Source organism: Centroberyx affinis, unplaced genomic scaffold (assembly GCF_046629955.1).
Source record: "Centroberyx affinis isolate AG114_WGS23_722 - 3 ecotype Tasmania unplaced genomic scaffold, CSIRO-AGI_Caff_v1 ptg004388l_1, whole genome shotgun sequence".
NCBI classification, from domain to species: domain Eukaryota; kingdom Metazoa; phylum Chordata; class Actinopteri; order Beryciformes; family Berycidae; genus Centroberyx; species Centroberyx affinis.
The window spans coordinates 55,236-127,324 of record NW_027282078.1 but is presented as its reverse complement, the minus strand read 5'-3'; the positions used below and the strand labels follow the sequence as shown (position 1 = coordinate 127,324).

General features: G+C 43.6%; 1 protein-coding gene across 1 annotated transcript; it reads right to left on the bottom strand.

The window, feature by feature from the left end:
- Positions 1–17,476: 17,476 nt before the first annotated feature.
- adamts9 (ADAM metallopeptidase with thrombospondin type 1 motif, 9) lies at positions 17,477–63,711 on the bottom strand. The gene is made up of 40 exons (XM_071543859.1): positions 63,575–63,711; positions 62,839–63,233; positions 60,934–61,096; positions 58,396–58,733; positions 57,569–57,652; positions 57,275–57,399; positions 57,151–57,191; positions 56,867–56,972; positions 55,409–55,555; positions 54,562–54,703; positions 53,705–53,809; positions 52,397–52,542; positions 51,796–51,977; positions 51,441–51,577; positions 50,374–50,491; positions 50,104–50,199; positions 48,605–48,771; positions 48,215–48,344; positions 46,928–47,054; positions 46,418–46,628; positions 46,122–46,286; positions 45,128–45,289; positions 43,579–43,698; positions 41,309–41,416; positions 40,084–40,251; positions 38,201–38,449; positions 36,832–36,993; positions 36,292–36,468; positions 30,193–30,363; positions 27,514–27,690; positions 25,236–25,406; positions 24,737–24,931; positions 23,979–24,108; positions 23,469–23,563; positions 22,597–22,691; positions 22,328–22,461; positions 21,660–21,751; positions 20,398–20,502; positions 18,983–19,091; positions 17,477–18,756 (listed from the first exon to the last, which is right to left on the bottom strand). Exons 1-39 carry the CDS (start codon positions 63,669–63,671, stop codon positions 19,002–19,004), a joined length of 5,823 nt encoding a protein of 1,940 aa, XP_071399960.1. The 5' UTR covers positions 63,672–63,711; the 3' UTR covers positions 17,477–18,756; positions 18,983–19,001.
- Positions 63,712–72,089: the final 8,378 nt, after the last annotated feature.

The window sequence follows — 72,089 nt, the reverse complement described above, 5'->3', positions numbered from 1 at the left end:
GCTAGTGTGCAAAGGGTGAAAACTAGCTACGGGATGTACAAGGCTAAACCATGTTGTACTAATTTAGAGAGGGCAGAGTGAGTCAAAGAAATGTTTGGGGCCATTGGCAGTTTAAAAGTTAGGAAAAAGTTTTGTGTTTACATCTCAAGAGAGGGAAAATTTTTACATTGCTTTTCAGTCATGGTGATTCACTGAGTCAAATACACTTGTTAACTCTGCAGTGTTCTTTTCCAACTCTGAAATTGATTTGTGTGACAGGTAACAACTGACAGCCAGCTGACATTTTCACCATTCCACCAGGGAGAGCTTGTACAGTAGGCTTCCTCCCATTTCAAAAACAACAACGCTTGTACTTTCCACACCACAGGATTCACTTATACTGTAGGTGTTTTTTTTTCTCTCTCTCTCTTTCAGCCCCTCTTTCCCTCCCTCCTTTTCAACTCTGGCTGAACTCTGTCCCCCAGGTAAAAGCTCACTCCACCATCACCACTACCAGAAATCACATTTCACCGCTGGGCAACAGTCATCCATGTAAAGCGCGTGGCACGTACAGAAACAGATAGTTAATCATGAATGAAAGCACTCTTCATCTACTCAGTGAAAGCACCATGTTAAATGAATGACCAATTGAAGTGGCTACACATGTATTTTGTGCATATATTTAATACTGTTATTAAATACTAAAATTGTCATATATGGTAATCAACTAGGCCTATACAACGTGGTTGATTGAATGGGTTTGAATGGCTTCAATAGAGGTATAATGGCTTTTTAGGAGCGAGCTTTAGCAGACTGATTTCATAGATAGACAGTAAAACAGGGAGATTAAAAACCCTTGACCCTCCATATAAAAGCATATTATGCTTAGATTGATCTTCTCTCTCTCTCCCTCTCTCTCCTCTCTGGGAGACAAAGACGGCTATTCTGATGCCTGTCTCAGTCCCAATGCATGGGCACCTGTTATGGATGACCTTGATAAGAAAAGCAAGGGAAATAGATGTGGATCAGAGCAAAGCTACTGGCTTTAATGCAGAAGCTGCCAGACAACATTACGCTGGCTCTACTCTACTTAAGAGGAGTCGGCACAGCTGTCCTATACAATAAAGGTCTATTAAAGACTGAGAGAGAATCTGCTGGGTTTCATTCCCTTTGTAAATTATTTAATACCATAACAGTACTGTGATGCAATATCTGCAGATTATGGAGACATTGTATTGTAGGTTTTTTATTGATTGATTATGGATTAAATTGTGTGTGTTTTTTTCTGATGATTTGGCTGCCTTAACATGCCTATGTTATATGACGTACTGTCTCTGTATGTACAGAATTATGATTTATCCATTCCTATGTGGCAAAAATATTAACAATGTCTTGTTAAAAATGAGCCAGTAGGCTTGTTGCCTTGTCTCTTACTCTTTTTGCATCATATAGCCAACCACGATTGTTTAACTGTCAGGATATAGTCTTAAACAAAAGAGCATCAAATTTCAGTCCTTCTCTCTATAGGATTTTGACCTTGGCTCTTGCAAGACCTGGCTGCCCTTATTGTGACAAAGTGGCTGTTGGGACTCGGTGGATCTCCTCATCTAAATTAAGCATGTTTGCCTCCTGGTGGTCAGTTTATAGCATTTCACAACCAGGGAGGATAACAGTTGAGTATTGAACAATAAAAACCCTGTTAACAGTTAACTCCCTTCTTCTTTCTTAATGCATTGCAGGAAACCCCAAATCCCTTCTTTTAAATATAATCTACATCTATCATCTACTTCAGAAAGAGAACCAGGACATGGGTCATATATTACACAATATGATGCTGGAGAGATAACATACAGGCACGCAACACAGCTAAAAAAAAAACGAGTAAAAGAGTAATCACACTCCCCGAGCTGACACAGTGACCTTTGAATTGCCCAGCTTGAAAAGCACCATCTCGAAATGCAAGGAATCGGACTGCTGTGGATGCTGTCAACAAGTTAGTCTGCGGAGGAGAGAAGTTGTTTTGGCAGGTGACCGCTGAGCTGTCTCTCTCTCCATCTCTCTTACCTAACTCAGTGTGCATGACACAACATAATGAGGATTGTTTCTTCCATAGACAAGCAAGACAAATCAAAAGAATAGGGAAACATGTTCCACTGAACTGAACTACAGCACTACATTCTTCTTATCAATGCACTCTGCTACAGTACTTACTTTACTTTTGCTCACAGCTGAAATTAGAAAAGTGATAAGATATAGGCCTTTTGTTAATAAAAGTACATTATGTTGCAGTATGGAGTGCATGGACTACAGTGTTAAACCTCTCGCTGATGATATAGGAGCTACAGAAACTAGAGAGAGGATAGAAAGTTACAAAAGCAATTACAACCATAGAGCAAAAGAGCAACCCGACTCCTTGCAGGATCTCCTGTTACACATACGGAACCCACCTGGCCGATGAGATGTGACTACCTGGTGCTGTGTCATATATCTTACTGTGGTGGGAGCACCTTCCACACCTCCACATCCGTGTCCCTTTTAAATATTACCTTGACACCCTGTAACGGAAGGTGCACCACATACACCCATATGTGCGCAAATGCACTGTAAATGCAAACCCACATACACACCCACTTTGTCTGCAGCGGAGAGCATCTGCTCCAGAGGTGTGATATGAGCATAATTACAAGCTGGATCTAATCCAGGTGTGAGGGATCATTTCCCCTCTCCTGATAGGGTGCACAAATACACAGCCAGCCAATAAAACATCCACAACAAACACAATGCAGCCCTATCGCACCGGATCAGATAGAAGAAGTATTCCGGCTGAAAAAGCAATAAAAAACAGGTTGTTATCAAGGTTTGGGCTTGTAAAATCTGAATACATTCAAAATATCTAATAAAATAATATCCAGGGATCTTAGTGTACTTGTTTTTCAATGCTTGCCCAAGGCATTAAAACACTGTGCGATTTCAAAATATCAAATGAGACAATATCTAGTTTGCTTGCTTTTCAATATATATGACAAACAATATATATACCAGTGCTGTCATTATTAAAACCCCAGCAATCTTAACCGCGGGGCGAGGAGAGAGGAAATCAGGAATACTAATGGAATTCAACCGTGGTCCTCTCTTTATCTGTGACCTGTGTGTGTGTGTGTGTGTGTGTGTGTGTGTGTGTGTGTGTGTGTGTGTGTGTGTGTGTGTGTGTAACATCGGTCTGGCTCTTGACTTTTAACGCTGGGCTTTCATTGGAATTCACTAGCAGACCACTAGGCCCCTCGGGATCTCAGCCGGTTGCATGCGTAGGCCCCACTTCTTCGTTTCCGTGACCACCATGCCTAATCTTCACAAAGAGGTCCACCTCTTCGCAGCCAATCAAATACTGTCTCTCGCCTATACCTCAATGTAAATAGGGTGTGATACAGACAGGAGAAGCTGGAGAGAGAGAGAGAGAGAGATGGGAGAAAAACAGGGACAGTACAGAGAGGGACACAGCGGCAGAGAGGAGACCAAGACAGCGAAGGAGAGAGATGGAAAGGGACAAGTTCAGCCAAAAGCTGTCAGAGAATGCAAAGGTCAAACTATGATTTATATCAGGGCGCCACAGCTCCCTGGGTTTGTGTTATCAGTGAGCATCAGTCATCTATCACGAGACCCCGCAGCCCTGTCATAACACAACCCTTTAAAAATGCATCCCCTTTGAATGACAAAGACAAAACATACCGTTTACGGGATAAAAAGCCCCCTAAACACCTAATTTGCCTCCTGACCCATATGAGTGCTACCATGCGCCACAGATGTTGCTGCTTTCCACTTCAAAGAGGAGGAGGAGGAGAGCGAGGACAGCAGAGAGCGCTTTGGTCCCATTACTGGTAAAGCCTATCTAGCCGACAGCATTTCACCGGAGGCTCGGCATCTCCATGCCAATACACAGACACAGCTACAGTGATAAATCTGCTGAGGTTCTATTGTGTGGCGTCGGCCACCAATGGCCTCTTCTCTTTCTCTCCCCTTTACTCCCTTCTCTCACCCCCATCAACTCAAACTGAGCCCTCTTCAGTGCTGAAGCAGCAAGGACCCCCCCTCCCCCCCTCCTCTTTTTTAGAGGGCCATTCATATGCCTGGGCGCCCTGACAGTTTTATTTGCCTGGCCGTCGTGTTAACACGGTGAATAGCAGGCAGGCCTGTGTTATGCAGATCAGATTGGGTTACCGAGGGGACAGACGTCAGCAAGCCATTCAGGGCCGGGTTAAAACTCAACCCTGATCCCTCTTGTTCTGCTGCGGCCCTCCTCTCTCCTCCCTCCCCTCCTCTTCTCTCCTTCTCTGCCCCCTCTCCGCTGCTTTTAGCCAGCTAAAGTTTCAGCTAAGGCCCTGGTGCATACAAGGGCCGGCTTTGTCCAGCGCCAGTCAGCTCTGCCAAATACACAACCTGAACTAAACCCACTGCCTTCACTGAAGTTTTATGTTGTGCTGCTGGCAGGAGGAAATTAAGAAATTGCAAATGGAACGATCTCACAGTATAAATCCTCCTTTATAGTCTGATTCATGTCCGGATTGACCTAACCCTTCCTACAGGTCAAGTGTAACCTTTTAAGCCTACATTAGCAGTGACAGTGGTAACATGCTTCAACAGTGCCATCGAACACAGCTCTAAAACACACCGGCGCGGTGCAGAAGTGGGTCACACGATCAGGCCGATCAGATAACGCATTCACACATGGAGCACATGTTAATAAGCCTGGTAATGAGTCTCATTAGCACAAGGAAAATCAATCAAGCCAAAGGCAAACATTAATAATTCAGAAGGAGCGTGTTGTGCAAGGCAAATCTACTCCTATTCCTAACCTGCCTAGAGCCGCCAGCTCAGCTTACTGAGTTACACAGGCGCTCTGACACACACGCAGCCAGGTAACAGAAACTATCCATCCATCCATCCATCCATCTATTCATTTTCTAGCCGCTTATACGAGTCAGGGTCGTGGAGGCAGCAGGGCGAGCAGAGCAGCCCAGACTTCCTTTTCCCCAGAAACCTCCTCCAGCTCCTCCTGGGGGATCTCCTGGCGCTCTTAGGCCAGCTGAGGGATGTAGTCCCTCCAGTGTGTCCTGGATCTACCTTGAGGTCTCCTCCCAGTCGGTCGGGCCCGGCACACCTCCAAAGGGACCAGGTGCCCGACAATGAGGTCCTATCACAAAGATCAAGGCCAGCTATCATGTGGAGAAACCTCATTCGGGCCATTTGTATCCACGATCTCATTCCTACCCAGAGCTTGTGGCCATTAGAAACAAGCTGCTGCTTAAACTGCAATAGTGGCTTTCTGCTACTTCTAAGAGGAAATAAAAGAATATTTATTGGGGCTGAAGATATGATATGAGGCATCAAAAAATGTCAAAAACCTTTCAGTCAACAAAAACAAAGATTATTCTTTAAAGGCTCAGCAGACATTGGCTTGCTGGGTTAAACTCACATTGTCGAATAACATCTAGATTCATTCTGGTGGGTAATGTTCTTAGTAGACCTGGGTGATTTTAAATAGGCAACACATGACTGGGTCCTCTCTTGGCTCTGAATGGGAAACGCCTCACCACACACAGTCAACCTACTATAAAAGACCAGTCAGAAACCCCCCAGGACACCAGCTTAGCTTAGCTTAGCGGGAACCTCTTCATATAGAGGAAGCACAGAAGAAGAAGAAGAAGAAGAAGGAGGGAGAATCACTATGCCTTACTCGTACTGTATATTCATCTCTTGAATATTTAGAAAATCATCAATATTTCAGTGAATTCTGAGATGAACACATGTTAAAAGTGTGGAGAGTGGTAGGGGGGATTGCAACATAGCCTAGTTCCATTCACTGTAACGTCTTCATTCTCTCAGAGCTCAGTCCAGCTCTTTTTAATGGTCTGGCTCTCCCTGGCTATGGCCAGACAAACAACACGTCTACTGTTGTACATGTCATTGTACATTGTACATGTCTGAGAAAAGCTAAACAATTTCAGAAAACAACAGCACTTGAAATGAAAACAACAACACAGACAAACTGCAAAAATGCGTACTTGTAACAGCTTGAATAGACACACACTTCAGTGAGTGCACATGAGCACCACTCTACAAATATTAGTGTCAAGCAGGGGTGGAGATTTACCATCGTGCATGTCAGTGGCTGGTATTTTCTCATCTTGGCAGGTGCAAAATTATGCTTGCTAGCTGAAATTTGAATGTGGGCAAGGCAGCCAAAAAGTCATACCACATAACCCTCTATGAATTCATGTCTGCAGGACAAGAGCTTTATATAAAAGTGAGCACTCTAAATTCTAAAGAATAGTGCATAAGTGTAAACTGTTCTATTTATGTGGTAATGAAACTGAGGAAATGACACTCAAATTCACACGTATACACTTCCATACCACTTCTTAGGTCCAATTTCGGTGGTCAGCTTTTGTTGTTGACTTTGAAACTGTTGTTTTGCCATTGCTGCTTAATCAACTGAACAACAGACGAATAGCATCTGGTACATGGCCAAACGGAGAAAATATGGGCACGCTTGCCCCTCCATCTCTCCATCTCTAACCCCAGGGTCATCTACAGTCCACCACATTCCACATGAAAACACACCATCACAACCATATCTATGTCAATCAGCATGAAAACCTGTTTTCGTGCTAGAGACACAGGCAGGGAGCCCTTCTTTGTGAAGTTGGCAAGTTTTCTCCTCAGGAACAAAGACTCGTTGCAGCCATAAAACAGCCTTTTGCCTCTGCACACAAAGCGGGGCTTCTTAAGTCTGTGTCCATTGGCAACGTCTTCTTCCAGTTTGTTGGAGGGGAAAAAGTTGACTTTTTATTGTGGGATTGCAAAGACAGACAATTAAAGGCTGCATTCCGGGGTCGGCTGTTGCCCCTGTAATAGTTTACTTTACAGCGAAGGAGGCCGGATGATCCTTAGGATACAGACCCTCCCCTTTCATTGTGGATTCCTATTAGAAGAGGAAACGCCTGACTAATGTGAGACTGCCATGTTAACTTCCAATAATGGCCTAGGTGGCTTCACACAGTTTGACTTTTAATTTGTAAAAATAGCTTTGGGTGATTTATGGGGTGTTTATGAGGGAAACTACAGACATGAAGTTATTAGAAGATCTGAGCCAGTGGTTCTCAGCTGGTATAGAGAGGAAACTGGACACCTGCAGAGTGAACTCACACCTTGAGAGCTGCTCAAATGTGAGGAAAATCCAAGTCAAACAAAACTATCCCATTTACGTCAAGCAGTTCCATTTGTTTGAAATTATAATTAAACCATCTCTTCCCAGTTTGTGCGCTGTGGACCAAGTCAAGCAGCTCAGCTTGCATGATCATCTAACCATTTATTTTATGTGGTCCATAATGTGCCTTAGGGTTTTGTTGTTTCCACAAACTGTGCCTCAGCAGCCACTACAAGAGAGCCACTGGTCTAGAGCACACCATCACCATTAAGTCACTACCACTTCCCCACCCATCACAATCTGGTTTACATCTACACTAGGCCTATATTTTAAAAGTTATTGCAACTCTTATAGCAACTCTTATAATACAGCTGCAAACATTATCCACACTCTTTCACACACTGACCCATACAACCTATTGCAATAGCCTCTGAAAGAGAATAAACTTCTTACAATATATCCCAGCACAGATAAATCCATGCCTCCTCAGCGACAGACTGTGGATGCAGCAAGCTTGAATCTCTCCTGCTGCTTGAATAGCTTTCATAGTAAAAACAATTATCTTAGAGCACATAGGAGCTGAACAATGGCTTCCTCACACTAAAACGCGTGGTTGAGTCTATTGAAAGTTCCAGGCATCTCAAAGGTTTCCTACTGAAAATCACTCTACTGTTGTAGTAGAAACCTCATTGAGTAGGACAGATCTGCACGCTATAAAAGAGACTAGACATCATATAGTAGTAGGTATGGGATGATATGCTTATCTCACGATATGATTCCATATGCGATATGGGGTTTACCACTCAATACAACCACGATAAAATGTCATGAATAAAAGTTCAATGACCACAAAGTCTGACTGTGCAGAATTATGTTTATTTCTGAGCCACAAATCTTCCAAGCAATGGCACTGTCTTGCTAGAATGTAAATTTTTTTTAAATTACAGTGTGAATAAAATAATTAAAAAAAATAAGAGCTTGTGAAATTGTGATGGGCAAGCCATTTCATTTGTGATTACTGCAGCAAAATAAAATATTGCGATTCATTTTTCTGCCCCATGATATATATATTGTCACATTTTTGTATTACGATATATTGAATTTCGATATATTGTCCCACCTATATAGTAGTGTATATATACATATATCACAATGCAGTATGAGCATACTTGTTAAGGAATGGCTATTCTTTATGCCAAATTGCTAGTATTACGCTACATGGGCTTAATCAGCTGGTTGTGCGTCACTCAGGCTGGGCAGCAAATAACTCATGGATTCAACTCTCATTGTGGGCTAATCCAGTGGTGGATACCGCTAGCCACCTCAGCTGACTGCAGATTCACAGGCATCAGGCCGCAAGAACAGTTGGTATTGATTGCTTTTATATCTGTCGCATGGGGATGTCTGCCTCTCAGAAAGAAGAAGATCGATAGAGTGTGTGTGGGCATGAATGTCATTCTGGACAGAGGAGAGAAGCGACAGTGTACCTCCATTTGTGCAGAGCAAAGCCAGGACACTGGTCTCCACAGGCGGTGCAAGGCTGCCCTCTCTGTGGCTCATCCGCGGGGTTCAGCTTGGGACAAACAGGAACAAGACATGATGAGTTACAACTTCCACTAGTTTTCTTGAGCAGCTTTAAGGAGAACAACAACACCTGGTACTCTACAAGTATCTCCCTTGACCAGAAAAGTAAGATTCCTCATTGGCTGACTGGTAGGTGTTTGGCTTCCCTAGTGGGAGACAGAAGTTAATTATTCCACTCACTCACCCCCACATAGCTTGTTTTGAATGATACCACAACATCATAACACTGTGCTAATTTAAGCAAGACATACTTCACATGAAGTTACTCTTCATGCATTAATTACAGCAATGCTATAGCCTTGCAAATTATAAATTAATTATTTATTGTAAAATGAGAAATCTCTCTTCTAAAGTCACATTTCTGATAAACAAGCTATAAACGAAGTGAATCTGACTTGGGATCAATGAGGCAACAAGCTTATGTGCTTGTCACATAACTCATTAGATGATTTGCCTCCAAGTGAATGCGTGGCACACATAGGCTAAGTGAGGATGAAAACAACTGTCTGGTGAAATGATGGGAAAGGTTCAACAAAGGCCACTGGCTGAAACAGAACACATCTCCTCTCTTTCATCACCCAGGCTGTGTTGTTTAATGAGGCTTGTGCCAGCGCGTTATCTGAACTAAACAGATGTAACTTTCTGCCCTAAGCAACGGGACAGAGAAGAAGAAGAAAAAAGTCCACATCGAACAACATAACGTATAAAGTCGCATGCGTATTTTTTAATTAGAATGAAATAACGTAAACGCGGGCGAAACACATATATGCAGGATGTTTGCAGCCCTATGACAAACAGCAAACCTAAAACTTAGTCTAGCCTACATACCGATCTGCTGGAATCTCTCTTCTTGGAGCTGCGACTGAACATGACAGGCTGGTCCCAGGACAGTCAACGTACAACCGAGACCAATGGCGCGCTGGGGACACTTGGAGAGCACCGGTCGTGCGCATTTGTAAATAATCCCTCACCGTGGCGCACGTTCTCTCCAAACACACCGAGCCCTGGCTGCAGTCCTATCCCATTACCCTCCTGCATTAATGAATGGAGCTGCGCGGTTTCCGGATGGCAGCTCCACCCTGTTGCCACACAGCCAATGGAAAAATGGAAAGTAATAAAACTGGACAAACAATAATTACACCTCCATTAACTGTAGCCAGGCAGTGACGCAGCGGTAAATAACAAGGTGGATGAACTGTGACGTCCAGTCTGTGATCATCATAAGGCTAAACAACCATCAGTATAAACAAAAATCAATTACATTTTCAGAAAATCCTACGTGTTTTTTGTTTTTTTCTTCTCATTCATATAGTTTTCATCAGTTTGATATTACTCTATAACTGGCACTATGTATTTATGTCATAAAGATTCATACCAGCTTAAAAAGGTGGATGAACTCTAAATAGAATTCTGAATAGAATAGAATAGAATAGAATCATGATAAGAATAGAATCATGATAAGAATAGAATCATGACTGCCCATTGGTCACTGCCTGTCCATTCACAGTGTAGACTACACACTGCCTTGATGTAACAGTTGAGTCATAACATAAAGTAATGCAACCTTGACTCATGCAACTAAACTACAGCCCCCCACCTCCCACCCAGACACATTCATGCCATCATACTGTACCTACTGACTTCACACCATCATCCCTCTCTCCGAACATCTCCTGATTCCCATTTGCTCAGAAAAGAAGAATTCTAACCCCTATTTTTCTCTCAAGAAACGTCTGCCGTCTGTCTTCCACCAGGCATTTTTCATGTCTATTCCCTGTGGTCTGACACGGCGTTGGCTCTCTGCAGCGAGTGCCCACTATTTATCACCAGAGAAAAGGCTTGTGAACATTACCGGGACTGCCTCAATGTGAAAGTACTCTCAATCCACTCAAAGGGAGAGGCACTCTTCATTGAGCTGTGTTCAGAATATTACTACTTCTAGACACACACTTTGCTCAAGGCTCTATTCACTTTACCCATTGTGCAGCTCTGTCAGCCGCTCTTTACAGGCTAGGCATGCACAATACTGTGAAATGGTTGACATGCGCAACTGTGGAAATATGTTGGATTTCTTTATATTGGACATAGGCTACAAATAATCTCGAAAAATGGGAGTGGCACTGAGTTAGCATGAATGTCAGTCTCACCTCCCTCAACAGCTACTGCATAGTGTTGAGCAAGACTCAATTTCCTGCTGCTACACTGGAGCTTGGAGTTGCTTAGTAACTGTACAAAATTGTGAATTGTGCTGGGCAGTTCCCAAGAGGATGTATATGATGCAATTTGTTTGATTACACATTTATTGTGTAATTGATCAATACTACACAGTTTGTCTATGGGAAGCCCTGAACCTGAACTGATTCTAATGCCACATTTTCAACATTTTCATCAGATGTCACTAAGTATGCATGGATATGTTTTATAATATTATTAGTAATAGTAGTATTATATTAATAATAATAATAATAATATTTTTTTTTTATCCTGGATTTCAATGGAGAGTTTGTGTCCCATAATCTAAATTATGTTTCACAGGCTTTATAAAATTCAGTGGGAAACACTGAAAACTTGTAGTCTTTTTGAAATGTTTTGGTATTATAATGGATATATTTGAATATCCACACAAAATATTGACGATTATAATTAATATTTCTATAGGTATCAGCCTTCAAAAAACCCATATCAGTCAAACCCTAAACAATATAATAAAAAAAAAAGTTTCCTTTTCTCTGTTCTCTTTGGAGAGCAGTTACTGGTGTGACTTTCTGCTTTGCTCATTCAATTTCTTCCCCATGTGTGTGGTGAGAAAGACTGCAGCGCAGGTGTTGCCATGTCCAACTGAAACCCCCAACCCCCCCCCCCCCTCCCCATCAAGTGAGGCTGGGAGAGAGAGAGAAAGAGAGAGAGAGAGAGAGAGAGGACAGGCTGCGAGAACATCTCTGCCTTGTCTCAAGGACAGACTGCCGACCTTGAGACAGTCAGTTCCACCTGTGGATAACGGAAAAAAACAAAACAAAAACATCCTTGCTGTTCCACATCAGCAGTTTGGAGGAAAATGATGGCAGCGAGGCAGAAAAAGAGAGGGATGAGCGAAAGACAAACATACAAACCCACATGTAGACACCAAGACACAAATACACGCATACAAATGCACCCACACTCATATACACACTCCCTCCCTCCCTCCCTCCCTCCCTCACTCACTCATTCACTCACCCCCACCATCCCTTTCCACAAACAGATACACACATATCTAAGCATCCAAATTATTTGTGTGTGCAGATAGCTGGAGGCTTACTACTAAGCCTTAGTTCAAAGCCATCCTAGATTACCTTGAGGAATAGTGATGATAATGACGGCAGGGGGAACAAACCCTGGGGCCTCATGACTTTAAAGCTCCCCTCATTAAATCTTAAGTTTAGATTCTAAACACTGTTGGCAGAATCAAAAATGGCTCACATGCTATTTCCAGGAGCAACGCAGGATGAAACTAGCTGGAATTCAAGAAAACCTCCTTTTTTGGTTGTAGAGTCAAAAGGGACAGTGAGCTGATGTTGGTCCTCTTTGCTGCTGTCATTGTTTTCTACATGGTTCAGTTCGACAGAGTGGAAAGAAAGTGCCTCTCAGAAAAAGCCCTATTCTGTGATTTCTAATGCCATGCATTTCACCTCGCATAATCTCAAATATCTCATCGATGAACTTTAGACCTGCAGAAGTCTGTCAGGGCTGATTTGGTTTCAATGAGTGGTTGTTTGCAAGGCGGCGGACATGACGTTCAGAGGTGTTGGGAATGTCTAGTGCAGCCTGAAGCCTATAGCAGCTTAGGTCACTGGTCTAATCCGTGTGGGAAGGTCTAGGAATGTGGCTGAGAAAGAAAAAAAAAAAAACAGGGTACTGTACACACATACAGAGATAGATGGGGAACTGAACTCCAACTGTGTGTATGAGATGTTTGTGTATGTGCATGAGTGTGTTTACGGTATTCATCCCAAATAACCATATTCATCCCATTCGTCACAATGGAAAAATCTGATCTCCCCCGTCTCAGTTTGCTTAACTATTGTCCGCACTGGAACACTGTGTCTGGTATCAAGTATTCCCTGCTCCCTGTCCCCACCCACCCCTCTGTGTCTCCTCTCCCTGTCTCTTTCACACACAAGAAACACACTTGCACACATGCACACGCTTTCCTTACACACTTACACAAAGACGCTCAGAGAGGACAGCAACCCCTTGCAACATTTAGAGCGCTCTGCAGTCAACACAGCTGCAGTAGGCGAGTTGAGGGAAACGTATTTCTCTACTGCATAATTCAGAGTTCCCCCCTCCCTCTTCCTCACTTAGTCAGCAAGGAGAGCATTGCCAACGCTTTACAAGGGACACATACAAGAGTGTCTTTAGACCCTACAGAAAGAAGAGGTATAATGTTGGCAGTGGTTGATACCATTTAGCTGTGGTATTGGCATCTGGAGAGCCACAGTTCACAGTGACTTTAAAAGACTGTGAAGACTAGAGGCAAGACTAGAGGCCCAGGAAGAATACCAACAAGGACGCTGGTCTTGATCCTGCTGCAGGAGCCTGGGGCGAAGCACTTTACCTGCATAACACTCTCAAAAACTCCCATGATTCCACTTACATAGCTGCCTGCTACAGGTTAAGAGGATATGAGTGAGGAAGAGATGCCTGCTGTGGGAATTGCTAATAAGGTTATGCTGATCGATTGCCAAAACACCTATACATGTGTGCAAATGTATCCAACTGGTGTACTGTTGATGAATACCTATACACTGCACACATAAAAGAAATAATAAAATGAGAGAAAGCAAGTTGACTCCAAATTTATAAAGATGTTGTAAGATATGATGACGTAAGTTTTACACAAATGATAAATGCATATATTAAATTAATTAATGTTACTCATTTAAAGTTCTGAGCAATGACACTTACGTCCGAGGCGTCTTGAGTAGCTGTCAGCTCTTCTTCTTGTGTAAACGAGGAGCCGTGTTAAGAGGCGTGAATGATGTGTTTCTACTTCCAGCCACCTGGCCAGTCTTCATGTGTTTGCTGATGGCTGCTGTCAAAACAGGACACGCCTCTGTGAGGGATCCATGGAGATCGCAAACACTAAGTAATCCGCATAAACACACACACACACACACATACATTCAATGCACGCATGTACACACACATTATATGGATGTCACATCAAATACACCACATTAAAGGTAGAAAGTGCCACTTAACACCATTTCACACCATGCCATCAGCCAAAATAAACCATGTCCTTTACAGTAGAAGCACCATAGACTGCAGGTTATTATATGAGACACATCTCAGTAAACATTATCCTCCGCCTCATCCTCCAAGTCAACATGAATATCTCCAATACAGATTAGATCAGTCTGATTAGTTCTAAACCAGTGATTGTGACATATTACCTCTTGCATTGGAAAACATGAAATTCACTGGAACACTTAATCCAAACTAGGGTTCAGTGGAATTTCCATACAGTCGATGTGGGTGCCGCTTTCTGATTTTATCCTGTAGTTTGAGGTAGATACAGTCTCCCTGCTGGGACTTGTCCTTGTAACATTAGACCTACCGGCATTCAGCTCACTTGGAAGAATTCACCATAACTTTCTGAAGGTGATGCAACCATTTATGAGAAGCGAGACGAAGCTTATTACACAGTATTTGGATTACATTTGACTATATCTGCTGAGCAAAGATGATTTCCCCCTAAGCGTTTCTCTGTCATTTCTTTTTCCAGGAATATCTGATGTAATGTAAACCTTTCTGACATGCTGCTGTCATCTACCTACTTGATGGAGATGGAGGAGCGGTCTGACACAGTTTGCGAGAGAGAGAGAGAGAGAGAGAGAGTTTTTCTACAAACCAACCCCTGGGATGTTTTCAAATCTACTTCTGAATCACGTTCTTAAGTTTAGACAAGGCCTCTGGAGCTGTTGAAAGCTTCCCCCCCCCACACACACACACTTCTCTCCTTCTCCATCTCTCTTTCCTTTTCACACCGGTGCTTATCCTCTGTATAACAGCCCCTCTTTTAAAAGCAGCTTACTGACACTGTTGACAGGCATTTGAGGAGTCAGTCCCAAAATGACGTGTTGGCTCCCATTGCTGCTGCTCACCTGAGACTTCCAAAACAACATGAAATATAGATCACATGAGCTTGTATAACTCCAGTCATACACGTCCTGCAATACTTACAGTAAATGCATATTCATGGTGCCTCACAGTCATAGTAATGGCGTTGTATTCCACAGTCCCTTTCAAGAAAGCACTAAGCATGACAAGGACACAAAGACACAGGCTCAAGACTATGGCCACTCTACAGGTATAAAGTTGCCTCTCAGAAGAATATACACACACTGACTTTCATTGATCTTGCTGAAAATATCTAATAAAGGAATGTTTGAATATAGAGTAAAAGCAGTTGTTACATTCAGTGAAGATCAAAATACTGGCAGCTTATTGCAGATTTCATCTCACCCACGCTAATTTGAAGAAGCTTTCTCCTACAGGTAAAACTGCAGTACAGCCGCTGAAGGTTTGGAACTTGGTACTGTTCAGAGATGTACTCTGTCCTCTTTATTCAGAAATAAAGAGGAGATCTTTTTTTCTGTTAAAATCTGCTCAGCATCAGTGCGTTTTACATTATAATCAATGAAGGATGACCAGAGCCTACTCCTGGTAGACAGCCAGGTGAATCATCATAATAAACACAAGACAGTTAGACCATAAAAAGTAAGAGCAGCTCCACGTAACGCATCTGTGGTGGGCACAACCCGGACTTTTACGGTGGTGGAAAGTGCGTAATGATAATTAAGTGGAAGCAATAAGAGTTTTATGGTCTGGGCATATCATGGCTATTGTCTATTCATGACTGTCATAGCCAGTATTATAGTTGGATGGTACATCAAGGACAAGCTAGAGCGTGAAAATGATTTATTAGCGCAGGAAAAGCTCACAGGCAAAGGTGGCATGTGTCAGGCATTTTATTTCTCCCTGATCATTCCCTTATCCGATCTCACACATAAATCATACATTTCATATGGCAGCACTGGACGCTAATGCGGCAGAATGATGCAGACATGACATACATATAAATAAACACATTCACAAGACAGAAAATGGGTTGCCAGAAGAAGGCTCACTTTATGGCAATACTGCATGGTAATTCATAGTCGTTTATGCTGAAAGCCTATGTACATTCACAAAAAGAAACGGTAAAATAAATACTTGCATATAAAACAAAGCATATGTCATGATACTTTTAAGTCATTAAACGTAATTATAATACATTTCTGTTACCTGATAAACATGTGGCAAATATGTAAAATAAGATAAATATATGCCTACTTAAATATCCTAATAATCCCTTCATTTATGGCACCTGAGAAATCCTTTGACTAAACTAAGTTCTGACATTCACAATGAGAGGAGCATTCATCAGTTGTGATTGCCAGGTTGACAAAATAAGACAGAAACAATGTGATCAAATACTTATATACTGGGTTCTTCACCTGCAATGTTGTGGAATTCCCTTTGGCTGAGTTGTGCATGTGTAAGGACAGATGTAGATGTAGAGGTACGTGTTCAGGACATTATCTCATAAGGCACTGAAAGAATAGCACCATATACAGAAAGGCAAATATGGCTCCTTCATCTGTCAATCATCTATCTATCTATCAATATCAGTAAAAATATGTAAATAAAAGTATGTACCCGAACTTATACATACTCATGGCTTAAAAATCATAAATCATAGTGAGAAATAGATTTTTTTTTTGTGTCATTGTTTTTTTTGCAGTTTCTGAATTCCTCCGTTTTCTTTCCATGTTTCTACAAAAATCTCACCTTACAAAAGGTATAACACTGGTTAAAGAGATACAATAAAAAATGTACACAAAATAAAAAGTACCCTGATATTGTAACACAGAACGACAAGTCAAAATGTTCTAAACAGGAGCATGTCGACATGAACATGATCTGTACACAGTTTGGACAGACTCTTGCAGGCACAGATGGAGGACAGAATATGAGGCACAGGAGGCAGCATCTGGACCAATAGCACGCTTTAGGGTCTGTGGACTCAGCAGTTTGGGAGGTGTCTCCAGGGCCAGCCCAGTGCACTGTATCTCTGTAGTATCTAGTGGATCTTTATTGGCCTGAGGTGAATTCTTCCTCTCTCTGAATTCTTTCAAGTCGCTCCAGATAAGATAACCTGTCTGCTCTCTAAAAGCTAAAGGCTAATGGCTCTCCCTTGTCATTGCACGCTACCTGAGAGATATGGAGGAACACGGGGGAATTTGATTCTCTCTGATGTCTGGCAGCATAATCTCTATGGTACTTTTAGCCTGTGAGCCTCTCCTTACGCTCCAACAGTCAGTCTATGAGCGTGTGTGTGTGTGTGTGTGTGTGTGTGTGTTTGTGTATGTGTGTGTGGGGGTGGGGGGAGGGAAAGGGTGTGCATTTTTGTGTTGGTCTCTCCTATGTGGCTGTGTTTGTGTATGGATGTGTATCTCACTTTCTCCTTATGTCTGGCCAGTAAATCTCCAGGATTACTATGTCACTCTCCTCACCCCACCACCATGCACACACACACACACACACACACACACATACACCACTTCTTTCTAGGCCAGTCTAGGCCAAATTTCACTTTCTTCACTTTCACTTTGTCATTTTGTCTTCTTCGCTCATCATCTCTTTTCTGCTCGACCACACATCAGACATCTCCAATGAATGAATTCTTCTGCTGCCTCACACCAACAGCCTACAGCCGCTCTTCCATACCTGCTATCCTCCCACTGTACAGAGGTAGCATGGTTGTGATCAGTTCACTTTCAATTCAACCAACTAAGGAAGAGGAACAAATTATAGTATCAATATGGAGAATGTCTTTCTATTATGGTTCTGTGGTCGTAGTCGTAGCAACACATGGCTATTCCCTGCAGCAGCAGCCTGTTATTGTCGCACCTCCACCTCCACCTCCACATCCAGCTCTCCCCCTGGGAGTCCCCAGTCTATCACAATGGACTGTGGTTCACTAGCCTGTCGTCTACTCTCCCATCCAGCTGGAGGAGGACATCCACCTGCAATTAAGTGCTGTAGACATGCTGATGGAGCAGCCTGCCACAGAATAGAACTTGTGAACAGATCTTATGATGCTAACCCAGAAACTAAATGTCCAGTCCAAGTGGAAGTAGCTGGACACACAAGCTGCTGGGTGAATAGAGCAACAGTTCCCGACAGGTTAGGGAGGCCTGCTTGTGGCTGGAGGGTTCCTTGGTCTTACTGGGACAATCTGGGAGGGAATACCTGAACTGAGAGTTGGCCCTTGATAAAGGCACTGAACCAAAAAAGTGTTCCAGAGGAGCTGATCAATGGGAACCAGTATTAGACCAGTAGTAACTGTGACTGTAAACAAGGGTGTTGCTGAATAAGAGTGTGTGCTAACCTTTCCTGAATCAACAAAGGCTAAAAAAGACCCAGTGAGCGGAGACACCTCACTGCACAGGAAAAACAGGCCCAGTGACCATCATTGTGCTAATATGACAACGGCATTACTGGATTTAACACAACCTACTGGATAGCTCCAAAAAGAACATATGGCATCTTAATAAGTGCACTGTGGATTAGTAACTAAAAAAGTCCAAATGGCAAATGTCCAAAAATGGAAGGCACATTTTGGCAGATATCTGATGCATGGCAAAGAAACACTGTGGGGTGTTTGCACTTGAAAACAAAACCCTTAAATTATCTTACAATACAAAAATAAATGTGGAGTACAATAAATAATTCATTTTTTTTAACCATGCTATATACAGTACTTACACCAGATTCATTTACACTATGTACACAATGGAGGGGAAGAGGTCACATGAAGGACGGGTTGGAGCCCGAGGTCGGCTGTAGCACCACTGAGAGAAGAGGGACATGTTGACACGATGAGCACCTGAAGAGGACTGCCAAGAAGAAATACATGCCAAAAATAAAATGGATGCAGATATGATTAACCACTCCTTAAGAGTTCACAGCAGTGGAGACATTTTAGGCACAAAGGGGTCTATTCACTAAACAGAAATGCAGATTATCATTCTCCTTCCACCCTCATATTTCATAAATTGTTATCTGTAGGAGTGATTGAGGATTGATGAATATTGTTGTTATAATCATTAATATATGCCATACCTGTTTGATGGTGTTAGATCTATGCCACTGTTACAGGCAGACTGGAGCCAGAGGACGGAGTACATTTACCACAGTAGCCTCCGCACATTCCTGTTACTCTGCTACCATCCTGTGGACACAAGAGGAATCACATGAGTTACATGTGATTCTGTTGCAGTGATTCTCCTAGGATATGAAGCAATAAAGAATGAGTTAGTTTCATAATATAGTAACACAGATGCTGAAATGTGATATCGTACCTTTCAGGATCACAACTTACTAACTTTTTGACCTGTGTTGTTAAAACCTTGTGTTGAAACATGACACTGACATGATTTACCATTTACAGGCTCTCACAGTCAATGGTCTGAATAAGACTGAGAAACAGCTGGCCGTTTCAACACTTGTGCAGTAAAGGGATGGAAATGGCTGTGCTACTTCCAAGTGCTCTGAGAATGTCACCAAGCTTTTTGTAGCAGGGTTGTTTTGATGGCATTGAAATTTGCTTTGCTATTTCAAAAGGTTGCCTCTCACAAAGACTAAGAGGCCCACCAAGTGGGCTACCACCAGGTATAAAATGGACGATCACCCTCAGTAACAAGCAGAGAAATACAAGGTAATTAATCACTAGCACTTCACCGGCGCCATTTGCATGCAGCATAATTGGCAGGTTCATATACACTCCTAGAAACAAAAAGTAAATTGCGTCAGACAGATACGGCAAAAGCACTATCCCACGGCATGAAAGCCACAGCATGCAGTGAGTGGTTTGTCTGATCTCCTCTGGAGTACTCTCTCCATCCCACTGCCACAACCTGGCTTTATTTAAACAGCCTGGAGTGCCCAGAGCAGGCCGGCTGGCTATGGATATCAGACTGTGAACGCTTTTTGGCATCTCCGTTCCCTCCTGTTTTTGCCTTGCCAAAAAGCGCTCTCCAGCTTGATCTCCATTTCAAAAGCAAGGGGGGGCCCACTTGAGAGAGCAGCTGCCCAATAAGGCTCCTCTCTCAGCAGGTTTATGAGGAGCCAGAGGAGCTTGGGATACGGAGCCCACTTGGGACCATGCCCAGACAGCCCTCTGAAGCCAAGAGGACAAGGAGGAGAGGAGGGAAGGAGGGATGGAGTGTGAGGGGTGACAGGACAGAAGAGAAAGGATAAGGCCAGAGGATAAAGAGAGGTGCACATACATAGAGGAAGACAGCACAATGTAAGAATAATGAATAATAATGAATGATAAGTATGCTAATTATGTTTAAACTCATTATCACTTTGCATAATTTACCTTACTACCCAGTACCTCACTAAATACACTTGTCCCATCATGGATGTTGTAATCATTCTCGCACTTTTCTAGATGCCATATTCAAAATCTTGACTATACAGGCAAACTTTGCTTGAATGTTGGGACGGACATGTATGTGACATGTCACCAGTACCTGGGATTTTTGTACGTCAGCGACTGCATAGTTGCCCTGGGAGATCCACTTGGTGTCCTCAGCCACCTGGAAACCTGTTCCTGAGAGGTTGATCCTAAAACGCCCCTGAGAGAGACAGAGAGAGAGAGAGAGAGAGAGAGAGAGAGAAAGAGAGAGAGAGAGAGAGAGAGAGAGAGAGAGAAGAGTCAAATCTCAGACAAACCACAGGGGGCACTAGTGGACACCTAATCATAACAAACAAGCTGTGTATACGTTACTTCCATTTTCCACTTCCCATCAAAGATCATTGCATGTCATCTTGTCAAACACAAATGCATCTGCATAAATGAGAACCTAATGAATTATACAAGCCAGTACACACAGATAATAGAAAATCTGGCTATTGGAGGGCAGCATTTTTTAGAATTGAGCTTTCTCGCAAAAATCTACATCTGGCTTCTTCACATTGTGTACATTATATCCTTTCAAAGTGTAATCAAAGTAATTTTGACAGCAAACTTTCCAGCTCTCCTCAAGTTCCTTTCAAATGAGGCGGGTTAGAGGAGGGGGGGAGAAAAGTAGGTGAAAGGATGTCTTTGAAGGACGTATTGGTGCTTCTCTCTCTCTCCCTGTTTTACTGGCTTTCCCTAGTGGTTAGCTGCTGCCGTCTGCACGTCGACACTGAGGAGACTCAGGTCATCTGGGCTGCACATTGGAGCCGGGGGGAGCGTGGGAACTATACAGTGGTGCTCACACAGATGCACAGGGAAACAGGTTAACACACTCACTCAGAAAATGTTTGTTTTTTTGCACCTCTGTTATATTCCTTAAAAGCTAAAAAAACATGGTATGTATGAGTATGCCAGCTGTAGAAATGACATGTGTGTTCTTATATGTCTGTGAATGTGTGAGTGTGAGTGTGTGTGTGTGTGTGTGTGTGCGCTGTTTCCTCTCGCCCAGACGAGTAGAATCTGCAGACACTGGGCTACGGAGTGTCTAGACAGAGCTTGTCCTTGGGTGTCTGCTCTACCACTGACAGCACACACACACACACACACACACACACACACACACACACACACACACACACACACACACACACCCCACCCCCCACACTCGACATCATTTGGCTCTCTTGAAAAGCTACCTGAGCTTCAAGGTAACAGCAATGCTACAGTGGTGCAGCGACAGTATGGACGCATAAAGAGGATTGGAGTCCATCCTCCAAACCTCCATGCTCCTTCCTCCTGCAGCCATATAATTACAGCTGTTGCAGTCCTCACCTGTGGGCAGCGGGCGGCGCTGTAGCAGTCTCCAGCTGTGGCGAAGGGAACTCTGTGGCCTTCGTGGGTGAACGCAAACTGCCAGTCTGTGGCTAAATGTCAAGACAGAGCAACAGCCAGGTCAAGTAGGATGTGTGCATGACAACCAACCATTCTTAGAAATGTGAATCTTGAAAGCCATTGCTATGGCACCTTGAATAAACTGGCATAATGATAGCCTTGCATCTTCCGTAATGACCCAGCTTAATTTAACCTAAATCTGGCCTTAGTTTTAGGGTCACTCTAATGGCAATATCAGTATAATTCCATCTACTTAGTGCAATTTCATCTAATCCCCTCAAGCCTTTTAATTGTGTGTTGCTTAAATGAAGCTTGAAGACATCTTGAGCCCATTAACCCTCATGAGCATGGACATAATTAAATGGCGAAGGAGGTCCTTATTTCAGAGTAACTGCAGAAAGTCAGCAGGCTTTAACATTTTGATGACATTTAGCGAGAGTGATGATATACACTGCTGTAATTAACATCGGCATAGGGTGTTATTGTGTGTGTGTGTGTTTGTTTGTTTGTGTGTGTGTGTGTGTGTGTGTTTCACCCTAATCATGAGCCGTGATTCATTTGCTGTCTGCCTAATGCACAACTGACTAGCGTGTGTATGGGCAACTCACTGATGATGTGCATCTTGCTGAGGTCCAGGCGGACTTTGGAGAAGGTGGAGAGGCCAGCGGCGGCGTAGTCTCTCCGACACTCACAGTCCTCTCTCCTGGAACCGTTGGCCGGACACTGGGTGGGGTCGATCAGTCTGGAAAACATACACATGATTACCTCCCTCAACCATACATTTATTCATTTACAGTAAAAAAACTCCCACTGCCAGGAGTCCCTCGGTTCTTGTAATGAAACAGGCCGTTCTCATTGTTATCTGTTAGTTGTTTACCTGAAGCCAAAGACCTCGGAGAAATTCTCCCCTTCTCCGGTCGTCAAGGTGATGTACTCCTGCGGCCTCTCTGTCTGCATTCCTGCACAGTAGACCTGAGGAGAGGCAGGAGGAGGAGGAGGAGGAGGAGGAGGAGGAGGAGGAGGAAGGAAGGGTGGTATCCAAAATGAGAAGGAGGGAAGGAGGGGTGAAAGAAAATGCCAGAGAAGAAAAAGAGGAAAAGTGAAGAATGTGGGAAAGAGAGGTAATGATAGGAATACAGAGATTAGAACAGAAGAAAAAGGAATGGAGTGGAGAATGCACAAGAGGAGCAGAAAAGAGGATAATTTAGATACAACGGGATAGGTTAGGAGGTGAGGAAGAGGAGTGGAAGAGTGGAAGAGAGAAGAGGTTAAGGTGGCACCTTACATGCCCCAAGAAACACAGACACTCTTATATAGGTCGTTAAAGCACAACACACACGATCCCTAAATCTGACCTGGGTTGGCCCGCCCTTCAAAGTCATTTTGAAGACAGGCAGTCTGAAGAATTTCCTCTGACTCTGGGTCTTATGGAAATGTGCTGCATCTGTTTGCAACATTCTACACCATGCCACAGTGCCAAAAGTATGCCTAAACACAGGCCAGTAGGGATCAATTGTAAACGCTAATGCAGGCACACACACGAAGACACCCACACACACACACACACACACAGGCAAACTAACACTGCAGCAGGATGTTCTGTCAGTGTTTAAGTCATCTGAGATGAGAGGAGACGTGGCAAGAAGACCTACTTTTCAGTTGTCTCCCTCCCCTTGTAAATAAAACCTGTTCTGGCTTCATGAAAGGTGCTTTGTGCATCTATGAAGTTAGAAAATCATATGATATTACCTTGAGCGCTTTCCCTTGAATATTGAGAAAGTGTTCACTATCTGGGAGGGGGCCGTTCATACTCCGGATGTCTCGACAGCTAGTGGGCAAATGGCCTGGGAGACACAAGAGAAGCAGAACTAAGTTGATACATCATGCGAAGATTTCACACAGAAAGGCACACAGGCTGTATACACACACACACACACACGCACACACAGGCACACAGAAGTTTCAGGAGTTAAGTCAAGTGTGGCAAATTTCTGCATCGAATCAAAGAAAATGAATAGCCGCTCGCTCTTTGATGTTGTCCCATCCTACCGTAGGGAAGTAAATACACTAGTGGACAGTTAGACCTTTGATGTCTTGGATCATAAATATTTCACCTAAGGCCAAATCTTGGAGATGAGAAGATGAACTCAAGCTATACCTAGTATTGGGCTTTTGAGATGTGTTCAGTTGGGATGTATCTAACCCTGGTTGTCCTGACCTTTGCTCAGACACAGCAGTTCTGTGTACTCTTGTACTCACAGCTTGGGTTGCTGCAGGTTTGCCTGGCCTCTGGCATGGCGTCCAGAAAACACCTATTGCTTTCCAGACCATCTGCTGACACACACTGCACCCTCCTCTCCATCACTCCATCCGGACAACTCACTGAACACTGGAGGGGAGGAAGAGAGCCATGAAAGTGTGAAAATATAACTTGTACCAGCAAAAACCTCTCATTTTAAAAGTCATCTTCTCAAGATTTGGAAATTGTATGCTACATTTTTGCCATTTCAAGATGGATAATCAATAATTTGGAATGGATTCAGGTTGGTAAAATGTTTTCTACTTCAGGCACAAGGGGCCTCATCTATATAAAAAAAACCTTGAGACCTCATTTATGAAAAATTCTTTCGATGGTCGATGAAAGCCAAAGTTGTGATGTTAATATGAGCAAATTACACTGGTTTTCTCCAATTTTCTGTGATATATCACAACATAATAAAGAGTTCTAGAAAGTTATTTACATACGTTATTCAATTGTATAATGATTCCAAAGAATACAACATAAGAAATACATCACAGAAAATTGGATAAAACCAGTTTAACTTGCTGATATTAACATCACAATCAGTCTTTGATAAATCACAATTTTGGCTTGTGTCATGTTTTTTTTTTTTTTTAGAAAACTGCGGATACAGACATGCATGCACCATCTTGAGAAAATACCGATAAATGACTGGGCAACGTTCAGGAGCATTGACTTGGAAGAGAATGGAGATTTCATAGAAAGCCTCGCTCACCGGTCCCCAGATTCCGACCCTCCACTCCTGCGGAGGCGGGCACGGGCCCAGATTACACGGCATGAAGCTCTCAGGGGGGGTCCCGGGGCAGTTGGACGAAGACTGATGGCCGTACTCATAGTTATCATTCCCCGCATGCACCTCACTGCAGGACACCAGACGCTGGCGGTAGCCCTGACCACAGCTGGCTGAGCACTGGAAGGGAGAGAGACACTGGCATGAAATAACAACAGCGTACCACACAGGAAAACAGGCCTGCTTTTTGTCATGTCCACATCACTGGGTTTGGAGATGGTAATTTAGATTTACACAGCTTGTTCTTTCTAATTAAGGCCACAGAGTAGATGGCAAAGTATCGCCCATTCAAAGCACATGAACTGTTTGCAGTGAAGGTCTCCACAGTTTCAGTGGGACTTGATCAGCTAGATGCCACACATCTCTGCTTACATGTACAGAATCACCTTGATGATACGGCTCAATCAGCTTCATTGGCACTCACCTCAGTCCATTCCCCAGTGATCCAGATGAATTCACAGGCGTGGGTGTTGCAGCTCTCTAAGTCGGGAGGTCTGATCTGGTTCACACAGTACATCTCGTGGACCTCGTCCTGGTTCTGGTCCACACACTGCAAGGCTCGTCGTCGGTGGCCTGACCCACATGACTTACTGCACTGGAGTGGCGGAGGAGAGAAGACAAAGACTGACCTTTTAAAATTATGTCAAATCCTGTATGACTTGGAAAGGTTGTTGTGAAAAACAGTGGTTGTTCTTTTGATCAAATTGGACCTAATTATGTAGGTGCTTTTGTCCACATGCAAATAAGAGGGTGCATAGGGCACTGGGTCCTTCTAGTCCATGCAAAGTAGTGGTTCTTAATAATTAGCATTACATTGCCTCGGTACTGCTGCGATAAAGCGTCTGAGATCTGTTTCTTCTTCGTGAAAGTCTCTATTACGGGCAATCGGAAAACCTTCACCACATGAGAATATGGAGGAAAGATGTCAAAACAGTAGATAAGAATTGGGAGGAAAGCACTGTGTTGTTGAGTAGGAGAGCCTGAGCTCAGGACATTGCCAAGTCCTAACAAGAGGTTATGCAGCTTCTAACTCTTGAAACTGTTGATGTTTCCATCCCAGCAATGTATCTCATGAAAAATCAGGACTGATTTTTTTTTTGCCATTGCTGTAAAAGTCTAACCCTGTGATGTGGTATTTACTGCTTTGACTTGTCTTTGCGATGATGGTAGACTATTGACTGGAAGCTTAGAGCCATAACACTCTTACTACATCCAGGTCCATGTAGTAACCTAACTCAAGTGTTACGACATTCAAGTCTGTCACAGCGGTAATTCAAGCACAGAACATTTTAGGAAGGGCTTAGAGAGGCTTAGGCATGCGTCAGAAACACTATGCTATTACGAATGCAGCCCACTCCAGCTGGTCTTCATCACTGTTAATACACTGAATACTGTCAAACAACTGAAATACCTGGAATTGTTATTGTGAGCTGAGCAGTCCTGCTGTAGCCTACTATTGCAGGATGTAGCTGCATGGTTATATTACTGACAATAGATCTACGCTATATGCTAAAATGTATTCGAGAAACTTATAAAAAGGTGGAGATGATAGAAAAGCACACACGGCCGCAAAATGCTTGGCTGTGCTTCAGTCTGAGTTTTCACTATAGGTTCTGGCAGGTCAGTTAAGGCTATATGGGAATAAGCCAGGGCAGGCATAGAAGGAAATGAGGGTAGCCTAAGTTATGGCAAGAAAAAAGTCTTTTGAAAGTGTTTCTTCTCAAAAGTTGAAAATTACATAGGGGGAATGTTGGCTTACACATTATTTCTGATTTTTGGAGTCAACTTAAGTGCATGAAACACGTGGCTAGGCACTTTCACCCGCCAAATGTCCCTCGGCGCCAGGTGAACCGCTGTAATTACCTCCAGCTGTTCCTGGAGCGCGGGGCGCCCAGGCGGGAAACTCTGAACACTTCTCCCGACTAATTAGACTCTCCTTTAAGAGAAGAGATGTCATGCTGCTCACTGACCCAAATTCAACACCATTTGATCATACTGCTGCAGTTGTCTGTTCCAATAACCCCAACTCTCAGAAACGGCCAGAAGGCTGAAGAGAAGGTAGGCTATAGGAAAATTGCTTAAGGTAGCGTATCCTTGGCATGGGTCCACTAGAAACCATGCCTTTGATTTCAGAACTGCTAAGAGGTGTTTTGAGATGCTACAAAAATGCAAATGTTAAATGTTGTTGTTAAATGTTCTTACTAGTAGCCTAAATGCATTTTCTTATTCGGCTAAGCAATATAGTTCTTTAACAGTTAAACAAAGTCACGGTATGACTTTCGGTTGGGCCATTATAGTCGGCCTGTTTAAAGTATTAAAAGTGATAGGTCACAGGTGCGTTTGACAGGCTTTAAACGCAACTCAGCCAATCAGAACTGAGCACCGGAACTATCCGTTTCATAATGACTGGCAACTAGGCTTCGCTTGGAAAAAAGAGATGATCATCTGATTTCCATCATGGGCATGCAGCAGCTCGCCTCCTCTCCTCCCCTCTGCGCCTCCTGGCCTGACTGCAGTGCCTCCGAGTGGAGTAGGCTACGAGGTCTGCTCTGCTCCCCATTAGCTCGGCTCATACTTCACTAGAAACGACACACACAGCTGGCTAATTCTCCTTCGCCTTACTGCGTCATTGCTGTAAAAGTGCTTTTCCAAAGACACAAGTTCGACAGTTTATCCACAGAGGCATACAAAACCGCGCTTACCGGCTGCCACTCTCCCTCTCTCCACCGGTACCGAGAGGGACAGTCAGCGACCCGGCAGCTCTGGCTGGAAACCGGTCGGGAGGGCTGAGGGCACTCGGTCTCCTGCGGGCTCCGTCGGGCTCCGACCTGGCAGGACACCTCTCTTCTCTGTATCCCGTTACCGCATGATGCTGAACACTTAAAGGAGGTGACAGGTAAGACTTTTAAACCAGTTTTATTCAGCCATAATTATGTTGCTCCATTGAAGTGCATTGTAGTCTATCGTATTGCCACCATGGAAAAGCCACTCATTTTCCTGTAGGGACTTTTAATCAATAGTGACTTTAAAGTGACTTTATTGTAGGCTACTTAAATGTTATCTTTTCCCATGGTATATATATTTTTTATTTCATATGTTATTACTATAACATTCTAGGGAATGTTATACTATACACTAAAACCCATGAGTGTTCTATTGTATTCTATTCTATTCTATTCTATTCTATTCTGACATTTGAATTGTTTTCTAGATGATATCATTTTGTGTCCCTTCACATCTGGTCTTTTTGACTTGCCAAGCAATTATGCACATATTTCAATCCACATGCATATTGGATTGGAATATTTTCCCATTCTAAATCTGAACCATTTGTGTGTTATTTGTAATTAAAATATCACAACTGAGAAGCTAATGACAAATGCCTGACATTTAGGCTAATTAAAGCATAGCTTATTATAGAGTGAGTTTATTTATGTGTAATGGTTAAACAACACCAACCAAGCCTCCAAGTTATGATTTATGTGTCATGTGTGGTTGATGTTATCTGTTGATATATTTGTACAGTACTGCAAAAATGAAATAATTGGCTTTGGAAACCTGAATATATGTAAACTTGAATCAATAGTGTATTTACAGAAATGGAGAGAGGCAATATGAAGCTGGAGCCTGGAAAGTGGGTGGTTTTGTCAAACTGTGTCTAAACCACAGTGAAGGCCCTCAGAAAAATGCTGTTTTAAATGAAAATTTGTCCTTGCCCCTGTAACATAGAACACATTTCTACACAGAGGAGAGAGAGAGATGGTTTGAATGTTGAATCCACAGTATTTTTTTTTATGTGATTTTGTTTTCTGCCAATTTTGTCTGCAGCCATTAAGCCAGAGGACTGAAAGAATCACATGATGTAAGTGCTTAATTTAAGTTACTAATTTTGTATTTTCTCAGAACATGACCTGGTCAAACAGAGATGCTGTTGTTACTCAGAACAACTTTAATAGCGCTGTACAAGTTTGGATCGTTAATGTAATGCATTACAGGTAATTTGTGTGGGTATGGAGTGAATGGGGATAATTAGATTATCTGTGCATGTGGACATTATGAAAAAGTGCGCGAGAGCGCTTGCGTGTGTGAGTGTATGTTTGTGAAAGAGAGAGAAACCACCAATATAACTGCTCATAATTTTTCAGATAAAAGGAGAGGGAAGTGATAAACATATCCAGATGATCAAGCCGAGGTGAGAAAATTGTTGTTAAATTAATGGATGGGAGCCAGAGTGTGTACACCTTCACAAATCTTCATGCATTTGTACATAACACCTCAATCCCTTACAGACATTAGATTAGCACATTTACAATGTGTCCATTTGTATGTGATAAAATCACTTGAAACAACGTATTCCATGGTTTATATCTGCCATTGTATTTCAGCAGTTAAACCTTAGGCACCCTGTAGCACCATGGGTAATCACGCTGTACTTGACTAAGACCCTTGTGTGGAGTATCATTTTCTCCTGGCCTGTGTCCTGCTCCACAGCTGTTTGGGAGAGAGGCACATCCTCTGTGAGGTATGGAGCACAGATGTGGCTCTCTGCTGGGACCCTCGGCCAGTGGGGTGAATCAGAAAAAGAGGGGGAGAGGGAGAAAGAAATAGAGACAGAGAGTAAAGAGAGGAAAAGAGGGAACAGGCACCAGGCTCTCCAGCAGCCCAGGTGCACGTTGTGAGTGTCTCTGGCATGGTGTGGTGAGTGGATTGCTTCTCTGGCAGGGCACTCAGAGAAAAGACCAACATGTGGTTCCCATTGGGAAGGGAGAAGATAGAGAGACAGCACAGAAAAAAGTAGAGGGAGGAAAAGAGCCTTTGGAAGAATTGAGAGCTAGAGAGAGTGAGAGAGTAAGGTACTTGAAAGAAAAAGTGATCAGTAGGGGAAAGAGCAAGAGAGTCAGGGGGAAGATAAAAGGGACAGGGAGGAGAGAAGGGGAAGTGCGAGAGGAACAGAAAAATACAGAGGGGGGAGGTGGAGCTTTACATTGGCTGGACTTCACCTCAGTTAGGCTTAGATCAAAGAGAGGGGCGCGCATCCCTCCTGCTGTCCCAGTTACTGTACCGTGGTGTAGCGGCCCCAGTGTACCCTATCTCCACCCCTCTGTCTCCAGCTGCCTCAGGCTGTGCTACAACCAGGCAAACCACAACGCGATGTGTAACAGCACCCCTGCCTTAGTTAGTGGCCTGGCATGGTGAAGTAGAGACCACGGCAGACAGTGAAATACAGTTGTGTTTTGCCGCAGATGTTTTCACACACATACACACACACACGCCAGAAAGCTGTTAAGCATTAAAGTGGAAAGAGGGGGGGGGGGGAAGCCTACATGTCTGGCAGCGTGAGAACACTGGTGGTAGAGCATAGCAGGGTGAAAGAGTCCTACCTCTCCCCAGTTGCCAGTCTTCCACTTGGGACAGCGGCCACCTCTGCAGCGCCTCTGCTTGCTGGGCTTGGAGGACAGGTGCTGGCAGTTCTCCTCTGGGATGGGACGGCCCGACCGGGTCACACAGCTCACCTTACGGTACTTGAACCCTCGGCCGCAGGAGGCTGAGCACTGCAAGAGGCCAAAGGTAAGAAGGAGTTAAATAGAGGAAAACGTGATTCCGTAACATCAAATCATTTTGGTTAGTGTCAGTGTTATGGTACAGGGTAAGAGATAAAATGTGAATAAACATAAAGGTATATTTTGTGTGAAAAGTGCAAAAAGTGTTGTCCAAGTAAAACAGCTTGAGTGGGATTCATAATGCACATAGCAATGATGTGTAATGTGTCAGGCTTAAGGTTTGAACTGAGAAAACATGAGAAAACTTCAACTACAAATCATAACAACACAACTGTTCCATTAAAAACACAAACCACAACACAGGTATCATTAAAAACACTGGTTAACTGTTAACTATGCAGGTAAATGTTGTAATTGTTTTGTGGATTTTCATTGACTCAATAAAAATGTTAGAGGCTAAGACCCAGTTCCACGTGGGTAGCTAGTCCAATAGAAAAGCGTGCCATGTCAGCCCGGCAGCAGTTTGTTCCACCTCCGGGTTCACTGAATTACACAAAGCCTAACTCTCTGTGACAGGCAGACACCCCACACCACCACACACACACCCGCACACCCACACACACACACACACACCAGTGTTACGGGAGGGAGTGGAGAGGGGTTGTTGGATTGTGCTCGGATAATCAAAGGGGGCGTTGCGTGTGGGGATGGATGGGAAGCGACAGGCTCAGAGTTGAACGAGTACGTGGCCCAGCGTGGGGTGCTGCTCTGACCAGCAAGGGACTGTGCTGGACAGGAACATGCTATGACCTCTCACCTCATTCAGGGAGGGGATGGGAGGGAGGAAGGGAAGTGAAGGAGGGCTCCTACAGTTCCTAGGGCTAAATAAAATGCTTATTTCCCAGTTCAGTCTAGGTCACCCATTTGATTTGCAATGTGCTGGACATAGTGGAGTCATTTGTGTTGTCAATTATGTCAGTGAGCTGTCTATTTAACCAATCACAAAAGAAAAAAAACAATCTTATTGTTGAGGTTATTTAATCAAAGGGATATGAACTGTGCAATGGTAAGTCACAGTGTAATTGAGGGAATAAGATTATTCATTTATTCATTCTATAAAATACAGTGACAAGATGTAGCAGATGAAAGTGACAGTTTTCAATGATTTTGGTTTGTGCCATTAAATAAAGAAAACAAAATAAACCATATCAACATTGTGTGATTCCTTTTTAACCACATTATTTATGGGTATTGTTTCGCTTTATCTGTAATAAACATGGGAATATTTACGCTGTTTTCTATATGTGATGTATGTGTCTTTCTATGAATATTGGGATTGCACTCCAAATAATGAATCCAAATATAACGTCTGCAGAGACTTACAAGATTGACTCGTCTCCATAGAGTAAGACACTATTGATGGTTAATGTAATAAATTAGCCGCTGACACACTGCCCAAGGCAAAATCACTGAATGTGCCATACTGTATAGCAGCACTGACATTATGTTGTGGTGCTATTCAGTATGTTATGTTGTATGTTTACGGTTACTGGCCAATATGAACACAATTAAACATTTGTTTTACATAAACTGTGTTAAGCAGATCACACACATTGGTGGGACTAAGGTGGGCCGTTAGAGGAGAAATAGGGCTTTGCACAAAAGGTTTAAATCATTAAAGGTAGGCATTTACAATCCTAGGCAGTCCGCCAGGCTGTTGTTCTATTCAAATGTCAGGTCATTCCTCAAGAGTTTTTATATACTCTTTTAAAAGGGCTTTCCAGCCATTGTGCTCAAATGCCCTCCTATTACCTTAGGAATCATTTCAAACGGGTGAAATTAAATCACCATGTACTTTCTCAGTGCATTACCTCCCATGCACTCTACATTAACCTGGCCTACAAATTCTCTGGGGTTCTGCAAATATGCAGAGCAATTGACTGATACAAACATCACCTGCTCATACACACTTGACCTTAACATTTCCCACTTCAAGATAAACAATTTTATTGATATCTAATTATGCTACATGCCACTGTCAGTGTCATTCACAAACCAGCTAAGCAATCTAATCTGATCATGCAGTTGACTTCTAAAGACAGTTCAGAAGACAATTTTGACATAAACACTAGAATTTGTCCTCAAGTCCAGAGACAAAATGCATAATTCGAATCGTACAAGTTTATTCACACAATGCAGAGAAACATAGCTTCAGTCAGCACCACGCAACATAGGCCTACCCCTAAATACATCGCATTCCATTGCCAACGCTGTGTCCGGGAATCCTGAAGAACAGAGTCTATCGGGCTCTTCCGGCCCTCAATAGATAACACAGCTTTTCCGTTTTTTTTTTTTTCCTGGGATCACAGCAATTTCCCAGAAGTCCGTCTGTGCTGATGAGATGAACCGGGAAGGGCCCCTTCCCAGATCAAACGTGACCCATGACCCACCAATGCACCCCTGCATTGTCTTGCTGACGGCCCTTCATTCGAGTCACTGTCACCGCCCCCCACCATCGGAACAATGTCATCAACCCGCATTAGCCCGGAGGAGAGGGGCCCGAGAGAGGGGCAGAGGGCGCTGGCGACTTCATAGAAGAGCACGCGTCGCCAGGCGTCCCAAAAAAAGCCAGGGTAGGCATTAGGAATGAATGAACACAGTAAATGAGATGGGAGGTCTACCGAGGCATTGTCACACAGAATAAAGATTTACCTTGATACAAAGAGCTTTGAACTCCCGGCACAGACAGTAAAAGCATAATTGCTCAAAGAGGTTAGTAGAGGCCCTGACCTCATAAAATAACAAAGATATTGCTCAGTGATTTGTGCATTTTCATTCAGCGAAAACAGCCCTTTGAAAAGACTAGCTGGGAGGACTGCTTTATAAGCTATTTGCCAGCCCTCTCTGTTGAAATATTCTCGCCAAATCCATAGGTAAAGCCCTAAATAATATAGGCCACTTCCACATCCATGTTCACACTGTAATTAGCTCAAGCCGGTAATCTTGAGTTAAACTTTTAAATTGAAGTGTACATAACATAGCCAAACCTTTTAACAGGGCTACAAAGTTGGAAGCAGGCAGTAAGACTAGTAGTAATAAATGTTTTCACATGTCCGTTAGTGGTTCCTTGCAGCAATTATCTCATTTATTCCAACTATTTTCAGACTACTGTTCCGGGGTGTGAGTTACTGTCAGCTTTCCTCCTGAGAACTGCTGGTAAGTATTCAAGAGAGATAGGCTTGTTCAGGAGTGCAGATGGTTTGTGGAAATTGTTGGTATGTTCAGAACATTATTATCCCATGCCATAAAAGTTAACAATGTTCTATTTAAGGTACTATGTGCAGAAGTGCACTTCACAAATTATGATCATTAAGGAATATGGATGGTGGTTGATGGTAGATGTTTTAGGCCTAGATCTGGGCACTTGGCATAAATGTTTGTTCAAATAAGAATGAAAGAAGCCTTTAATAGTACCTCTACTTCACTTTAATCGTAACCTTTTCTGAAAATGAACAGAAATTCAACAAATCCATAAAAAATTAAATATTGACATGACATTATAATGAAGTAGCAATAAATACAAGTAATTACATAAATATACAGAAATGTTCTTGAAACACAGACTAATACTGCCATTTTTGAATGAGAGGCATAAAAAATACTTATTTCAAGAGCCTGTTGATATGGTGTTATGGATGTACTGTGCTGTACTGCTATTTGCACCATGAACTTGGCCATAAGGAGTAAAACAGTCTAGAATCAAGAATGAAACTATGCAGGAATATTCTACAGCATAATAACTAGGATACTTTACTGATATGTAAATACTATGTTCTGAATCAACCTAGATCTGATCTTATGCTGTCTTACCGTCACACATGTGGGAGTCATTACAAGCGATAGTTCTCATTAGTAAACGATGTGTGGTAAGATATGTACTCACTGCTGTGTTAACAGGCCCTTAAAATAAGGTGTGATGTCAGTACAGACATTTATGACCAGGAGGAGACAGTCAACTGGGTGGGCTGCAGGCAAAAGCTGCCCCTAACCACAGATTCTGGATCAGTTTTCACTACCCCCTCAAAAGGATGGTGAGCAATACAAGGTAGAAGATGACACACACCCTGGATCTGTGCTTAGGGCCATCAACTGCACTGGACAGCCTCAACAACGCATGGTTAATCTTAGCCAGCAAAAATCCCTCCAGTGCAAGAGAGAGAGAGAAAGATACGGCAGGGGGGCAATCATAACAGAGACTGAGGTAGACACATTAGGTTGGCTCAGAGTACGAGCTCCGGATACAAAACACTATTAACTTCCCCTGTGGTCACAGGTATCGCGTGTTCAAAATACAACATTACAACAGGACCATTATCTTAAAGTGAAGCAAGTTGTTTGATGGGTATATGAAGACACTTCAAATTTTTTTAATCAAATCTATGACACACTTTCCATTTAGCTAAAGTATTTGATCAATCAACAAACTGCTCATGGAAAGAAATAAAATATACAAAAAAATCAGTATCAAAAAGCAAGGTGCCACAGTAAACACCTACCCGACCATAAATTTGATTGTGAATTTTTGATATTTTTATCTCAGGTCTCCCTTGTTTTGCCAAAGCACCACTGTAGTGTAGGTTATCATAGTTTAATGGCTAGTTGAGTTGTGTTTTGTTCCAAGTGAGGTATTGTTGAGCATAGCATATTTAGCAACTCCTAGTATTTACAAAGCAAACATTGTCTAACACAATATAAATATACTCATATCAAGCACCTTTGGAGCAGAGAGCTTTAAACCTATTGGTTTGGCCACACTAAGGAAATCTGGGTCAAAACCCTCTGCCAAACTGTAATACAATGGCTATTAGTTCTAATTACCACAAAATTGGTGAAACACTTTATTTTACAGTCCTATTACAGCAGCTATTTACTGGGTGTTTGCTAAGGAAGAATGAGACTGTGCTGTGATTTCTCCATTCTATTAAATGGACGTTTCAGGAGCTTTAGAGTCATTTCTGAGCCACACTACTGTTAATTTCCTTGCAGAACTGTAAAATAAAGTGTCAAATTCAGATTAGTAACTTCTGTCTAACAAACCACATGTGCCTTGAGACAAATTGAATTCTTGATACAATAGCCAGTTGAGCTTTAGCATTTCAAAGATGTATACTTCTCCAAAGTACATAGCCCAAATATAGTCCCATATAGGTTGGTGCTTTCAAGGTTCATATTGGAATAACAGAATGTCCTGCGTAGCACCAAAAGTTTGGGGGTTATGGGTTATTCTTTGGATGATAACAAAAAACAAGGCATCGTATATTCCTGATATACAAAAACATTCATCAGTATTTGCATATGAACAACGATTGGCTAAGTGTGCGAATACAAAAAGCTAAGACACAAAATAAATCACTTTTTAAGGTTAATGCTATATACAAGATAAAAAAGGAAAAAATATCTTAAGTAATAAATTATCTTTAAAAACAATATTTTACAAACTAACTTTGATTGTGATACAAAGTGATCCTGAATTTGTCAATACTGTAACAAGGACCAACAACGGCTTTATGGTAACTAGACTGACAAAAAATGTTCTTATGGTCACAGCTGTCAATGAAGCATTTTGTCATGTTGTACTTTTTTGGCATATATCTTGTTAGTGTATCTTCAATGTTAAGTGCAACAGAGATAAATTATCCAACTGTCTTGAGAGCGATGACCAATCACAGGCACCAGAGGGATGTGATGGGGAGAGGAGGGGGTTAAAAGTGAAGATGAAAGCAAGAGTGTGATTTGTCCAGTGCAAAAGCACTAGTCATCCTGCCCCTTTAAGACTTGTGCGGCACTGTGTGTTTGGCTTGGTCATGCTTAAAACAGTTTAGCGCTGAAATTCCTTGTGAGGTGGAAGAGTAAGACTGTTTGGAAAAAAAATGCGAGGGTGGAAAAAAAAAGGTATAGAGTATTTTTTTATGAGCGTACCGAGCTCCATGGGTCTGTGCTCCAGTGGGGGCTAGACGGGCACGACTGAGTATTGCACTGCTCGCGATCCGGTGGTTTGTCGTGGATCTCGCAGCTCAGATCATTGAAACGCTCGCCGTTGGGCCGCTGGCACGCCACCAGCCTCGTCTTTATTCCACCCCCGCATGGCTTGGTGCACTGCAGACAGCAGGAGGAGAGGTTGTGTGTAGAGACAGGTATGGGAGAAAGGTGTGTGGGTGTGAAGAAAGAGCTGGGGCAGTTGTTTCATCTGAAAATAGATCTGGCTTGTGTGAACAATACCGACTGTGAGCAAGAGCTCTAACTGGCTTCTAATGCATTTACAGGCCTCCACACAGAGCAATTTCAAAAACAGGCACAATAATCATTCAAAGGGGAATGAGAATCCCAACGTTTTCTTGAATTTAATACTTTCTCTCAAACCTAGACCAATATCTGCCGAGCACACCACAAGAGCGTGTGTAAGTTGTAAGCCTGTGCCCTGAGTACAGCTGTAAAACTAGAAAATGGCATTTCTCTTACCTCTCCCCAGTTGCCGTAGATCCACTGTGGACAGGGACCGGACTCACAGGAGCGTTGCTCGATGGGCTTGGTGCGCTCCTCACAGTTGTTGGCAGAGTAGCCGTTCTCGTCCTGGCACACCACCACACGCCGCTGAAAACCTCCGGCACATGTGCTGGAGCACTGACGTCACAGGGAGAGGAGAGCACGCTGTCAGTTAGATGTTTCCCGCACACAGGTGCACGGTGTAGCATAGGTGTAAATGAGCCCCAAACAGATATACTGGATAACAGTCAGTTACACAGACACACAGTGACGTACGAACACACACAGACAGGAATTCCCAGCCACAAAACAGTAAATTAATGTAACAGGAAATACATACAGTACACAGATTAATGAATGAACATGCACTACACACATTTTGTGCACATGCAGCCCCCGCGGATACAAAATGGCACCAATTCACAGAACAATACCAAGAGTCATCTCAACAATGCAGAATGACCGACCATGTCTTAGTGCTATATTAAAATACATATCCTCAGGATAGAGGAAGGAAGAGTCACCAGAAATAACTTTCATAATTTCCCAGAATTATTTAAAAGGCCAAAGTTATTTTGGGACAGAGATTATCGCTAACCCAGTATTAAAAACCAGCTGAACAATACAGAGAAAGAGAACCACGGGGGGGAGCGGCCTCTGGCTCTCAGGTCACGCTGTTCTGCGGCGTTACATCACATTGGCTATGGCCTCACATTAAGAGAGAGCAGGGCTTAGAGAGCTTAGCTTCAGTTCAAGAAAGACAGTTACCAGGGTAAGTTTAAAAGACATACATAGAAAGCAACACCCTTCATTTGGAAACAAGTCATCACAGTCGAGATGTAGTACACACCGGTAGTTATGCACAGGGTGTGATTACAGGGGGATAAGGGGGATGGTTTCTCCTGGCCTTGTTAGCAAAAACTGTTACATGCATTTTCCTTGTGAACGAGATGGTTTACAGAAACAGATATGTGGCAAAACAAGGAGAATAGCTTTTGCACTGGTGAATGTTGAGCCACCAGAACAACATAAAAACTACTTGCTGAGCATGCTCCTCCTGCTCCTATATGGCCATATACTACTGGACAGTGTTTGTCCAAGCCTGCATCAGAACCCAATAATGAGTTGTAGGAAGAATAAATAGTTCCTCAGATTATTCTTAAAAAATTCATTCCATACTTTAATGGCTTATGTTGTATTGCCAAAGCCTTCCCAAGTCCCTGCAACACGAGGAAAGCAGAAAATACTAATTTCAATCATGGTAAACAGGAAAATATTTCAAACCTCAGTCCCCAGAGAACTAGTTTGTAAATCGCTGCTAATATTTGTAAGTAAGATCCCTCACCGCGCCCCAGGGTCCGGTCCGCCATTGGTGGGCTTGGCTCCGGGGCAGGTTGTTCCTGGTGCCTCCGCTGGGCGAGGACGGGAAAGGCCGGGAATCGCTGGAGCGGGACGGGCACTGGGACATGGCACAATCCTGCTCTGTGGTGGGACGATCATCCAGGTCACACTCACTAATATTCACTTCTTGGTCACTGAAGTTGACGCACAGCACCTGTCGTGTGGTCTTCCCCTGGCCGCAGGTTACTGAGCACTGAGACACACACACACACACACACACACATATATACAGTATATATATATATATATATATATATATATATATATATACACACGGATCAATCATAAGAATGAATGCATGTGAATGAATACACGTCCACTCTCAGAGTTGCAGTGCCATGTCTTTAAACCTTAACATTAGCCTCAGGAACAAAACAAAACACAAAACTCATCCCTGTCAAAGGCAAAAAATATCACTGCAACTTTCACCATATTTACTCCTCAAGCCAGACTTAGCAAAAACTCATCTGAAAACTGACTGATGGTGCAGTATCTCCTTAAAGGACCTTGACCCAAGCACACATCTCTCTCCCTTCAGGAACGTAACACAAAGCAGATCTTCTGCCAAGCTCTAACGCTGCTCCAATTAGCTTCTCCCTAGCAGAGTCCACTTTCTCGCTTGCATAAGGAGATCTATTATACTTATGCAACAGCTGTCTACTCTGAAACCTAGCCTGGGATTACATTGTCCAGAAGTTTACACTGTACTGTCACAATGTTAGGGATTTCACATGGTTAAAGATACTGTACCTAGACTGGGCAGTAGGGAATTCCCGAAAAAGGGATTTAAAAACATATAGTATATATATATATATATATATATATATATATATATGGTATATATGATGTGATATTATTTGATGCTGTTGCTGGATTACATACAGTAGGTCATATAGGCCCTGACAGCAATGTATTCTCAATACTCAATCACTGGGAGATAAATTACTATGCTGTGGTGTTGATCTAAATCTCTGTTCAAAACAGGTGTGTGTGTGTGTCTGGGTGTGTGTATGTGTGTGTGTGTAAGGCTGGGGTAGGTCTCATTGGATCATATGCGGCCTTGGGATGAACTACTTCCTGTTGGGGGGTCAACGAGTGTCTTTGGCATGGTGGTGTGTATGTGTGTGTATGTGTGCACATGGTGGCCAGAGCTGCAGTCTGGCTGCACTGTATCACCAGCACTCTGTTTGATGAGAACCATCTGTAAACAAGACTGGAGCCCCTCACTGCAGCCCCTTGCATCTCCCAGCTTCAGACTCTTGTGCCTCACTCCAATTCCTCTCTCTCGCTCTCTCTCTCTCTCTCTCTTTCGCTCTCTCTCTCTCACACACACACACACACATACTAATAGATACTCACACACAAACACTCTCCCTCTCTAGCGTCATTCCAGCCCTTTACCAGGCCTCAGTACACCCTTGCCTCCCCGCTCCCGTCTCCACATCCCTGCATACACAAACATCTATATACACAGCGTGTGCAGACATACTGATTGTCAATGGAGGTGTAAAATAATGCAGACTGATTATCAACACACAGAAATATATAAACCTTGCAGGAAGAATAACATCTGCTTGGCAATATTCATTGCACGATGAAAGTTAATCAACAATGCAGTCTGTGTGTATAATGAGCTGCAGATCTGAGGGGAAATGTTAACAGATTCAGCAGCAAAAGCCCTTTTCCAATATTTTTTTCAGATTGACAAACATAGGTTCAGCTAAAGTAAATTTGCAGCAGCTTAATAATTTATTAATAAAATGTTAATAAATGACAACCAGGTCAAATACCACCCAATAAATGAAGATGATGTGGCGGTTTCCTTACCGAGGTCCATTCCAGCACTTTCCACTGTCCGCAGGCCACTACAGAGCACACTTCCCTAGCGGGGGGTTTTTGTAGATGGGCACACGCTGACTCCTCTGCCACACCACCCTGGTTGTCACGGCAACTCACGTAGCGCATCCGTGTTCCTTTGCCACAGGTGGCGCTGCACTGTTGTGAATAAGAGAAAGTTTAAAGGAATAGTTCACCCAGAAATGAAAATGCGGTCATTATCTCCTCACCCTCATGTCACTTGAAACACTGGTGAAGTTTGTATGTCAATATAACACACAGCAAGTTTGCCAGGACTGCTCCATAGCAGCCTTCTCCAAAACAACTGGAGTGAATGGAGATCAAAAAGGGCAAACAATGACCATAAAATTACTCCATACAGCATAGTCCGAGTGTTTGGATTATGCTGCGTTTTTCTACTGTTGTTCTACACCGCGCCAACCGTCACAACAGTAGCAAGTAGATGCTGCCCTCAAATGCAGGTAGAGTGCACTCGAATGACCGAATAAAGTGGTAAATACAAATGGGAAAGTTGAATTTTACATGATACCCAAAATGCCAAGATGTGACATTCTAACTCTTTGTTTAACTTTTAGGTGTCACGAATATAGAACAACTTTTATCCATTAACTTACTAGGAAATTTGTGTAAGACATAATTGATTGTGCAATATTAATTACAAAACTATTCTACTCTTCATTCTGCTGTTGCAGGTCAAAGTAGCTCTGTACCACATGGTTTCTAAAATAGTCACCAAAAAAGCTACTTTTGTTTCAAGGTTTTGTTATTTCTGACAAAAAAATACTGTAATACATGACAAGTTGTATTAACAATAGTAAGTCAAGTCAAGTACAAGGAGTACTTGAAGGCAGCAAGACTCCACCAGATCGCTTTAGGGTGAGCAGAGCTCCGGGAATAGGGAAAATCTAGGAGGTAATGAGGTAAATGTTGGATTTTTGGGACCACAGTGCAATCGTTTGGCTTCAGAACACTTGGATTACACTGTGTGGAGTAATTTTATGGTCATTTTTTGTCCTTTTTGGAATTCTGGAAGCCTTTTTGGAAGGCTGCCACGGAGCTGCACTAGCAAACTCACTGGGTGTGATATTGACATACAAACTAATAATGAGATTTTTTATTTTTGGGTGAACTATACTTTAAGAAGCTGAACACTAACAGAGAGACAATGGATTGGCGATGTGGTAGGAAAACCAACCTGCGTCCAGGACCCGAACCGCCACTGGGTTTTGTGGCCCTGGTGGGAGGGGACTTTCGTCCCTGGGGGAACAGGGTGGCTGCTGGGACACTGGGCCAGTTCACAGTCCTACCAAAGGGAATACACTTGTTGATTAGAAACAGTGATTAATAAATTAAAAGCAAAATCTGAATATTAGAAAGCATGAATATTAGAAACAACTCTTCTGACATCTAGCGTCAGTCATTAACAACTAAAAATATATTCCTTCAGCCATATATTTGAGAGCGGTTGTGTTTCCCGTCAACCCTTTTCCCCCACCTTACCAAAACAACGTGAGCAGGGTCCGCCCCGCCAGTTCAAACTATGGATTGTGGCATTAAGCCGCTCAGCATAAAGCCCTGATCCCTGTCATAACAGGTCATAGTGGAGTGGTATTCAGGGCTCCAATGCCAATGCTGGCGTGGTTCTAAACTCCTCCCCACACCCACCCCCTTGTCCCTCACCTTCCGCCCTTTCCTCTTCCCCCCCTCCACCCCGCGCCCTCTGGTGCCCTCTGACCCCCAGTCTCTGGGGGTGAGGGCCTAAATCAGGTCGCACAGGGTCTGAGCGGGCTCCACATTCCACACTCCGCCTCCCAGCGGAAGCAAATAGGCCCCATGGCAGCGGGAAAGCAGCTGTACGCCACACAGCCTTACACACACTCTGTCCCTTTATACATGTAGAAACTCTTAAAATACGACTGTTAAAAAGTCATAGAAGTAGCCACGCTTTTGTGCAGTTATGTGGGTTTATGTGTATGTATTACAGCAAATGCGTTTACAAAATGTATGGTAGGCCCACAAAGGTGTTCATAAATCTTCAGTCTTTCTCCCAACCATGTGTGGAAACATTTTTCCCTTTTCCCCTCATTGACAACTCAGGGAAAGCATCCTTCGCCCCATCTCTCCCTTCCCTGAGCTCGGCCCTCCATCCATCCTTCCATCTTTCCCTAGCCCCGGCGTGTCGGCTGGTGGTTGGATGGGCAGCCTGGTGGCCCACTTCATGGCTGGCTGAATCACAGCGAGGTGGGGCGACTGCTTCAGGGTCACTGGCTCTGCCGGCCCAGGCACCGGAATTAAGAGCTGCTGCGACTAGAGGGGGGCCTCATCCTGAGTCTGCATGCTCAGCCCTCTGAAATGGGTTTACGCCCCACCCTGACCAGACCAAACCCCCATCCAGCTCAGAATAGGTTTCTAGGCGTGTGTGTGTGTGTGTGAGTGTGTGAGTGTGTGGGTATGTGTGTGTGTGTGTGTGTGCACAGACACACAATTTCACATTTTCAACCCTAAGCCAGTGAAACTCTCCAACACATGAAAATTGCCGAATCTACCTTCCAAACCAGTGGATGGAAGGGATGGGAAGAAACTACTTGAAACTGTAGCAACTCTCTTCAGCAAGGCTGCTAAACGTATTGGTAAGTAAGTGGTACACAAAAGAGGGTCCATAAAACATTGCTCCGTCCAAACAAGCACATCTTTGAAGAAAGTCCATAAAGTGAAACCTGTGCCGTTAACTGTGAATTATGATTATTTAGGGCTTGCAGTCAGGTCAACTCTCTAAAAACGTCCAAGAACAGATGTCTCTGCTAAGAGGTGTTTTAAGGCTAAGGCGAGGGTGGGATCCAAACTAACAGTAAACACTTAACAGACAAGCATTAGTTCTGCCAGACTAAAAGTGTCTCTTACGTAATGAAGGCAGTTTTTCAAAGAATAACATTGTAATGTTTTTAGCTGCTTCTCCATCCCTGTCCTATGCTCCTCCTAACAGTTACAGTGCCTTCTACCTGGAGGCTAATGCCAGTTCAGCTTGCCCCCTCACACCAAGAAGGACCTCCTGCAGCTCGTAGGCTTTGAGGGAGTCTGTCAGAGAGAGACAGTGCCAGCTGTGTGTCTCCATGTGGGGATAGTGAGGCCAGTACCACCCCCCTCCTCTGGCTTTCCCTCAGACCAGACTAGATCAGACAACATGGCCTTATTGAGACCAGGTGGCAATGAAACTGATGTGCTTGTGAAAGTGTGTGTGTGTGTGTGTGTGTGTGTGTCTGTTTTGAGTGTCTGTGTGTGAAGGTGGATGCTTCCTTCCTGCCTCACAGTGTGGACCCGTTTGAGACCCAACCAAGGAACAACCCGCCTCTGTTCCTCTCTCAGCAAGAGAGAGATAGAGAGATTGTGGGCAGTTGAGGGAGAGGAGAGGAAGAGAAGGGGTTAGAGAGATGGAGAAAAGACACAAGCAAGAAGGGACTTTCTTACCTGGGTGTCAGTGGGCCGGGTGGCGGCGTTACATTCAGTGTCATCCATGACGGCGCCGTAGGAGCCCACCACACACTTCACTGCTCGCATCTGGTAGCCTGGCCCACACGAGGTAGTGCACTGGGTTCACAGAGGGAAAAAGAAATGGGGGGGGGGGGGGGAGTGGTGTGGGAGCATAAGTAAAAAGGAGCCAAAGAGAAAATGGAGAGAAAGACAAGCGAGGCAGAGGAAAAAAAGGCTGTTCATTTAAGCCAACAAAGCAAATTTTCCCCCAAAAAATGGATAAGTGAACCTCAACAACAAAAAGCCTTCTTCTCTTCCCTCCACTCCCCTGGCAAGCATCCTCAGCTCAGTGCCAAGCAGATAAGAGTCTCAGAGATCATAATGCATGAGTAACTCATCTACATTGCACTGTCGTTTTTTCCACTGTAGCCAAGTCGGTGGGTACACTACCCCGCGCTCTCTTCTGCCTCGCTGGCTCCAATGAAACAGGGTCAAACTTGTGTGGCGGCAACTTCAGCTACCATTCGCCCACGCTTCATTAAACGGCTTCAAATATACCTTAACGTGAGCATGTCCCCTGATGGTATGGGGGACACATTTTTGGGTTGGGGGGTGTTTGGTTCTCTGTGTACACATACACACATATGTGTAAGCACACACACACACACACACTCACACACACACAGATTGTTGCCTTTTTAGGTTACAGCCTTGATCATCTATTTCCTCAGATATGTATATGCATAAGCCTCTGCAAAGCCTCTGTGGAGGAATAGGACTACCCAGATTGTCTACAGATTTTGTATGTTTATTTTGGCAGGCCGGCCTATCTGTCTAAACAGGCGAGTGAATAGGGGATAGTGCTAAATGACAAGCTTAGCTTATCTATGTCCTGCCATTGGTCTACATCTGGGGAGAATTCATCGGAGAAGTAACAACATTTGTAAATGTCAGCCTCTGTGCTGCTTCCTATCCAACTGGACAGACTTCTGTGTTAAACTATGAACCTAGTGGCTATTTATCATAGATAGCAGAAATAGCATCTTGGAGGACTTATACAGAATACACTACCCCATTTTCTAATATTAGAACCATATCAAGCACAGATGTACTATACAGTGACAGTAACACATTATACAATCATGACAGTGTGTCCTGAATATAGCCAAACCTGGGAGTTTTGCAGATACAGGGTTAGCTCTCATATAAATTACTGTACGCCATGTGGTAAACAGACCAAGGTTAGCACATAAGTAAAGTATAGCTCATGTCCCTGTAAGGCTGTTTGATCACACACCAAACACAATAATCTGGCCTTTTTGCTATTTTGGAATGAAAGCGTCTCTTGTTTTGGTGCACTAATGGAATAACACTAAACATTAAGTTTGGTGTTACTGGTCTTGCCACCTGGCCATCAAGTGTAAGACTGCATCATTCCCCCCTCTCCCCCCATCATTGACCATGATATACTGTTGGACCAACTCTTGACAACATTACACCAAAGATACCATATACCAACATTACTGGTAACACCGGGGCAACTCACCTGTCCCCAGGGTCCGACCTGCCAAGACGCACACTCCTGCTGTTGGCATGTCTGCACCGACTCAGGTTTAGACGAGTCACAGAAGCGGTCGTCTAGACGGTCCTCCCCAAACTGACACCATGTCTGGCGGTGCTTGTAGCCTTTCCCGCAAGTCACCAGGCACTGTAAGGTACACATTTCAAGTTTTAGACATAGTACTTACACTAGCACTGGCTGTTACCAGTCTTTGAGCCGGCTGGCAATCTAGTTCACGACAGATCATGAACACTTGGTCCTGCGTAAAGCAGGATATGAGGATTTCAAAACAAAAGGCCTTTGGAAGGGGCCAAAAAACAGGGCAAGAGTGTTTGTTTATGTGTGTGAGTACAGTGTATATGTATACAGTACAGTGTGGGTGTTTGTATTTAGGAGCACCACAAGGGAGATCCGAAATATTTCTGGAATGCTGCCCAAAGCCTTGCAAGCTTCTTGGTCTAGAATGTGTAAACTGTGCAGGAGTTAAGTCTGATCTAACCCTGAAAACACTGGTTTCCCAACACACAGCGCAGTGGAAGGTGGGGAGTAACTCTCCCTAAGCTAAGACATACATGATCAACACTGGGATTTCACATTTGACCCAGATCACTGCGGGCCTAAAACTATTTACATTTGGGATGGTTCCTCTTTACATTAAGTAAACCCAGCTACATAAACACCAGGAGGTCTCCCTCACAGATATATGCATAAGCCTTATGTAACTCTATCTACACACATTACAGAAACTCACAGATTATTAGTCGCCACGCTCATTCATTAGGATGTTATTTATTTTTCTATCTATATGATTGAGTGGTGAAAGTATGCACATCAGGTAAACATTTAGTGTACACCTAGGGTAAAATACCAATTATTGGGTATTTCATCTACTCAGTTCACTTAACAACAGATTACAGATTCTAAGTACCACCAAAGTGACATCTGACCAGTCTTCCACTGGAGAACAAACCAAACTGACCTCAGACCAGTCGCCAGTCTTCCATTGTGGACAGAGGAATTCATTGCAGGGTTGGACGGCCAGCTTGTCCCTTTGACTACACTTGCTCTCATCGCCGCCGGCCTCGGCAGCCTTTCCACACACTGCCCCTCGACGGCGGGTTCCCCCACCACAGCTCTTGGAGCACTGCAATACATGCAAGATGGATATCAGCAAATTTAAACACATACACATGACCTGTGATAACCTCACACATACAGGTCAAATATTAGGATTACGCTCACATGCAAACCCTGCGCTTCACACAACAGTCTCACCTCTGACCAGGATGAGTACTCCCAGCCACCCGGGTTACAGTCTCCATGGCAACTCTCCTTGTCATCGGGTTTGCGCTGGTTGTTACAGTAACGGTCATCCACCTTCTGGGTCTTGCTATCTGTGCGGCTGATTTTGGCACAGTAGATTTCCAGAGTGCGGTATCCCAGGCCGCACTGGGCCGTGCACTCGCTCTTCCGGGCCACGTGCCACCTGGGTCACGGTCAAGGGTGACAGGTTAAGAACAGGGTCAAAGAAGTCTGCTCAGAAGTCCTACCTGAGAGATTTGAAGGTGAAGGTGATTGGAAAGGCTACAAAGACTTAAAAAGAGATAAAGTGATGGAAGGATAGAATGATTTGGAGTGACAGATTTGGTAGAGTTATGAAACAGAGACAGACTGCTGATTGGTTGATTGGACTGTTGAAGGTTGGTTAAAATGATGGAGTGATACAGTTAATGAATGGTGAAGTGGACTGACAAAGCGAGAGAAGAATAGAGAGGTATTACCCACCTTAGTTCACATTCTGTGTTGCAGGGTTCGGTGATCACGGCAGGTCTGGCTGTGCCGTGACACCTCTGGTCTGACACTACCACCCTGTCTGACTCTCTGTTACAGAGAATCTTCCTCTTGCGCTCTCCTGTAAGGACACAATGACACAGATTTGGACACGATGTAAGGATGAAAGTCAAAACTCTCTCCTCCAATCTTTGAGTGCCCTATACCTAGCAAAAGTTGCAGCAACAATTTTTTTTTTTTTTGTTACCCTTTACAAACAAGGATATAAAAGAATGTTGCTAAAATGTGTGTAGAAATGCAGAAGTGATGTGTGGAATTTTGTTGCATATTTTCAACCTGCTCTTATTTGAGGAGAACTGAGCTTGCTCCCTTTGCATGACATTCTTTGACGAGGAATCGAGAGGGGAGGGTGCAAAGATTCATGGCAAGACTGCGAGTTGCAAGCTCCGGTTTCATAACTTCATCTCAAATAAAATTCCAGCAGCTTCCATTGCTGGCTGTCCTCGGCCTCTGATAGATCCTGCAAGTGGTTATCTGAGTCGACACACCAGCTTGCTCAAGTACAGTGTAAATCATTAAAGGGTCATGATAAATATGTGCTTCTTCTTGACTCTGTGTCGACATCCCTGGATTGAATCACAGCACACCTAGTGTACAGTAGGAGAGAGTGATTTCCAGCTCGTGCGGTTCCTGGAAACAGATTCTCTATCAGCACCTCATGTTCCCAAGTTTTGCAGCCCAGTGCTATGAGAACGTACTGTGTCCCAGCACTGGCAGAAACTCCACATAAATCACAAGGACATCACATTGTAGCTGTTTATCCTCCTGTGTGTGAACCACTGACAAACTCTTTGGTTTTTCTTAGAAACCTACTGCTGGTTTTAAGGCATGTCAGTGTTAAAGGATGCAGAAAGGGATTCACAGACAAAGCGCTTCTAAGCGATTTTTCAAATGTTGGAGTCATAACACATAACAGGTTTTTGAGTTTACCTGCAACCCACCTCTACACACCCACGTACTCCAGCATGGTCCTCAGTCATGACAGAAAAAGCTACCTGCTGCAGTGTACTATGAAGTACAACTTTGATAGCTGGTTCCAAACCAATAATGTCTAGCACAGACCTGTCAAGTTTGGTCAGTCAATCTGCACAGTCCCATGCCTCTGTCTCATCCGTTCCCACGTCTTCTCTCTCTCACCTTTTCTCCCACTACTCCATATTTCATTTACCACCCCCGTCACCTTCCTCTGTCAACCCTCTGCCCCCCGCCCTCCCTTCTCACCTTGGCACAAGCGGCTGCACTCCTGCCAGGGCCCATAGGCGTCCCAGAAGAACTGCTGAGGTTTGTCCTCTATGGGGATGTTGAAGGAGTACCTGACGTCTGGGTTGTAAAGGTTCCCCACTGACAGCACCTGGGAAGAAACGGCAGAGCAGTTGCAGGCTGGGAGATGAGCATTATATTACAGTAGGATTATGAGATTATCCTTATTTCAAAGTTTCTTACATCCCAGATGATCATCAAATAGCACCACATTTTCTACTGAAAAATGAGGTCAAACATGTTGGAGTATCCAAAACATCTTGAGTGTCACTTTTGCCGCTGCTTTCAAAACCAGTCTGGCTTTGCATGTCCTGCATAGCACACTGAGCCATCATGATATGGACCATTTACCTGGACGATGATCTCCTCCTCGATGCGGTCGGTGCAGTTGATCCTCTCAATGACATGGTCAGAGCCGCTGTACTCGATGATGGCGTTTCCCACTTTGATTTCCCTTTTGAACATGCTGACCACAAACTCTCCATTAAGCAGGAACTCTCCACGGCTATTTGAGACAGCTACAGGGAGACAGGCAACGACGGTCACACACTGTACATGATGGCACTATAACACAGGGCCAGAGTGAGTGGCTTTTGATGCAAAGCTACCACATTGAGCTCAACCTATCTTTGATCAATCAGCATAAAAAACTGTGAAAAGATGAAGTTTTTAGGCAATAAACTATATACTAGAGCATCAGCTACTTGAAGAAGACAGTGGCCCTTATTTGCCTGCAAACAGCGACAGAGCAGCTCAGCAGCACAATGGCTGATATTTTCATTTACAGTAAGGCATACAGTAGGCAGCAGAACAGCCTTATTGGGGTAAAATAATCCTCTATTCCCAGAGAAGTCCTATCCAGGGGCCTCCTGTTCTGCTCAACAGCCAGTCTGCTGCATTCATTCACCCTAATGCGATTATGGAGCTAATTTCCTGCCTTTACTTTCCTCGCCATTTCACACATTACACTAATATGACCGCGGAGACCGGCCCTCATTCCCGCAAAATCAGACCCACCTTAGTCCCCACTCTGGGCCCCTAATGACTGCTCCCATACACAAAACACACACATACAAATACACACACAAGTAAGTGTGACATGAAAAAGCACGGTCAGCTACAGTGCTTGAGGTCTTGCTTGGAGGCATCCATTCAAGCAGGCGGGCAAACAAATACACACACAGGACCAAAAAAACATACATACATATATATATATATATATATATATATATATATATATGCAAAAACATATATACACAAAACACACTCCCATACACACACACCCGTTGACCTTGATGGAATGGTACCCCGAGGGCTATCTTGAGCTCTGGCTCAAGTATTAGCATGTATATGCCAACTCCTTCGTAAGGAGGAGTAGCTTCATAAGACATTTACACTAATAGCTGCCACAGCTGCCACATCCACACCGACAGACAGACAGCCATACAGGACAGACACACAAACACACACACTGAACCCAAAAAAATACGCACCCACCCACACAGAGACACCAAAGCCTGTAAACTTACTGACCTCGATGGAATGGTACCCAGAGGCCTATCTGAGTTCTGGCTCATTAACGTGTTAGCATGTACAGTATGCCAACTCCCAAGGTTTACATGACATTTACACTGAGAGCTAAACACTATCATTCACACACAAACACACACAGGTCAAGTGTACATGTTTTTACCAGAACATTCAAGGCATAAAAAGCTTCAACACTATTAACAGTATGGATGGAAATATAATGGAAATATTGACAGTAGTTTCCTTTGAACACCATACAAGAGAGAAAGACTTGCAGCACAAAGACAATAAGTACCGAAGTGTTGGATGTTGCATCTTACCGAGGTAGTTGTCATCCTCCGGTTTCCCTGAGTAGCTGTGTTGACGCACATCTATGTTTGTAGCACCACTGGGTATTCGCACCACTTCATTATAGCCTGCAAATGGCATGAACAATGTGTTTAGATGAATTAAACAAAATCCTGAGCGAGTAATGAGTAATTTATGAATGTGTCGAAGAAACATATAACAGGAAGATCTAAAGAGCTGTTATCATTTACATCCGCTGAATGAGGAAAGATAGGATAATGCAAAGAGAGGCTGGAGCTCACCGTAGCGGACGATGTTGAAGGTGCCTGCTACAGTTTTGCAGGAGGAGTTGTCGCCTCCGCACACGCCACACTTGTCCCGCCTGGCTTTAGAGTTCAATACATGGTCACAGCCAGCTTGCTGCTCAGCAGAGGGGTGGAAGCAGGAGAGGGAGGAAGAGGAGGAAAGTGTGTGGGAGGTTTCAGGGGGGAATTGCATGGAGGATAAGGGTGAGGAGTAGGGGAAGGATGTGTAGAAGGTAGATGAAAGAGCAGAGGCAGGCAGAGAAAATAGGAGTCAGACAGATTTTTCAAAACAACATGAAATGACATTCTTCACCTCACACTCCTAGTTGCTCCAGTTGCTTGGCAGATGTTCAGTGACAAACATTGATACAGCTGTCACTTTACTTTGTTCCACTACAGTGGAATTAAGATGGCATTCCTACTTGTTCTATTTCTTGTGAAATACTGTTCCAGAAAGAAGGAATCAAACCCAGTGACCCTCAAAAATACTTACATAAGAGCTTATTAAGTTATGTCCATATCACTGACACACATCTGAAATAAATTTCCTTTATAAAACCGCACTTGAAATGGCAATGCTCTGTGTGTAATTGGATGTAGACAAAGACATTTTCAATGTTCTAAGGAGGATGAAGAGCTTAGCTTCAGTGCAACAGGATGGATCAAATGCACTCGCCAAGGGCAAGGAGGCAAGTCGCTGAGCCAAAATCTGACCAAACACAGTGTGTGGGGCAGAGTGTGGGGCAGTGTGTGTGTGGAGGGCCTCTTCCAAGTGTAGCCCACTGCTTTTTTTTATTACGTTGGCCGATATTTCAGTACACAAGCATCCACAGTAAAAATCTACTTGTCACAGGAATGAGGCGTATCGACACTGGTTTGGCAAAGGGTTGAAACGACTGCAGCCACTCCACACAGTCACTGCGCACCGGTGGTCGCTATTACCACCTATGAATGAAGTTATCTTTACATATACAGTTTGCACATGGTTGTGGCTCATGGTGGATGTTCTGAAGTGCAAGCATGTAGCTGAGCTTCCTGAAGTTGACATAAGGTTGTATCCTCACCCTGCACAGGCCCTGGACACAGATGTCGTTGGTGTCCGGTCCGCACGGCGTGCCATCGATGACCCTGTCCCTGAGCTGATAGTAGGCCGTGCTGCCTGCCACCCTACAGAACAGCTTACACCTATCCTTCATCAGGACTGATGGAGGAGGAGAGGTAGGTAGATAGATAGAAGGGGAAAAGAGTTGATGGGTTAACTGGTTTATCATTGTTATTGACTTGACTGAGATGTGAAATTCTGTAGAAATCTTGTTGGCAAGCGTTGATATTGTGTGCATTGTTGTGTTTTACCGCTACAGACAGAAGTAGTAAGCAGGACGGATATAAGGGCTGCAAAAGGGTAAGAATGACTCTCACTTCCGCTGTACTTGGGCACCCAGCGCACGTTTGGAGGTAGACCGTTGATGTTGAAGTGCCTGCCGTCGAAGGCAGCGCATTGCTCCTCCCTGAAGTCCTTCTTCTGCTTGGAGCAGGGCTCAGAGTTACAGGAACGAAACTTCATCCTGCGACCCACACAGTACATTCCCCCATTCCTGGGCCTGCAGGCGAGATTGGATAAGTCATCTATCTAATATAATATCAGTAATCTGTCAGTAGTCAGTAATCAGTAAGGAGTAATCTATCTATCTATCTATCTATCTATCTATCTATCTATCTATCTAGCTATCTGTCTGTCTGTCTGTCCGTCTGTCTGTTTGTCTATCTATCTATCAATCTATCTACAGTGTAAATCTACAGTGTAATAACACTGTAATAACGCTGACATTGGAAGTCAGCGTGCCCCTGCGCTTCCCCTCTGTCAGCCCGTTAAACCAGGATGAAAGCCTGCCTTGGTGAGCGCTAGCTATGGAAAGAATTCTCTTAAGGAGGCTTGATCTATGGTACATTGACTTTAGGCAGCCAGGACGGAGACAAGGTCCACCAGGCGTGCATGACTACAAAGAGAGGGACTGCTCACACGGGTCGGTTGCACTCGCGCACGGCGATCTTGATGCCCCCGCCGCACGTCCGCGAGCAGGTACCAAAAGGACTCCAAACGCCCCACGCCCCCTCCACAGGTGTGGCGTCATGCTCTTTGGCTATACACAGGCCGTGCTTGCAGTGCTGCAACAGGACAGAGAAGTGCATACATAGAGAGAGAGGGAAAGGGGGAGAAAGAGGGCGAATGGGAGCAGGCGGAGAGATTGAAGTCAGAGGGCGAAAGAAAGATGGAAAAGAGCGAGACAGAAAGAGAGAGAGAGGAAGAGAGAGAGTGAGCACATGAAACCCTAGCCGTGGAATTGGCAACACATCTATCTGCTCTCCCTTCACATTCTGCTTTGATGCTAATCTGGGAGAAATTATACAGTGAAGCGAATGGAAAAAGAGGAATCAAAAAAAGACATTTCACTGCTGTGTCTGTCTGGGCGGAAGACAAAAAAACGTCACGCACATGGTCAATAAATATATCTCAGCTCATAACAGGAGGATAATCTTACCCTGTTCAACAAACAGACTATAGCTTAAGTGTTTAGTGTGGCTCCAGTTTAGAATGGGATGGGGGGCTGGTGTAAACAGGACAGGGTTTCAACATGTGTGTGTGTCTTTGGACTTCTGGAGCTGGCTGGCCCATGCTTCTTTCATGTCTCCTCAGTCTTAGTGGCAGGAAGCAAGGGGTTAGTGAGAGACGTCCTAATTAAAAGCTACACTAAGCCAGTCACCGAGAGGGAAATCTCCACCATTCACAACTTCACTCCTCCTACTTAAGCTTATTACAGCCTCATAATCATACATAGCCTTAAAGCAAAACAAATCCACCTCTCCGTGAGGCCAAAATATGGAAATGGATTTGGACACAATTCGTCTCACATGCCACTCATGTTCAATTACCAACAGCTTACACTACTGGCATGTTGGCAAGTGTTTGGAAAGTTGTTTTCTTATGTCATTTTGCGTTTTGTATTAAAACGCCTGTGAACAATTTCTTGGTTATGAGTCATTGGAAAAGCTGTAACATCAAAAAAAAAAAGGAAATGTGGTAAGGATTGTCAGCACCATATGAGTATTAAACCATAATGTAATAGCTAGCTGTGGATAAAATTGCGGTGTGCCCTCAGGGAAGACACTGCCACTTTCCACTCTTTTTCCCAAACTTTTGCTCCGATAATCATCAGTTCATTTCACTTGCTAATCACCTATATGTCTCTTTCTCCTTTACATTTTCTGCTCAATTCTCCTTTATCTTTCTCTCTCTAGCCATGTGTCTTAATTTCCATGTGGCACTTACCTTTCCAGGAGAGCAGTCAGTGCCGTCTGCCCACGGCATGTGCTGGGTCCTGCAGCCCCGCTGGGCCCCCTCTGGACTGGTGCACCACAGCCTGCGACACTGGGTCTGGGGAACACACACACACACACACACACACACTGAGTTAACCTTAAGACCCCAAAAAAGATTGTGCTGAAAACTGAAAAATATCAGAACAAGACAGAACACATAAATGTCATGTATAATAATCTCACAGTTGACAAGTTTTCAACTACATATAGACTCTTATTGGGAGACATCCAGCTTATCACACCTTATCAAACATTATGCCAGAAGGTGACTCCGCTGGTATGTAATTGCTTTATCAAGCATCAAACTAGAAAAGTATTTCTTAGCCAGTGGCTCGCATGACCTTTCTGACTGCAATGAAGACATGAGCCAATAAAAAATAGCCCACCATGTTCAAACTGACCTTTTCTGTCATTTCAGGGCTATTTTCTATCTTTCATGTGAGCTTACTGACATTTCAATACCATGAACAGAAAAGGATCATTAAGTAGCATGTAAAGGAGGTGTTTCCAGGCCTATGAATATGATTTCACCATTCCTCTGTTTCATTTAGTGTTTTAAGGCCAGAAATCATTCACCAGATATAGAATGGCTCACGTTTTCTCAACTGATTTTGTCATTGTCATTCTTCTCATAAAGAACAATGGATATCTTTGGTTATAATGGGACACTTCGAAGGCGTGTTTGGGTCCTGAGGCAAAGCCAGTTGAGAAGCGCTGCAGCAGACAGTGATAACACAAGAGGCTTCCGTCATGAGAAACCAACGTGCACAACATGACCGTTTAGACTCACACACCATCCTCACTTACCATATAAGGGCACACCTGTGTCCCCGGCCCGAATATCAATTCGCACTGTTTATTGACATTGTATATCCGTCCGGGCAGCTGCTGTGAGAGACTGTACGGCCTAGAAGCGGGCTCGTCGAGCAAGCACTCACCATATCCTGTGCTATTAAGAAATAAAAATAAAATGACTTAAAGAAAAAAGGGAAAAACAAGAGACACAAACAGACAGAAAACACACTCAGTACAGCCGGAGAGGTGATTTTTTCCTGTACATAATAAAACCCCTACTGTACACACAGACTTGCTTTTATGCAGACTTCTTATATTCAATCAACTATGTGTAGTAAGTGGGGATGAACTGTTTGGGTGTTTTGGAGAGAGGAGTGGCTCTTGAACCCCATTTACTCTTCCCTATGAATTCCCTGGTCTTTGTCAGTCAGTAGAAGAGCCTTGGGAGAGGAGAGACCAGAGGCTGCGATTGGCCTGAGAAATGCTGTCAGAGAGTCTATTTGTGTTTGGTTACTTAAAAGTTGGCTGTGGCTCCCGAAAAGAAAAAAAAAAAAAAAGACTGTGCATGGGCTGCACTCTCCCCCTCGTCCATGTTCCTGTGTGTTTGTGGCAAAAAGTCTTGTGAAATTTCTACACTATAGTACTCAGTAGTCAATACTGCATCTTCCAAGTGCATTTAATCAGAGCTTTGGATAAACAATTGTTAATTCAATAAATCAATCAGTGAATCAATCAATTCAAATTTAAAACTGTTTTCACAATACCTGACTACTTGACATATCATATTTGATTTCATACTGTTATCTACATAATCCCCATGCATGTTTGGAACAACGGTGAGGAAAAGAGTGCGACATACTCGAGGAACTCGGTGATGTACTTCCTGCTACACTTGGACCACATCCAAGGGTTGGTGTTGTAGTTCAGCGTGGGAGCCATTACGTGTTGCTGGATCTTAACTCCGTCCTCTTTGCACTTGTTACTGTCATCATGGGGCATGTTGAACCTGGCAGAGAGAAACATAAGGTATGTTCAGATATGATGAACAGCCACACCAAACCACGGTTACAGAATCCCTCTCAGACTATCACAAAATGTTACATTAATAGAGACGTTTGGAGAGTTGCCAGATACTTTGTTCTGTAAGTAACTTTATTGGTTGTAGTTTATGTGCCGCAGATGTACAGCACTGTAAGACCACTGTTGGGCTGAGACAAATGTGAACAAAGCCAGTAGTACGGTGACGAGGGGCTCTACACTGTCTCTGGCCAGGCCTTTAAAGTTTAATGTTATTGTTTCTCAAACCAACCATGACATAGACTCTAATGGAAAAAAGAACTTCATTTGTGTTTTCATGTGTTTCATTTGCTCAAGCACATGTTTTAAATTTAAACATTGGTTCTATATTACCTGTGGTCAGTGCATTATTGGCTTTGGGAAAACCATTCATGGTTGTATTTGAAAATAATACAGCAATTTTGCATAGCCTGCCTGTGGGGTATGTGGAAAGAAACCAGCACAATATTAAGTTATATGAATAATGGCCATTGGACATAACGCAGGAATAATTAGATTTGAGCTGAATAACTGCAAGGGAAACGTTTAAGGCTTGGCTGGCTGAGCAAATACAGCCCTGGGGGTTGCTGTCGGACAGGTACAGCACACTGCCTTCCCTCTGTGCTACTCTGCACCCCACCTGACAGGTACCATACAGCACCGAGCTCCATGGCTAAGCAGTCTTCCAGCAATGTTGTCACCACTTGATGCGGATAAAAGTGGAATTCAACAATCCCACCTTTTGTATGGTGGTTAGAAGGAGCATTTGTAACAGATGATGAGGGCTGTTAAGGTCCGTAACAGTCTCCAGCGTAGCAGGCTAACCCCAGCTCCAGCTGACTCAGGACTTTGGACAATGCAGAAACTGCAAGAAAAGGGCAATGGCCACCAACCCTGGGGCTGGAAATCTAGTCCTTACAATGGGTTTTTTGCGCAAGTCCTGAGAAACCAAGTCCTTGGACTCAAATGTTCTTTTGTGGTCTCTTTTCTCTCCTCTCTTTCAAAAGGTAACGGAGATGACGATTAAGAGATGTAATCAGAAACAGAAAAAAGCACGACAAAACATTGGGAAAACAATAAGAAATGAACGGATGTTGAGTGTTAAAGAAAACTGAAATCATAAAAAAGCCCTGAACACCCCCTTGTCATGGATGGGTGGATTCCTAGAAAGACTTCTAACTGAAGCCAGTGCTTTCACCAGCTAAAATTGATTACCATGCTTCGGGAAAACACTCAATAAATGGGAACATGCAGTGCTTACACATGGCCAAGTTCATGGGCGATGGTGAATGCAGTGCTGAGTCCATTGTCCTCACTGATACTGCAGCTCCTGTATGGATCACACACTGTCCCCAATTCCGCAAGTCCTGAATAACAAAAGGGTCATTTTAATATTCATAGTCATCATCATCATCATCATCATCATCATCATCATCATCTCCATCACCCATTGTCATTGTTAGCATCTTTGCTATCATCATCATATAATTCATCAACCCTTGATGGTGGTAAGTCTATCTTCCCATTTTAGAAAGATCCACTTACCTAAAGTGTCACACTTATCCCTTGCTCTGCAGATGTCCTGCCTGTGGTGAAGACATAGATAATGAGTCATTGTCTTACTGTAATTATAGCAATGACAGTAATAACAATCATATTTTCCTTGTACCTGGTGATGAGGATGGCAGTGTCGTGGTGGGAGTGGTGGTTGTCATCCAGGATGTTCTTGCTCTGCTGCCAGATGCAGAAGTTCTTTAAAGTGGTCTGTGCATTGAAGGAAATGTTTGGGCCATCCTGAAAGAGAGAAAGAGAGAGACAGCGAGAAACAGAGTGAGAGAGAGAGAGAGAGAGAGAGAGAGAGAGAGAGAGAGAGAGAGAGAGAATGAATGAATTAACAAACAAATGTGATATTTTCATTCTAAAATGCGAACACTGGAGATTAAAACCAATGCAGTAATCTTACCAGCTCGTTGTTTATGATGACTAACTTTACAATCACAACGTTAATCAGATTGCCAATGCTGGGGTCCTTGTAGATGGAAGACACCTGAATGAAGGAAACGAAGCATGAATTCAAACCTATGAATGAGAACATTGCTCAAGATCATCAGCACTGTTATTGTCAGGATCAAAATGGTACATTATTTTGAGTGCAACACAAACTTTGTAGGCAACATAGCAACTTAGAGAACCAATTTCAATGTGACACAGTATATTCAGAGGGAACTCTGTATCTTGGACAACCATCCTGCAGTTTTAAGCAACTAGCAGGGAATTTGGCTGATTGGAGAGAGACGCTGATAATGGCCTGAGCCCCTGTGGAGAAGGCAGACTTTGCCAGGACCAGAATATAGGTCATCTCAGCCTCCCCCCTGGGCTGTCGGCCCCAGACGCCTGCGGAAGCCAGCATTTGAAGTGGCCAGGAGTATGCGGCCTATGTGACATACCTGAGCTTATTTTTTAACATTCATCAAAGCTGTCAGACAGGCTCTACCTCAAGCTGCCCTCTCTTCCCCCCTGGCCGTTTGAAAGTGGTGTTTACCCCTGCCCTAGGCTGCCCTTTTCCCTCCCACGGCCCTCCTCTAAAGGCCGGCCGACTGACTTGCAGCATGAGCAGCGCAGCAGAACACACATACATTTAGTACACAAATACACACACATGCAGCTACAGTCTGTCCACAAATGTGTCCACAGACACACAAACACACTAGCGTCTCCCAGCCAACCACCTCCCCCAGCCAAGCAATTTCTGCTAGCAGCTGCGAGGCCATTTAACTGAGCAGGACTTACAATGGACATTAACGTTAGTATGTAGTGCTGGAGGTTGCTGCCGTGATGCTCCACCATTTTGCTGTCGGCCACCAGCATGACTTCAACGAAGCGCGGGTAGGAGAGGAAGCGCTTTGGTCTCCTGTGAGGTCCTGAGTCACCGCTGCTATCATTTGATGGTCTAGCGCTAGCGCTGCCGCTCTCTGCTCTAGCCAAGGCGCCGCTGGCCAGCCCGGCGCTCAGTGTCTCCAAGTCATTGAACATGCCACCGCTGACCACACGGGCCGGGCTGGACGTGGTGCTCACCCCCGCCGCCGGCCGCCTCTTCAGCTTGTGCCTCTTATGCCTGTGTTTGTGTCCTGGGGAGAAACAGAGAGGAGCCAGAGGGAATTGAGTGCATATAAATATTCAAAGATGGATGGATTATGGATGATGCATTTAGTCAGCAAAGCAGACAGGGTATGACTCAATGGTTGCGGTGAGTATGTGTTTAAAATTAAGCCACCGTTGTGGCTTATGACTTAAAAGGTTGCTGTGGAGATGCATGAGGTGAGTCTGGAAGTGTATACTGTTAAAATATGTTGCTCTCTCCCTTTTGTTTATTGTTGCTGAAATAGTAGGCTGACAAATGAATACTGTCTGGAGTCTTTTTTCTCTCTCCCTCTCTCTCTCAGAAGAGGGAAGAGGGCAGGGCAAAGAGTTCACGCTAGGTAAACCTGGCACCCAGCCATAAAAAAATGGAGCAAAAGCTGCACACACCAAAAGAAGGCGGCAAGCCAAGGACTGAGCAGCAGTTTAAGAACTACTCAACATTAGTTGGAATGTGAAAAGGTCTGATTTCAATCATGGCATGGTAACCAAATTCCGCTGAGTGCCACTCTTTTTTGTTTTCTCACCATGTGCAGATCACCTCGTCTGGACCACCTGCAATGCAACACCATTTATACAACAGTGACTGGACTACAGCATAAAAGTGGATCTGGTTGCAATGCCCGTGATTCACGAGTCTAATCAAAAAGACACTACTTTCCACCACTTCAAAACCTACAAGGCAACACAGGAACAAAGGGGCTTTGTACAAGGCTGACTCATGCTTCATAATCATCTGTTAGGCCAAAAATGCCTCTTAATCAAATATATGGGGTCATATCAGGCCATGATATCAGAAACACACACACACACACACACACACACACACACACACACACACACACACACACACACACACTGTATATGTATATACAATGCAACACAGAAACACATACATGTACACACAATACAGAGCAATAAACACACACAAACACACACTGAAAAAACAAGCATCTGCAGAAACATATCCAGCAGAGAAAGAAAATATAATCCAGATTTATTTTCTTAGTTGTGATCACTTAAACGCTCGAGGTCTGCATCACTCTGCTTCTATACAGTTTACGCTGAGTCTTCACGGCAGCGGGTCCGTCCGACTTTCTTATCAAAGAAGCAGAGGAAGTACAAGAGTCAACAGGAAGCTGAGGCAGTCAACTGAGATGGGATGATACAAGAGTGAACTTCCAAATGACTTTTCCTGTGTGAGAGCTGGAAAGCTTCCTCACTGTACCGTCGCTGTAGGCACTGCGCTGCGCTATGCTGTGCAGGCTTTAACATGATGTGAGAACTGAGATCACTGGCACTATACATTCTGCTTAGTACTGCCATTACAATTCTACATGTAGCAGAAGGTTGAGGAGCAATTCCCACAATAAATTGCATGAGATGGCCAATTTTGTGTTTAAACAGCCTAAATTGTATGCTATTATTACTATTACGCTATTACTCTTTTTCATATCAATTTTCCACTTTTCTATGATTTTAAAGATTCAGGCACTGCCAAGCTAATTTCCCCCTTTTATCTCCGCTGTTCAATATCCATTCATAACTGCCAAGCTCAACAGCTCTGTTCCTTTTAATCAGATACATATAACACATGACAATCACTGTGATAGCTCAGTTACTATTACATAATGGGTTCCTGTTGCGATTCATGCTGGGGACGTCAGGGATGATGCTGGGGAAGATACAACGATCATGCCGCTTACGCCTGTGGGAACTCATTAAAAAAGCCAGATAACCGGGGCCACCTTCATCTCAACATATGGACATACAGACACAGAACACACACACCCGCTCACACACATACGCATGCACTTACACACATGCACACGTACAAGCACATGCAGTCACCTACACGACCACAGGTTTGTTTACACACATATAGCCTCTGGGAGTTCCGTGGTCATTGGTGTGAGTAGCGGCAGTGTGCTGGGCAGCCAGAAGGAGGACACTGGGTGAAAGTTTACTGGAGCAGCTATTACAGTCAGCTGACCGGCCGGGCTAACTCAGTAGTGACGTCTGAATCAACATTGTGTGTGTATGGCTGCTTGTGTGTGTGTGTTTTGGTCTGTGCACGTGCGTATGCAGGCATTTGCATGGCTGTCTGTGTGTCTGTGTGTGTATATTTATGAGGACCCAGCCTGTGTGCATTGCATGCATGTGTGCCATAACTGATCATATACACGATACCTGAAGTGTCACAAGCAGAGTCCTCCCCGGATGCCTGTTTCTTGGGTGCACTCTTCCTGTATACAATATGAGGTTTTGTGTGTTCTTCTTCATAGTGTTCTCCTTGGTAGCTGTGTAGTGGCTCCACAAAATACTCCCCTTCTGGAGACCTGAAAGTGCCAAGCTGGATACAAGAAAAATGCATAGGATTAGTGTATTTTTTTTTATATAAAATAATTGTACCAACACTGAAGTATGGCTTCCTTGCTATCCACTGGATAAAAATGAGCCATGCCAGGACCCCCTGTGCTTTCACATAATTAGATGGTGAAATATGTGAATTTGCATGCATATCAGAATGGCCCCAGAACAAGAGGAAAACTGAGAATAATGGGACCTATGATGCCTATCAGAAGAACAATAAGACTGCATGTTGTTGCTTTCTTGGCAGGCCTGATGGAAGCCTGGTTGCATTTCACGTGGCACAGGTCAAATATATAGCAGACGAGGAAAGTGCCAAGCTAAGCAAATGTGGAAAAGGTGCTCCCTTTTGATCTAGGCTGAGTTGAATTGGCTGGGCTGTATATTGTAAAACCTCATGGCAGCCCTGAAAGCTGAGACAAGTTTGATACAATCATACCCTATAATAAAGTATGACAAAAATGACCATTAGGAAGACATTCACTTCTGCTGATTGTGCAAAATTTAGCAGCAGAGTGGCCTGGTGGTTACAAAGACCGTCCTTCAAGCAGAGGGCACAGGCTGAAGCTCCCTGCTGAAGTGTCTTTGAATCCCTACCAGCTTCAGGGTGCTGTTCTGTGGCTCACCCTGACCTCTGACCTCTCTGTGGAGTTGGCAAGCCAGAAAAGAATTTCCCTACAGGCATCAATAAAGTGTCACATTATTTTAGGACATACAATAATAAAATGTAGTAGTGGTCACCAAAAGTATTGCCTAGCTTGTAATAAATGTGCCCATAGAGGTCTTGAACAGATGATTGATGTGTCATTAATGTCAGTTCAACTCCCTAAAGCTCCCTAAAGCTTCCATGTGGTTGATATGATTTGTCATTTGAGAAGAAATTGACCTCTGATGATATTCACATGGGTCACCTCGCTGCCGTTACCATGTATAACCCGGGAGTGCACTTTTGCTCCACTCCAAAACTCATGCTTCAGCACGCCTGGGACCGGATAATTCGTGATGACGTCTGCACCACCCGTACTCCCGCTGCACGGGCGTGCGTAAAGACGTCACCGACTACCGGGACAGAGAAAGAGAGCAGACCGTTCATTAAACTTGGGAGCACCGCAGCTGGACAGGACAGTTTATCACTGCAGAGTTACAGCAGAGATCTCATAAGCCTACGGAAGCGCCGTTTGTCACCACAGGATTCTGATGCAAAAAAAAATATCACTATTAACAAGTAATGTAGCCTCATATGCAGTCTCAAAATCTGAGATTATTCTACTTGTTTCCAAAGCAGTTTACTTGTTTCCAAGTGTCTTTAAGAATATTACTGAAACAAGTTGATTTGCATTGGAAACAAGTGCAAAGACCCCCCCTCGCCCCCACTTGTTTTTTTGTTTTTGTTTTGTTTTTTGTTTTGGTATATATATATTTTTTAATTAAGAAAAAATAAGTTTTAAGACATAGTCTAATACTAGACTGTATGACTTGTTAAGGTGAGTATTTTTGCATTGTAGCAACAAAACAAAAATAAGCAGGCGGCGCGCAAAGTTGGAAAGGCTTTGCGCAAAGGTTCAAAATTCAAATTTTCCAAGGTAAGGGTGAGACAGACTTTCGAGCAACCGCTTGGTGTAAGCAGTAATGTGGCCGCTAAAGACCTGTGGTGGAAAATGAAAACACGAGCCGATCGTAAAGCCATCACATGCATGTGGAGGCTAACGGTGCGTAAAAACTCACCAGTCCGGAGCACAAACTGATGACCGCGGCGTGTTCTGCTTGAGCATTCACATGTCCTTTATAGAAGCAGTGCTTTAACTCCGTGTCCTCCTCCTCCACCTCCCCATCTGGTGAAAAATCCGTTATGTTACCTCCTCTGGGTACTCCAAGTATTGTCACAGTGTAGAGAGGTGCGATAAATCCCGAATCCAGCGTGAGGTTGAGGTGATAGTTCTGTCCGAAAGCAGATATCCTGTAGTGGATATTTGGCGAGGCCCATTGATCCGTGATATTGCCGGCGCTCTCGTCCAAACTTCGTCTTTTCCTCTTGAAGTGCACAGTGGTAGGAAACTTGTCACCAGCTTCATTCACTCGCACCGGTGTTACAATCTCATAAGCGCCGATCTCCTCTTTTACTGGGGAATAAAAGCACAACAATCACAACACAATTAAGGATTAAGCGGGGTTTCAATAGCATGTGTATAATCACTGTAAATGCATTCAACGACAGATTATAATTTAGACATCTATGTGTTTGAGGAAGGCGGGTGGACTTGAATAATTAGTTGACTTTGCTGCACGGCAAGGAAATTAAAAAAATCATTCAGTAAACTTTAGGTGTCCAGAAAGCAGTGCAAGTCATGTGCTTAGCTGATCCTGGAAAAAAAAATCCATTCATTCTGTAGCCCTCCCCGTTAGAAAGTAACGCACCACTGTGGAAAAAAAATGCGGAGGTTGGCAGAGCGGCATACTTTACCTTTGCTTGAATTCAAGAGCAATCTCCCCGTAGATGCGACTACATTCAAGAAATCAGGGAATAGTAGGAACCCCAAGCCCCAGAAGAGCACATGCATGATTGTCCACGTTCAGAGGAGAGCGGCAGCCTGTATTCCTGTAATACTGTATTCCTCCGGTCACTCCGGGCTTTCCGCCTCCGGTCCGCCTGCCACATCCAATTTTATTATCCGCGACTCTTGAGTGGATGGTCTCTGGCCGGTGAAGTACACTGCTGGGACGTGAGCGCTTCGCGGATTCCCTGGCGAACATGCATACTGCAGAGAGGGGTGGGCTGCTCAAACAGTCAACTGCGGTGGGCTTCACTGTAAGGCTCTGGACCAGCTCTCTCCCAACAGCAAGGGGCGGGCTCAACCAGGCAAGGTACATTGGTGCTACAGCCAAGCCACTCCCGTTCCATACTGTAGTGACAAGGGTGGCAAAAAAAAAACTTAATTCTGTTTGCTAACTTTGTCAGTAACTGGACTGTGCAGCGGGAATGTTGTATAGCCTACATGCCTGGATTAACAACAGTGCATGCGGGGCCCATACTGTGGGGCCCCTCAGTCCACCAAGGGCCCGAAAGCCCTGGGTTCATGGAGTAGATACATTAGTGAAAATAAGTGTAAATTTGCACTTTCATACAAATTAGTAGCTATACTATCCCAGCTGTCTCAAATAGATTTATATTGAGCAGGTTTTGGTGTGGTTTGTGTAACCTGTCTGATGGGGTGAGCACTCGACTGGGTGGATACTAGACAGGGCAGTTGCACACGGTACACAGCAGAATGGTGACCATGGCAGTGAGGTGGGGCCCATAGAAAATGCTTGCCCCGGGGCCACTAGCGAGATAATCTGGGCATGGCTGTAGACTTGGAAGTTCATGGGATCACAGAGTTACAAAATGCAAGCCGACAAGCAGCCTAGCCATATAGTGATTTGAGGTCTTCAGTAGGCACTGGTGAAGGCATTGTGTAGGGATAATGGTAGGCCTAATGGTTTTATGAGCTATAGCATCCTCAGCAGAACAATGCAGCCTGTATGGAAGCCGTTGTAGGTGCCTTTGTTATGTGGAAGATCAAAGAGTGGGGCTATCCAGTCCCTCTCAAAGAGTGAGAAATGTTTCAGAGTTCATTCATATACTCATCCCACTTGCAGTCTTGTTCCTGTGTGCTCCCCCACCCCACCCCACCCCACAAACACACACACGCATGCACGCACACACACACACACACACACACACACACACACACAGGTACACATGTAGAATACGCAATTTGTTTGTCCCATTTTTCGCAAATATTGTAAACATCCATACGGTCCAAGGCACAGTGGAAACATGGCTCACTTCTCCTTAGAGAGAATAAATTACTAAAATCAATTATATTAACACATGGCCAAAATGTATTTTATTATTATCAAAAGTCAAAAGCCATAATTCCAGTCAGTTATTTCTGTCAAGGTGCCCAAGTACAAAGTTTTGACAACTGCAGTGCTGTAGTTTAGTCTACGACACTTCATCTACTCACCACCAGTGGACAGACTGCTGAAGATGTAAAACCTGTCTACTGTGTGACATTATAATGTTACATGAGGCAGACATTACAGTGAGTATCACACTTTATGTTGGAGATAAGACTCGACCTATTCCCAAGCTCACTGTTCAAGAAATGAAGAAAACATTGCTAACTAAAGGCAGTCTTGTCCTAAGAGATAGCACACAGCCAAAACAGATTTTAAAGTACAGTAAGAACACTGATTACTGAGACAAAGCAAATTTCAGATCCATTTGAAGCCGTGACACATCTGAAGTCATCCAAGAAGAAAAAAAAAAAGAATGAAAAAAGGTCTGAAAATTGTATTATTATTTTTTTTAGAATAAGTAAAACGAATCTGCTAATTGGATGAGATAACTTCACTTTTTTCTATTGTTTCAAGAATTTTATTCAATTGTGTGTCATTTTCTTGATACTAGCAGAGTGATCCGACTGTAGATTAAAAGTGAAACTGGAGACAAGTGAAAATTTTGTCACCCCTAAAATTTTAAGACTGAATATTAAACTAAATGACTTAATTTGTCTTCATTTATCTTCCTCCTGCATTTTATCCATTTGATCCGCATGTCGTCACTCCGTGCAGAGAACCACATCATTGCAGGCCTCTGTGGACATTTCCCGCCCTGTGAGACCTTATGTGGTGATAAACGCTAGCAGATGGCACATGACTTTACAGCTCATTTGTTGAGCGCGATCAACACGCACCGCCATTAAGGACGCCAACTTGGATTTGCAGGTGCACACCTACAACAAAAGCCTCCTAGGAAATGCCTGCGGTATGTGGAAAAAAGCAAAAAAAAGCAAAAAAAACCAAATCTGATCAAAGAGAGTAGGTAGAGGTAGGTGAACTCTGACATGACACTCATTACAGTATGTGCAGCCCTGTGGTGATCTGACGAGTCATCAAAAAGTCAGGACCATTTTACCAAGAACATTTCTAATAAAATTATAATCAACTTTTCAAATCATCCCATTCAAGACATTAACATAATATCATTTTACTCTTAAAAACACCCATGGGCCACCCATCCTTTTGCCCCAATTAGTACTTATTTTCCAGTATGATGGAACTAATTAGGTATGATTTCTAAGAGGTCACTGAAATGTTAATGTGTGAGATCGCTGGCTATAATGAATCTCATACACTAGAGAAGGCACTGGACTTCAGAGAAGTCTATGTAATCCCTTATACAAGCTCTCAACACTAGCCTTTGCACAGGAGCTGTTTTTCTTCTCAAGTTCGGTTTGGGAATTCTTCCCCGGTACAGACATTAAAACGCCAACATGGGAGTGGCAGTTGTAGTTCACAAAACCAGGAACCCCTTTAAATATAACCTTTCATTCACAATTAGTCCCTTTTCCCAGAACTCTCCATAAAACCTTTTTTACAGCACAGGGGTCACAGGTAAGTAAAAACAGGCAGGAGAACATTTGCCTCAAGGCGTTGTTTTAAAATGTGCAGCAACTGCAACTTTAAGCAGACCACTTACTCTTCTCTGTGCCGTCTGTAGTTGCTGTTCAGTGGTTACAGACACCATTCATTTCACACTGACTAATAGCTGTTTCAAGTTCTTAATGAATAGCCATTTTGCTCCCAAAAGTCAGTGCCAACATGTGCCAGTATCCTCAATGAGAAAAGGGACTCCCCCACCTAGTGCTTCAGTGGGTGGCCACCATCTCCAGTGCTTATCATCAATGAACTGACCTTTTCCCCTGGTGGATTCTCAGTGGAACAGCCACCATAGCTGTGTGTGTGTGTGTGTGTGTGTGTGTGTGTGTGTGTGTGTATTCTCAATGGAAGGCCACTGAGGTCATCAGAGTCAGCCAGCCTGAGTTGTGCGCAGGCAGCATCATTCAGAGCAGCTAGCGGCAGCCTCCCGACAGTGTAAACTTCACTTCCCCTCCAGATCAGATAAAAGGCCGATAAGGAGCGGAAAGCTTGAATGAAGGAACCGACTCTGGCCTGGGATTTCAAAGAGAGAAACTTTAATTGTGGAGCTTTCAAAATCTCCTCTTACTCCCTCTCAACCCCCCACCCCAACAGGCTTTTCTTGTCTCAGTGAGCTTGTCTTCATTACAAGGCGAGGGCCATGTGTATCGAGTTGGGAAGCAATACTTTATAATATCGTGGTATTGTTGGGGTATTGTAATACAGATGACGAATGGCATTCGTTGGTCACTGAGACAGGGAAATTAAATGCTGTGAAGTGGAAAATAAAAGTCATCCGCAATTGAAACTACATATTGCATTTTAAACATCCACAAAGAACAAGACAGGGTATTTTCAAATTCCCGGTCGCTGGTCAAGCCTGATTTTTCCTGATCAACAGTGGGCACATCAGAACTGTTCCCACAATGTTTCCTCTAAAACAGGGTTTCTCAACCAGCCGCTCACAAACCAAAAGCGGTTTACAGGATGATTCTGACAGGGCTGCAGATATGTTCGCATTAAAATATCCCTCTGGACATCGCTAACAGGTGCCAGCACCTAAATCAATTTCATCTGCAAAACTATTATGAACTTCTAATATTTCTGTATATCCTGTTGTTGGAAAGATACTCTTGGCAGAGACCATGTCCCCATTTCCTATTTTTCCCCATCCTTGTCTAAATCATATGTTCTTTTTGGGCTTGACTGCTAGGAATGTAATAGACAAACAATAACTGACAGGTAATCGCATGTTAGGGTGGTGTTTTGAAAGCCTTAAAGATTGTCATGTTCACATTTTTGTCAAGAAGCGACCCAAATCATATATAACCACACTTAAAATGACTTAGTTAAGGCTTTCATGCTGTCGTAGTCGATTTTCCTACAAAGGACAACAGTGGTTTGTGATTTCACGGGCAGTGTCAGACTCTTTCTGATAAAACACCAGTTGAAAACCTTTGCTGTAATAATGTCCTTTCCTTAGAGCACACAGAAAAATATTCATTCACTATATTCATCCACTCAGCATTACCTGCATGGTTGAACTGTTTTTTTGTTTTTGTTTTAAATTTCTAACTCTGATCAAAGTTAGTTTGTAACATCATTTTCATTCAGTGCTATAAGTAAGGACCTCATCTGCCATAAGTGTGTGTCTATGTGTGTATGAGTATGCTCAGTTTAAAGGGGGTTTCGGGACATGCTTCATTGTGACAAGTGAGTCCTACAGCCAATGTTTCTGAGAAAAGGAGACAAAGTATGATAACTGTGGCTCTCAGAACCCTCACACTTATTACTTCTTTCAGCATGGGACCGTTTGCACTTCCAGCAGTAATTGGGTAAACATCCAAAGACACAGAGACACATGGCTCCCCTAGACCTGCAGGCATACGCGGACAACCACACACACACGCACACACAGATGGGCACACATGCTCAAACATCAAGCTATGTCACATGCCCTCACTCTTTTAATTGGTGATGCAGACAGCAGGCGCTGAGAGCTTTACCAGGGAGGGAGGGGGTTCTGTAAATGGGCTTTTAGGATGTTCCTGGGCGAGTTTACGTTGGGTGAGAGCTGAGCGAAAACAAGGCTCAACTTCTGAAGTGCAATTAGGCCTTCGGAGGAGCTTTCACAGACCACAAGATAGGGGTCTGGACTCTGCCCAAGTAGTAGAGCAGCTGTCAGGGGGTCCCTCCAAAATCGGAATGCTTCCCAGATTCCCCAGCTCTCTGTGGAATGGCAACAATAGACTACATGCCAGAGACCAAATTAATCTAGCCTTCAGACCCCAGATCGGAGAGAGGAGGAAGAAGTCATCAGAGGTGCGTAGCGTAGCGTAGCCTAGATACCAGTGTGACATAATGTATGGCCACACACTACGGGACCCTCACACTATGGCCCTCCAAGTTCCAAAAAGCTCTCAGCGCTTCCACGAACTCCTTTGTTTACAATACAGTAGGCCAAGTGAAGACCCAGTGAGTCATTTTTCCCCAACCGAAGCCTTGGAAGGGCATGTATTCCTTCATAATATCATTGTGTTGAGCGCACTTGGAGAAGGGTGGTGGTGATGATGGGACAGGGGCTGGTATGGTTGGTGGATGGGGGACACTGTTGGGGGTGTTAGATAGTTTAAGGTAGGCAAAAAACCTCTGCCAGTTTGACTCAAAATGGCTGTGACAGATCATGTTAGGGGAAAGTAGTGATATCGTTTCTCAGAGTCCTGATGTCATCAGTTTGCAGTCTTACCCCGGCCCCAGCATGTTCGCCCCCCCCAATTCACTTGGCGCCCCGTGCTTAACAAAAGGACAACATGATGACCTAATCATTCTCAGCTGTGAGAGAAACTGAAAGAAAAAGATATCGTGACACCCTTTAACCACCTGACTTTTTGTATGGACACGGGACAGCTGGAGTGAGAGAATGAGTGTGAAAGAACAAAAGAAGGGAATGAGGGGAGGTGTAGGATTAGCGGTTTTCCTCCTCTGAAAAACACACTTTTATTTAAGATTCCTCACTCAATACAGCAGGCACAATGTCCGTGTTGTGTTTGTTTTTCTCCCTCTGTTTGATGCAGTAACCAAATAGAGGTTCCTTTGTAACAGTGGTGCCTTAAAATTTGCTGTAAAAAGTCAAATGTGAAAACCCACATATGAATTCAAAGCACATGTACTTTTTGGACACATTAGTTAGGGTTAGTGAACATATGTGCATATAAGTGAACATGTGCAACATTTCCCATGTGAAAATGACATTTTCACACCTGTCTCTTTGCATGTCACAAGTTTTCACATGTGAAACAAATATTGTCATATATAATGGCAGTTGAAAACATGAAAAAATGGTAATTTTTTTTTTTTTACATCTGAAGTAAAAACTGTCACATGTGATTGTGAAATTGTTCACATATGAAACCCAACATGTGTCCAAAAAGCACATTTGAATTGACTCTTTGAATTCACCTATGGGTTTTCACATGTGGGTTTTTTGTAAGGGGATAAATTATGTACATCAGTAATATCACTCCTTATGACAGATGTTTTGGGTTGGGTCCTGAATAACTCTAACTCACACATACATTTTCACATACACAACACATCATAGTCCCAGTACTGTTCGTATCCCAGTGTCAGTGCCATTTCCATGGTTGTAGATCCATCCATCACAGTACTGTTATATTAAGTGTGTGTACAGTATACTGTAAGTCTACATCTTCATTGACCCCTTTGTGTAGAAAACATTTCAGCTCACTGAGAAACACTTCAACGTAAACTGGATGTGTGTTTTTACAGGATTAGTTACAGAGCTGGATCATTACAGGATTCTCTTTAACCCACAAATCGCTGCTAGATCTGTTTCCCTTCAGCTCTGTCTGCCCCTTTGTCATACTGGATATAGTTTAGTGTTCTGGGTCAAGGACTCTATTTTGTGGCTGTCAGGGTTTGGAGAATAGGCTGGCCCGGGTCCTGCTGGCAGGGCCACTGTGTAAAGGGGTCGTCTGGGACCAAGAGGAGCCAGCACGCTCACTATAGATGACAGGCGCACAGCAGTGTGCACCAGGACCCCCGCTGGATCCGAGAGGGAAAAGCTTTACCGCAAGCAATGCCCGCAATAACACAAAGAGAATTTAAATGAAAAGGGCAGAACATTTTTTTTTCTTCATGTATAATTCAATAAGCCCTGGATATGGCTTCAGCTGGAGAGGAAAACCTCCTGCCAATAGGTGGGCTCTGATATAATTGAGATGCATACTTATTCAAGACAGAATATTTTAACTAATTATTGACTTTCCCCATGCTACGTAGTTGCAACAATTTGGAAAAACGACCACCAGTAGTTAGAGTAGCCAGTAGAGAGTATCGGTTTTACTGACCAGAGTTTCCTTGTCTGTCTCAATCTAATCTATCAGAAGTCATTTTGGGTCACCACTCACAAAGAGACACTTCTTCGCCAAATCTGATTTTATGAATTAATAATCTTATTATGGTTTTAACTCGGCAGGGTGAGTGGCACCAAATAATCACTGTGACGGCTTTGACTGACAGACTGACGGCATATGTACTGTGGAATCCCCAAAACATGTTTACAGAGGAACAGCCGACTGTTAATACACCATTATTATAAAGTTATTTCTAATGCAGCAAAAGTGAATTCAAACTGACGCTTGCCATGTCTGTCTCAGTTGTTAAATCATGTCTGTCTCAGTTGTTAAATCATGTCTGTCTCAGTTGATGTTTTTAAATTGTGTCTGAAAAACATCCTGTTTCATATGCCTTTTATTATATTACCCTGTAAAGCACTATAAACTCTGTTTTCGAAAAGTGCTATATATGTAAATAAAGTTTATTATTAATATTATTATTATTATTATAGTCCCTTTAAAGTTGGCCTGTAATGAGGAACCAGTGATGTGGGAGATGAGAATTTATGTCTGAAGGACATTTTGCAAGTGGATTGTTTTTGTCCACAGTACCACAGACAGCTGAGCTGTTTTTCACAATGTGGATGTACCACAGGGACCTTCTAAAAGACTAAACAACACAATATGGTGTATGGTATACTATAATTATAAAACTTAACAAAATGCAGAAAGCATTTGGCCTACATGTACAATCAAGCAACACAGCTTTTCAAATGCACAGTATTGTTTACATGTGAAAGGAATGCAGACGTGCCCATTTGATGTCAGCCTGTCTGGCTTCATCTTATTGATTCCATATTGTCTAGGCAGATGGCTGGGTGAGTCACTTCCATAATCATTTCAGGCTTTTCTCAAACAAAAAAAGGACAGCATAGACAGCATCTTGTGCAGTTAGTTAATAAACTATCCACCTATCCATCCACAACGTAAAAGACCTGGTCAGTTTCAAATTATACAACCAGCCACAGCCACCCTCATTCAAAGATGGCCAGTATTTGCCCTCAGTTTAGCACAAGTTAATACAACTAGAAAGCTACAACTTTGAGAGCCGGCCATTAAATTGCTCCCAAAAATTCACCACTATAAGCTGAAAGT

What these genes read in the sequence shown, in the direction of transcription:
- adamts9 (XM_071543859.1), bottom strand. Translation starts at nt 63,671, where the DNA reads ATGCATGTGCTCTTCTGGGGCTTGGGGTTCCTACTATTCCCTGATTTC. An exon ending in CTTCAACATCGTCCGCTACG is followed by an intron (nt 50,200 to 50,373) that starts GTGAGCTCCAGC and finishes TGCCATTTGCAG; the next exon opens with GCTATAATGAAGTGGTGCGA. An exon ending in AGTACTCATCCTGGTCAGAG is followed by an intron (nt 46,287 to 46,417) that starts GTGAGACTGTTG and finishes CATGTATTGCAG; the next exon opens with TGCTCCAAGAGCTGTGGTGG.